This window comes from Piliocolobus tephrosceles, chromosome 9 (assembly GCF_002776525.5).
Source record: "Piliocolobus tephrosceles isolate RC106 chromosome 9, ASM277652v3, whole genome shotgun sequence".
In the NCBI taxonomy this organism is placed as follows: Eukaryota; Metazoa; Chordata; class Mammalia; order Primates; family Cercopithecidae; genus Piliocolobus; species Piliocolobus tephrosceles.
In genome coordinates this window covers 19,879,921-19,951,658 of record NC_045442.1, presented here as the reverse complement: position 1 = coordinate 19,951,658, position 71,738 = coordinate 19,879,921, and the positions used below count along the sequence as shown (strand labels likewise).

Sequence of the window (71,738 nt, the reverse complement as noted above, 5' to 3'; positions counted from 1 at the left end):
AATTGAAACAAGATGCAGATTGTCCAAACACTTATCTGACAATACCAAGTGCTGGTTAGAATGTGGGGAAACAGGCATTCTCACACCCTGCCTTTGTGTGAGTATAAAATGTACAGCTATTTTAGAATGCAATTTGAGCCTCCATTAAAATTTAAAAGGGACATACCCTTTGATCTAGCAACTTTGTTTTTTCATTAGCTAGTCTAGAAAAAAACTCATTTGTGTACAAAAGAGGTCTTGAACAAGAGTGTTCATTGCAACTTTGCAATAGAAAAAATTTTTTTGAATAATCCTGTAATCCTGTCTATCAATAGGATAGTATGGTATTGTACATCCATTCTTTGTTGTTGTTGTTGAGACAGAGGCTTGCTCTGTCACCCAGGATGGAGTATAGTGGCACTATCTCAGCTTACTGCAACCTCTGCCTCCCAGGTTTAAGCAATTCTCCTGCCTCAGCCTCCTGAGTAGCTGGGATTACAGGCACATACTACCATGTCTGGCTAATTTTTGTATTTTTAGTAGAGACGAGGTTTTACCATGTTAGCCAGGCTGGTCTCAAACTCCTGACCTCAGGTGATCCACCCACTTCGGCCTCCCAAAGTGCTGGGATTACAGGCATGAGCCATGGCACCCAGGCTTGTACATCCATTTTTAATGGTGCACCTATGATCCACCCATTCACAATGGCTTAAAAGGATGCTGATATAGAAATATTTCCAAGATATTTGTTGAGTGAAAACTACTTCACAACAATGCATATTGTTTCATGAAAAAAGTATACATTTACTATACTGTAAACAAAAAATAAAATTCTAAGCCCCCTACCCATCAGAACAGACCCCTCCTCTCAGCCAAGGACATTCCAAAGTTAACCTGCAAAACTGGTTTAGGCCATGATGGGAAGGGGAAGGTCGAACATGTCTCATTATACCCGCCTCCCTTTTGGAATTCAGGAAAAGCCTACCGACCAGTATTAACACCAACACAGACTTTAAGTCTGATAAGAAATATTTACAATCTATTCTCTCTGAAACCTGCTACTTGGAGGCTTCATCTGCATGATAAAACTTTGGTCTCCACAATCCCTTATTGTAATTCAGACATTTCTTTCTATTGATTTCAGGTCTTTAGTTAATAACTCTTTCAACCAACTGCCAATCCAAAAACTTCAAATCTACCTACAACCCGAAAGCCACCATTTCGAGTTGTCCTGCCTTTCCAGATGGAACCAATGTACACCTCACATGTACTGATTGATGTCTCATGTCTCCCTAAAATGTATAAAAGCAAGCTGTACTCTGACCACCTCTGGCACAGGTTGTCAGGACCTCCTGAGGCTGTGTCGTGGGCATATCCTTAACCTTGGCAAAATAAACTTTCTAAATGGATTGAGACCTGTCTCAGATACTTTTGGTTTATATAACATATATACATATATAATTTTCAATAACAAATAATACTAGCTGATATTTATTGTGCCTACCACTGTTCTAAGATCTTTTGATTATCACAATATCATTATGTTAGGAAGTATTTGAAGTTCACCTTACAGATGAGAAAGTTGAAGTAAAGAACGGTTAAATAACTCATTCAAGATCCTTCAATAAATGGTAGTAAACATGTCCAAATGTAAACTCTAGAAAGACAGATATAGATAGTTTTATTTGCAAATCAAGAGAGAAAAGTCTGGAAGGATGCTACCCGCAAGACTGATGAAAGCGGGTACTTCTACAGAGAAAACTGGAATTGGAGGTGGTGGATAAAGGGTTACCACCTTTATCAGTACACTGGATTTTTTTTTTTTTTTACAGTAAGAATAATGCAAATTCTTATGCATATATTATGTGTGTAAATAAAATAAATGGCTAAGGAATTCTGAAATGATGAGTCTGTCAACAGACAGGGGAGGTGGGAAGAGTATAAGTCAGGGATACCCGGGAAGGGTGGAGACAGGCTGGAGAGAGGACAGCCCAGACGAGGGAAAGGAGCCATCTTGGGAAGCCTCCTAAAGGTCCAGGCAGGAAATGACGTGGAGCAGAACTGGGAGAGTGGAGAGGAAGGGGTGGAGCTGAGTGAAGTGTTGGAGAAAGAAAGGGTAGTCTTCGTTTCAAACCTGGGTGATAGAAATATAGTGGCTGGAAGGGGAAGACAGTGAACCTGGTCTGGGGCAGATAGAGTTCAGGTGATGTTAGGAGATGCTGATTGAGGTCTTCCATAGACAGTTGGAATTACAAACTGGATGAAAGGAAACCTATTTGATTTTCTCTAGAAGTAATAATAATAATACATTCAATTGACATAGTGTGTCATTCTTTCTTTTTCCAAACCCACTTATCACTTTTCTCTCACCTCATTTGCCAGTGGCTGCCTGTTAGGTGCACCTTCCTTATCCTTGGATTTCATGTCCCAATGAAAAACTGATTTAAACTGTTCACCATCTTCTTGGTCATGGATCTGCACAAGGAAGATGTTGTCAGTGAGGTTTCCATTAGAAAAGAGAAAAAAAAATAGACAAACAACTCCTAGCTAAAATTGGGGGATTTTGCTCAGTCTCAACTGCAAAGCACTGAGCTACAAGGCACACTGCGCTGTCAGTCTCCCTGTGGTTTCATCTGCACCACCAACCAGGTGGCACATATAGAGCACCTGCTGTGTGCAAAGCTCTTTGGAGCAGTGCAATTAAAGTGACCGAGATAAAGTCTTTATAAACCTACCACACAATACAAATTAGAGTAACCTGAGAAAACATTGGGCATTAGAGTAGTGGTTCTTAATTTTAGTCGTGTAATCATCACCCAGGGAGCTTGTTAAAATGCTGGCTCCCCAATTTTGTGTGTCTCACAATTTTACCTTTAACACCCTGATTTTTAATAAACCTTGAGTTAATTTTTATGTATAGATAAGGGTCAAGGTTCATTTTTTTCTATATAAATACCCAATTACTACAGTACTGTTTATTGAAAAATCATTCTTGCTATGGTAAATTGCAGTGATGCCTTTCTCGTAATTCAAGTGACCATATACATGCAGCCCTATTTCTGGACCTTGTATTGGAGTCCACTGGTCTATTTCTCTCTTCTTGTGCCAATTCTATGCTGAGTTAATAGAGTAAGTCTGCTTTTATAGAGTAAGTCTTGAAATCTGGTGAGTCCTTCAATTTTGTTCTTCGGTTTCTTGGCTATTTTAGGAGCTTTGTGTTTTTATATTCGTTTCAGAATCAGTCTGTCCATTTCCACAGAAAAACACCAGGATTTTGAATGGGACTGCCTTGAAAGTATAGATTAATTGGGGGAAACTGACCTCTCAGTAACATCTTCATAACCTTGAGATAGACAAAGATTTCTTAAATGTAAAAAGGACTAACTACAAAAGGAAAAAAAAATCAGGTCTTAGGTCCAAACTAAGATATCAAAATTTATTAGGTAGGAAGTGGGGCCCAGAAATCTGCAATTTTGGCCAGGCACAGTACCTCACACCTGTAATCCCAGCAATTTGTGAGGCCGAGGCAGGCAGATCACTTGAGGCCAGGAGTTCGAGACCTGCTTAGCCAACACAGTGAAACCCCCTCTCTCCTAAAAATAGAAAAAATTAGCTGAGCATGGTGCCGCACGCCTGTAGTCCCAACTACTCACGAGGCTGAGATATGAGAATCACTTGAACCCGGGAGGCGGAGGTTGCAGTGAGCCGACATCATGCCACTGCACTCCAGCCTGGGCAAAAATATGAGATCCTGAAAAAAAAAAAAAAAAACAAAAAAAAAAAAAAAAAACAAAAAAAAAAAAAAAAGAAAGAAAGAAAGAAAGAAAGAAAGAAAGAAATCTGCAATTTTTACAAGCTGAAGTTTAAATTCTTAATTTTAAACATGATGAGAAAACAAGCTCAGAGAAAAGTTTAAACCCAAAGAATTCTTGTTCCCTATCAAGGGCATCTTCTGACATTGACTCTCCCTGGTTCCTACTGCTTAATGCTACTTGATGTGTATATTTTAAATATATACATTGAGAGATCTTTACATGCTTTTTCCTTGTGTTTTTAAGAAGCAAATGAACGTTACATAAACTTAAAGTGGGTTTTTGTTTGTTTGTTTGTTTGTTTTTTTACCTACAAATAGCACTACTAATATTTTGGGCCAGTTAATTATTTGTTGTGGAGGACTGCCTCGAGCATGGCAAGATGTTTAACAGCATCCCAGGTCTCTACCCACCAGATGCAATAATACCCCACCAACACCAGTCGTGACAATCAATATGTCCCCAGATAGTAACAAATGTCCCCCGGGTAGGGGTTGGGGGACACTGCCCTCCTTGAGAACAATGTACTTTAGTAATCAGAAACACATGACCAAAATAGATATTCTAGAAAGTTATATTTGCTGTCCTCCTTCCCCAGTGCAAATCTACCACTGGGGAGGGTTTGCCTCCTCCAGGGACCTTTCTTGAGATTCATGATTACATTGAGGAAATAGAAAGAGGAAAAAATGCCATAAATCTTACCAGTGGGGTAAGGAAGCATGAAGGGCTAAATTTCATTCTCTGAATAGAAAAAAAGCCTAGATATTTTATTTTTCTAAAATTCCATTCACACCTACCAAACAGGAAATTCTATCTTTGCAAATATTTATTTTTCAAAGGGTGACATTTAGGAACAAAACACTGCAAATTGGCTTTGAATGCCAGCTTAAAATCTTTGCTTTTCTCCTTCATCACCATCACCGAAAATTCTCTTTCCTTTTTTGATTTTAGCACTTGCACAGTGAATTTGTTTTTTAGTCAATTGTCAAAGTCTCTCAGAGATCACAAGGAGGTGAAAGGTAATTCATATTTTATCTCCTCATATTTTAACTACCCTAGGGCAGTTGTAAGAGCTGGGCCCTGTAAGGGACATGGTTGTCCATTTCACTTTGTCCCTGGTGGGCAAGAAGGAGAAAGTGATCTCAGTAGACAACACACACACATACACACACACACACACAGACACACACACACACACACACACCATATACACATATATACATACATACATACGTAAACACCATACACACATATATACACTCACTATATACACATATATACATACCACATACACATATCCCACATGCATATACATATACATACATACACATATATACATACACACCAAATACATGCATACAATACACATGAACATGTGCACACACATACACATGCACATACATCACATACACACATATAGGTGTGTGTGCACACACATTCACACATACATACACACATATACACACTCCCCAGATGCACACACACATATATACACACACATATACACTGTCACATAGACACAAACAAATACACACACGCAGGCCTCCTGGGAAGCTCACATCACTGTCTGTGGCTGGAAATAGAACCAGCAACAATCCTAGCCTTGCTCCAGGTTGGGCCTGTCATACACAGTTAAAATAAAGTGAGTCCACTCCCACTTCAAAAAAAGGAAAATAGTGTGCAACCTGTTGTGTGATTACAAGGTGGAGAATGCCCGCTGTGGCTCAGTTAGAGGGAAAATACAGCCACTATGGGCATCTTTCTGTAGACAGTGTAATAAATGCAAACGGTATTCTGATGTAAAGTACATCTCCTCATATTTTATCTGTCAAATCCTCGCTACACAACTGCAGAAACATCTGGATATTTGAAAACATGAACAAGTGCTTTTTGTCTTCTGGAGAGTTTGCCACCCTCTGGGTATATATGAAAGTGAGCCACTAATAAATATTCTAAAGTTAAACAGACCTGGATTTGTGCCCAACCAGCTGGGTAAACTAGGCAGGTTATTTAACCTCTCTGTGCCTCAGTTTCCTCAACTATAACATGATAATATTACAGAAGGCTCTTGTCAAGAACACGAGATAATATAAACAACTTACCAGAGTGTTTAGCACTCTGTTTAAGTAAGAGCTATATTCAATATTTACTATAATTTCATGTAGCTGCCCTCAGACACCAAGAGAGGAAAACAAAGTCCTGAAAGAATTAGGCTTCTCAGTAACCTAGGATTGCTTGTGAATTCTTAAGACTTGTGAATCCTTAGGAAGCAATGATATCTGAGCAACAATTTGAGCCTCCGTTTCCTCATCGTAAAACGGGATAATACTAGTATCAACTTCATTGGGTTGCGATGTATGTTAAATGAATTAAGTGCTTCTACAGTAAATGCTATATAAGCTTGTTAAATAAAAGAAATAATAAACTCACAATTAGTTCTAAGCATTTAGTGAAAATAAGGTATCTTGGCAGCATGTGTAGAGAGCTACACAGCAAGACCACTACCTCTATCTCATATACAGTTTCTTGGGAGGAGGACAGTTGGGCAAGGAAGGGAGTCAGTATGAGGTGGAGCAACATTAGGAAGGGAATCTTGGGTAAAGAGGGATTACTAGAGAACCTTTCACCTCATGGGTAATTTTCTAATTTTAGAAAGCCACTAAAACTTCATCCCACAGAGCAACTTCGTGTGGGCATGGGTTATAGAAGCTCAATGATTCATCATTTTAATAGGTGCAAGAGTTACATCGATAGCTGGTTATTTGACAAAACTCCACTATTAGATTTTCAAGAGGTTGGATTTGGCAATGTGGCCTCCATGTTTACCTCCCCATCTCAACTCCACACCTCCTAAACTAAACTTCCTTTCCAAAGGAAAACATCTTTGACCTATTCGCACCCCAAGGAAAAAACAGGCTGTCAATAATCCTAAGTAATGACTGAATTCACAGAGACTTGAGTGTGAAACTAAAGGTTTTGATTTTATGTACCAGAATGTTACAGGGAAAAGTCAAGATCCTCATGATATGTTCCAACTATGTAAGCATTGTTTTATGTAGTAAGCATTTAGTGTGTGCAGAGCCTACTCTATAAACTGTCATCATTTTATGAAACAGTCTTGAGCTGGTCAAGACACGAAGATTATACTGAAATCAAGGACCTCAATTATTCTATCTACATCATCCTGTATATTGGCCCCTAATATTGTGGGAGAACAAACAGTCACATTTGTTACTCAAATGCACTTTACATGTGTATGTGGAGGAAATGGGCAGCTTCACATGCAGACAGACACTTAAAAACTTTACATGTGCCTAAGCACTGTGAATGGATATATAATATTTGCACATATTTGTGGAGTACATGTAATATTTCGTTATGTATTAGAATGTGTAATGATCAAGTCAGGGTATTTAGGGTGTTTTGCCTCAAGTATTATTTCTATTCCAGCTATTTTGAAATATATGATACATTGTTGTTAATTGTGGTCACCCTACTCTGCTATAGGACATTACAACATACTCCTTCTTTTATTTATTTAATTTTCTAAGAAATAAAGAGAGGGTCTCACTAATGTTGCCCAGGCCAATCTCTAACTCCTAAGCTCAAACCGTCTGCCTGCTTTGGCCTTCCAAAGTCTTGGGATTACAGGTGTGAGCCACCGTGCCTGGCTAGAACATATTCCTTCTATCTAATTGTACGTTTCTACCCAGCAACCAACCATTCTCCATACCCTCCGTCCCACTGAAAATTAAATAACTTACCCCACTGATGGCCTCTGGAAATGTCCTCACATTTAGATTTAATGGAGTGTGGTAGACACTGGTGAAAGTGTTGTTCTTAGGGTTATGGCTACAACAAATAGGTATAAATCAAAATTAGAAATGTACTTTATCCAAATGATTGCGGGACTATTCTTAAGATTATTTTTAAATAATAACAGTTATTTTTAAAAAATCAATAAATATAAAACTTAAAAATTAAGTTCATGATTTTCCAGGCAATGCATCTTACAGAAAAATAAAAAGCAAATCACATAAAATCAACATATACAACTGAAAGCCTAAATTTAACTGGAAATGATCACTTGAAAACTTCCTGAAGAAAGTAAAAAAGGAATCTGAAATTATTTAAAAGAAAATACTTCAAAGCTCTATATGCATATTTATGGCCATTATATTTTTCTGCACAATATTTAATCATTTGACATGAGGTTATAGTGGATATATTTGATCTTTTACTTGGAATAAATTTGAAATTTTGTATCCATTGCATAAAATCCCACCTTAAGTCTCTTTAATGACAGGATACAAGTGAACACTTTGGGAAAGATATTTCTTGGATTTAACCCTGGGGGTATATGATTTGAACATTTAGTTGGCTCCTTGTTGAAAAATAAAACTCAAGAGGTGGTGGTGGGGGCATCAAACACTTACGCGTGACAGTACGGCTTTTTCTGGTGACTCACAAAGTTATTAACAGACAGCATCATCTTGCAAACTTCACAGTGAAAACAGGCTTTATGCCATATCTAGAAATCATATAGAGAAGATTAAGCAATTACCTTTTCTCCTCCAGACTCAAGGTTCTTATATATTTTAGGGTACAAAAATGAACTTCGAGGATAAAATGGTGATTAAAAAAAATTAAAAACCACACACACAGCTATAACAACACTCACAGGTAAATAAATGGATAATTTTTTCTTTTCGAGACAACATAGAAGAAATAGAAATGAGTAGAACTAAATAAAGGTGGGAAAATACAACTTTTTCTTGTGGTTCAAAAAAATTTAACTGAAAATTAAATTTCCATATTTACCTATGTCCATATGTGAGAAGGTCAATTTCCTGTGTTTGTTATTATTCACAAAAGCCAAGAAATGTCTACTGACCTGATCTATACAGCTGATCTTCTCAGCAGGATATACCCCATACCCACACCTAGAGCAAGCCTGCACATTCATCTCGAAGCCAGAAGGGAGAAGACAAAGATAGGCAACAGGCAAGAAATGCAAGGAGAACCCCCAGTCTAGTTCAAGCCTTCAAAATCCGATGTCTCTAAAATTCCTGTGGGCGCCTCGATCGTTCAGAGTCCAACTTCCACTTTCCTTTGCTGACCTTCTAGTTTGAAGTCAGCAGTTGGATGGTTTTTAAAGCTGCCACTTACTCAAGGGGCTATTTTGGCCACTCACTCAGCACGCATGCGTCTGAGAAATAAGGTGGAAGTATTTCTAGCTGACACGCTTCTCTAAATAGAAAAATGAACTCACAACAGCATCATGTTTATGTGGATAACCAAATCCTGGTGTATGATCAGGCAGCATGGAGTGGTTTAGCACTAGCTGTGATCATGACCCAAGAAAAGAACCTAAAGGAAGATGCCACACCGTCATCCAACAATCAAATTAGAAAAGCTTGCTCTATGCATCCTATGACTAAAGCGGAAAGGCCAGCTCCCAAAAATATAGAAAATAAAATAGGATTGATTCACTCCTTTAAATGGATAAATATCACACTTGAGTTTTAACTTTACCTACCCAAAGTGTTTACAACAGTGAAACTAAACACTTAATAAGGTATTAATTTGTGTTTAACTTCTACTGGAATGCGAAACTAAAAACAAATGAGAACTCTTGGTGTTTTGACCTCTGTATTTTATTCTAGAATGTTCCAAGAAGGCCTTTGTGCTTGTTCCCTCGCCTCACAGGCCTTAAAAGGGGTAACATGAAGACAGACTCTCTCTTCCTGGCTTTGGGAAGCCTCTCATTGCCTTCAGTCTCTGCTGAAATGTCACCTTATCACCTTATAGAAATACCTGATACAAAATGGCACCTCGCCTGTCCCCACTCCTATCTCATTATCTTCCATTACTCTTAGCCTGCTTGATGGTCTTCATGTCGGTATCACAACTGGACATATTACATGTTAATGTTTCTATTTTTAAAAATCGTGTCTCTCCCATCAAAATATGAGTTCTATCTAAACAGGATCCTTGGTCCTTTTTGCCACTTCTATATCCCCCATGCCTAGAACAAGGCCTGGCAATAAAAGGTGCTCCATAAGGATTTATTGGATTAATGAAATAAATTTAATACTCGCACCAAAATGCCTATAGAGGCCAGATATGAAGTCATAGGTAATGGTAGGAACTTTTCCAAACAGATGAGCACCTATCCCATCTGAAGCAGACAACTGGTCCTCAGTCCCAGCCAACTGTCATCATGAAAGAATCAACATCCCACATTGCCAAATAATCTGATTTTTCCAGAATATTTTCCAAATATTCTGAGCACATCGGAAGTCTGCATTTACACATGAAATTTCCCTTTTTGTATATAAAACAATATAACAGAGTCAAGGGCAGAATTTGGCCAGCAGGTTATCAATCTGTGACCTTGGCCCTAAATGCTCTGAGGTTAGGCTGGTGTCCCCAGGTAGGGTGGAGTGAGATCAGTAGTATTTTGGGGTTGTGTTGAGAGAGCCAGGGGGTAGGAAGAAGCTCTAAAGCCAATGAAGAAGAGTAGGGTTCAAGTTCACATGAGTATAAGGGGAAGGCCAAGTCTCAGGTTTTCCCACATGGGGCTAGAGGCTCTCTCAGCATGGGAAGGGGACTCAAAGCAGGGACTCCAGGCTCAGCAAAGACTCCCACACTGAAACGTGATCAGGCAGGAGGGCTGCCACCAGCCTGAGCAAATGAGAACAGCGACTGGCACAGCACAAAGACCTTCAGGGTTCCCTGGTTGTTATGCTCTGCACCAGGCTTCTGGGGTGGGGTGGAAGATCTAATAATCACTGAGAATGAACTGTACCCCAGTCCAGAGGACTGAAGAATCGGGGGGATTTCATTTTAAAAAGAAGCTTGCAACATTCCTTCTCTGCCTAACCTTGTGATTGCAATCTGTAGCCGTTACAACGGGTTGTTCACATTTGTGAACACAAGAATTACAAAATGCAAGATGTTAAAGTGGATTTGTACCATCACTTCTGATTTATTAGACATCAGAAATTGCTAGGAGAAACAAACCCATAGAACTAGAAATGGGACAGTTTAAGGAACTAGAAGTAAACACTCGTTTCTGGGGCAAGTCAAACATAGCCTTCACTGTGTAGTCGGGCCTTGGTCGGTTTACACCACCCTTCTCATGTTGTGTATAGCCCCTCCCACTCCTTGGCCTAAGCTCCTCCCACTCGACTCAGGGATTACAGCAGGCCATCCAAGCCAAGCCAGCAAGCACACCACGTTCCTTTGGCCTTAGGAGTTGGTTGAGACAACATCAGTGTTAGCCTGGGTTGTCCAGAAAACAGAACCTGTGTCAAAGACTTATATGCAAGGACTTTATTCAGAAGTATAATCCAGGGAGCAGGAGTTAGAAGGCAGGAAATGCAGGGCAGGGAACAGTCAGTATCAGGGTTGTTCTCGAGGGGGCCACCAGCTGGTATAAAGTGCATTGAATGGCTTGACCGTCTTCCAAGGGGCCATATAAACAACCACTTCTCAGGAACATCTACCAGAAGAAGGAAGGGCCCTGTCTCCTATTGGTGAAAGGTTTGTGCCATTGGCTGTTAATGTCTATGCTGTGTATGTACACAGGGAGTCCCATGGAATCTCACACCTCAATATCAACAGGAAAACACCAACGGCAGCAGAAGGCCAAAGACACTGTTGGTTGTGCCCACGTGAAGATGGCCAGATCCCTCACAGAGATAGTGGCCACTACCGAGGCTGAGCCGGCTCAAGTAGGCAAAGGCCCTACGGAAGGTGAGTCTGAGTGAATCTAAAGCAGCCCTTCCGGGTGTCTGATGCACTGTGCTCTCAGCCTAGCCCTGGACTTGGGCTTGGTGCTGGTGAGCTGGAGCCAGATCTTGCAGAGCCCCGTGGAGCCTTGATCTAGGAGCTTTGGCCCACACCACCCCACATTGCTTTGGCTTTTTTTAAGTCTTGACTCATAGGGAGCTTTTTGTTTCACATTAATGACTTTTATGTTCAGTATGTGGGCAAGTGGTTTCCTATTGAAAGTTAAATGTAGTCCTCCTTATTTACCTCTTTTCAATTTCATCCTGTTGATGGTGGTCGCCTTGCTGTAGCCAGTTGAGGTCTTTTTGGACTTGGATTGAGTCATCCAGGATATGAGGTAATCCTTTCTAACTCTGCACCATTTCCAGGGCCCTCCAGGGCTGTGCATATGAACTGGTTTTGAAACTACAGAGAGATGATAAAAGATGTGAAATCAAGGGACAGCTGCTGACCCTTCACTCTGTCACTGTCGCTCAGATTAGATGGAAGGTGTTCCTCCCATGCTGGGGGTCTGTTCCTGTTTTAATTTTGTTTCCCCTCTCAGCAAGGACTTGGGCACAGGGAAGTTATTTGGGAGGTGGTCCCGTGAGGCAGGAGTGAGGGTTTAAGGCAAATGAGCCAGGGAAAAGAGAAGAGTCAATAAAGAGCATATTCTAAACTAGATATTATACCACTGTTAGCACAGTCTTGCTGGGGACACTCTGAAGATTTGTGTAGAATGTGCCTCAGAATGATCTCACTGAAGGATGGTGGGCTGGGACACATCCACTCAACTCTCGTCCCCCATTGGTTGAGGGCAACTGTCAGGGTCATTAACTCCCCTATACCTTTAGGGGAGACCTCTCTGCCCAAGCTTCATGGACTTAGGCAGCTTGAAGAAAGCCTAGAGGCAGGGAAGTGGAGGGTCACTGCTGCGGGGATGTAAGGAGGGACTGGTGACATGCATGGAGATAACACTGGTGAGCAGAGGGGATGTGATACCAGGTACCCCCAGAGTGGGTCACTCAAGGAAACTGGCAGTGGACAGGGTAAGAGAAAGTGCTTATATGAGATGCACCATGAACCCTTACTGACCTGCTCTTTCAGGCTGATGGTGTCAACTCTGTTCCATCCGTCCACTCCTCTGCACTGTACAATGCTGTGTCGACACACTTGGGGTGGAGAATTCAGAAAGCAAGGCCTTGTCTCAAGCTCTCATGCTTTCCCAGGTCAGATCTGCCCTTGCCCACCACCCTCACCCCTATCCTTGGGGGCTTCCAAGTGTCCTGGGAGAAGTTATTGGGGGTATTCTCCTGGGGTAAAGTCCCACGGGTCCTGGCTGATAGGGGGTCAGCGACCTCAGACTGAAGTTCTTCTGTGCAGTCATTAAGGCCTGAGCACTAGATGGTGGTGACCTTAATTAGACAAGGAGCTCTTACCACCCTAGGGAAACCTAAACATTGGTGAGGTTACCTAATGCCCAAACTTCACTCTGAGAGGTTGAGCAAGTGATCTGTTGGTGTATAGAAACTGTACTGTATCCAGGAAAATTAGAGAAATTCTACATCTCCTCAAACCTAAATCTGGCTTGAAACCACTCTTTGGTTTAAAGTTATATATTAGTCAGGGTTATTCAGAGGGACAGAGCCAATAGGGGATATATACATGTGTGTGTATATATACATATATATGAGATTATTAGAGAGAATTGGTTCACACGATGACAAGGCAAAGTCCCATGATTGGCTGCAAGCTGGGAAAAGGGAAAAGCTAGTAGTTTGGCTCATTTCAAGTCTGAAAGCCCCAAAACCAGGGAAGCTGATAGTGCAGCCCTCAGTCTGAGCCCCTGGGAGGTTGCTGGTGCAAGTCCCAGAGTCCAAGGGCTGAACAACCTGGAGTCTGATGTCCAAGGGCAGGAGAAGGAGCCTAGTGTCCTGAAAAGCATGGAAAAAGAGAAAGAGGGAGAAGACTTAGCAGACAAGCTTATCCCCTTTCTTCCACCTGCTTTGTTCTAGCCAAGCTGGCAGTCCATTGGATGGTGCCCACCCACATTGAGGGTGGGCCTTCCTCTCCCAGACCATCAACTCCTCTGGCAGCACTCTCCCTGAGACTCCTCTGAGTCTCCTCTGGCAGCACTGTCACAGACACATCCAGGAACAATGCTTCAATGCTTCATCAGCCATCTAGGCATCCGTCAATTCAATCAAGTTGACACCTAATGTTAACCATCACAGTCATTGTTTGCTTTGAAGATGGGATTGTGTCATTTGGTGTAAGATAGGGGCCCACAAACTTTTTCTGTAAAAAGTCAGACTGTAAGTATTTTAGGCTTTGCAGGCCATATATAGCCAATCTCTGTTGCATCGTCTTTTTCTTATTCTTCTTTTCTTTTTTTACAACCCTTTAAAAATGTAAACACCATTCTTAGCTTGTGTGCTGTACAAAAACAGACCACAGGTGGCCTGCAGGTGGTAGTTTGCAACCCCTGGTCTGAGGGGCTGCTCACAGGACATCAGGAGCAACCATGTCTGATGTTCTCTTGGGGAGAGGGAGTGGAGAGGAAGGCAGAGGAAAGGATTAGGAATCAGTTCAGCCCTATATGGCCTGGGCGTTGATTGCAGTAGAATCTTATTCAGGTGTGAATAATAATATTCAACTGCTGGGGTTACCTTTTCCTGGGCCAGGAAACAACGACACACCCTGTGGGTGGGGTGGAAGTTCCCCTCCGCATCAGGAAATGAATGGTCACACTGCCGAAGGCCACAGAATCAGAAATGAGGCAGCGCTTGGTTGGTATCCATCTGGGTCCACTCAGGAGACAGAAACCACACAGTAAGCTGAATGAACACAGGCATCCCTCAGTATCCATGGGGGTATTGGTTTCAGGGCCCCTGAGGATACCAAAATCGATGCATGCTCAAGTTCCTTATATAAAATGGCATAGTATTTGTATATAACCTACATGTAATCTCCCATATGCATTAAATCATCTCTACATTATTTAAAGTACCTAATACAATGTAAACACTATGTAAGTAGCTGTTACCTTGTATTTTTTATTTATATCATTTGTATTATTGTATTGTTATTTTTTGCTTGTTTGTTTTTTTAAGTATATTTGATCTGCCATTGGTTGAATGCTCAGATGCAGAACCCGGGGATATGGAGGATCAACTGTATAACAAATTACAAACTGTAACAGCGAGTTGGAATATCAAGAGGTCAGCTAGTAAGAAGTAAAAAGAACTCTGAAAACTGTGGCAATAGCAGATATCCTTGCAAATAACATATGTGTGCCATAACAAAGTGCCACAGGCTTGGTGGCTTAAACAACAGAAATTTATTTTCTCACAGTTCCAGGGACTAGAAATCCAAGATCATAGTATCAGCAGGGTTGATTTCTTCAGAGACCTCTCTCTGCTTGTAGATGGCCACCTTCTCCCTGTATCCTCCTATGGTCTTCTCTCTGTATCTGTGTCCTGACTGCAGCCAGTCAGACTGGTCAGGGGCTAAGTCTTCACGTGCATAGCGTGTAACTGAGTAACCAATGGGAAACCTCTAGAGGGTACTTTAAACCCCGGAAGATTTTGTAATCAGTGCTCTTGAGCCACTTGCTGCAGCTGGTTCCCACTCTGTGGAGTATACTTTCATTTCAATAAATCTGTGCTTTCGTTGATTCATTCTTTCATTCCTCTGTTTATGCATTTTGGGCAATTCTTTGTTCAAAACACCAAGACCCTGGACAACTCCTTGTCAAGATCCTCCAGTGGTAACAGAGGTACTCTCTACAAAACCACCTGAAGCAGGTGCCAGGGGAAGCTGATGGCTGCTGGGTGTTCTGGCCACCAGCTACACTCCAAGAACTGGGTGTTGAGAAGTCATGCCCTCTGAAGGAGCACACCAGACACATGAGAACCAGGAAGCAAAACTCCTGCCATCCTATAATGAATCTGCAGCACCATTTACCCACCAAGCTTTCCCTTGCCTGTGAGGCCACAGGCAAGGGAAAACTACTGAAAGGGCCCAGTTCAGTTTTCACAGAGCAGACAAAAAGGGTGAATTTGAAGTTGCGAGGCAATCATTCAGTAACAGGTGCAACATGAATTCCTTCTTTCAGGGAAGAAAGGAATTCCTCTTGGGCCCTGAGCTTCCTACTCTCTCCACCTGGCAGAAGCCTGCTGGGACCTCAGCGGGGCCAGGGTTTGGGTTTGGGCTTTGGGTGCTGAGAATGGCATTTCTGTTAATCTTGCAATGTCCTTCATGGAGTCCTGTATAAAGTCATAGCCTGGCCTCACCTGTCCAGTGGAGAACTGGAGAAGCAATCACTGGTGGCACCCCTCAGGGGTGCTCTGCCCAGCAGGGTATGGATGGGGAATTCACCAGCAACCAGAGGGGAGGGCTGGAGGGAAGATTCAGAGGGGCTGGCCCAAAAGCACCTATGAGTCCCTTTGGAAACCATCCCAATAGGGGAGGCTGGGGGACTTTTCTGGAATAAGGGGGAAGGCACATGCTACAATCATGTGAATATAGAAAGGAAACATAAAACAATGGCATGACTCAAGGCTGGGAGACAAAGGAGGTACATTTAGAAGAAAACATCACTTGGATCCAAAGTGTCAGTACAATTATTACAGAGGGAAAAGTTCACAATGGTTTCTTCCCTTCTGTATTTCCTTCTTGTTGATACTGTGATAATCCAGCTTTAGAGCAATAACTTTGGAATTTCTCGTGCCAGCCTACAATAAGTATCAGGGGAACCCACCCCCAATATTTCATTGTAGGTTCTTTGTATTTTCCCTATGTCGGCCAGTCTGAGAAATTAAGAGAAATAGTACAAAGAGAGGAATTTTACAGCTGGGCCGCTGGGGGTGACATCACATATTGGTGGGACTGTGATGCCCACCTGAGCTGCAAAACCAGCAAGTTTTTATTAAGAATTTCAAAAGGGGAGGGGGTGCACCAACAGGGAGTAGGTCACATGCTTTAAAAGGCAAAAAGCAGAGTGAAGATCACATGCTTCCAGGGAAACAGGGCAAGGACAAAATCAGAACTCCTAGTAAGTGTCTATGTTCAGCAGTGTACGTATTGTCTTGATAAACGTCTTAACAGAAAACACGGTTCGAGAGCAGAAAACCAGTCTGAACTCAAATTTACCAGGGCTGGGGTTTCCCAATCCTAGTAAGCCTGAGGGTACTGCAGGAGACCAGGGCGTATTTCAGGCCTTATCTCAACCACATAGGACAGACACTCCCAGAGCAGCCATTTATAGACCTCCCCCCAAGGAATGCAATTCTTTTCCTAGGGTCTTAATATTAATATTCCTTGCTAGGAAAAGAACTTAGCAGTATCTCTCCTAGTTGCACATCTGTTTATAGGCTCTTTGCAAGAAGAAAAATATGGCTCTTTTTGTCTGACCTCGCAGGCAGTCAGATCTTATGGTTGTCCTCCCTTGTTCCCTAAAATCGCTGTTATTCTGTTCGTTTTCAAGGTGCACTGATTTCATAGTCAAACACACATGTTTTACAATCAATTTGTACAGGTAACACAATCATCACAGTGGTCCTGAAGTGACTTACATCCTCAGCAAGAAATTAAAATAAAAAAGGCATAAGAAATTATGAAAGTATTATTAGGGAAGTGATAAATAAATGTCCATGAAATCTTCACAATTTATGTTCCTCTGCCGTGGCTCCAGCTGGTCCCTCCATTCGGGATCCCTAACTTCCTGCAACAATAAGGAACTGAAAAAAGTTTCCTTTCGAACCACCTGTCCATTTGAGCCAGTTGTGAATTCTTGCATGCCAACACATCGTGACATTTGCATGATATAATTTTTGATAGAGCGTTCTTGTGGATGGAAAATTCATTTTTTAAAGGCAATTTCATTATACTTCTACCACTAGCAAATCTGTGATGGGGGCAACTTTGCTGAGCCTCAAATTCTTTAAAAAATGAACAGAGATTAGTTGTAAAAGCCTCTTTTAGTTCTAACACTGATTCACTGTATTTCAGGAATAACATGCAAGATCCTAGATTTACAAATTAGATAAATCAAACAGTAACTTAATTGCTTTACTAATAGTATTCTTTGTTTCTCAGATGACTCACAATCGAATTTCTTTCTTTCTTTCTTTTTTTTTTGAGATGGAGTCTCACTCTGTTGCCCAGGCTGGAGTGCAGTGGCACAATCTTGGCTCACTGCAAGCTCCACCTCCTGGGTTTGCGCCATTCTCCTGCCTCAGCCTCCCAAGTAGCTGGGACTACAGGCGCCCACCACCACGCCCGGCTAATTTTTTGTATTTTAGTAGAGACGGGGTTTCACCATGTTAGCCAGGATGGTCTCAATCTCCTGACCTCGTGATCCACCCGTCTCAGTCTCCCAAAGTGCTGGGATAACAGGCGTGAGCCACCGTGCCCAGGCTTGAATTTCTTTACAAAACAAATTATCTTAGTGTCTGAATGGCTTAGTTTACCTCCAACATTTCAGGAATGTGGGTATTAAAAAAAGACCAGGGCAGCCACATTAGAAATTGTGTCACTGCTGGTTAAAAATATTCAGGGATTCAGGATTTTCCCATAAGTTAATCAACTATAATTATTCCCTTACATTTGCCAGGGGTCAGTCTTTTTTTTCAAACCAAGAAAGCGTCCTCACCTGGAGAGATTTGAGAGCCAAATGCTGAAGTCTCAGGCCCACAGGAAAGCAAACAAACAAAAAGAGAAGATGGCGTTCTTACCTGATTTCAGACCACTAAGCATGTACTCCATTCATGCAAGGATTTGGTGGTTCCTAAAAGTAAATACTGTGTCTCTGATATGAATAAAACTACAATTTCTTCTCAGATATTTTACACCTCAGTGTGATTGAGTTTAGTTGCTTCCCTGAGTCAGGGTGAAGAAAGACGTGTGTGTGTGCGTGTGTGTATGTGTGTGTTGTGGGATCAGGGTGAACTGGAATCCGTGCGTGTGTGTGTGTGCCGTGGGGTTGAGGTGAACTAGAATCCGGTGGTGAACTAGAATCCGTGGAAGTGCTCGGTCTCTCCGGTGTTTGACTGACTCCCGGCCGCATACCCAGTCCCTGACACATGGGGGCGCACAACAAACATTTCCCGAAAGATTCGGGAGCAGCATCTCCACCAGCTAGCTGGGCTGCCAGGTGGGTACTTCCTTCAAAGCTGGGAGAGCGTCCTACGCCCACGCGCCCAGGAGGGCGCCCCTGCAAAGCAATGTCTAGGAGACCACAGCGGATGCCACAGCTGGCCCGAAGCGGATCAGCCTTGGGGAGTACGCATGCAGAAGCAGGCGCGGAGTCCCCCGGGGGGACGCGAGCAGTTCCAGCTGGGATCCAGGTTTCGCTAGGGAAGAGCCTCTGGCTATGGGAAAGGGGTCTCCGAGTTCATGCGAAGGCCCAGGTCGAGGTGTACACTGGGGGCAGGGAAGTGGACGTGACCACATGAGCGCCCCATCATTGAGCGCCGCCGCGAAGTCTGCGCTCTTTGGGTCACTTGGAGCGCGGCCAGTTTGGCAGATTTGATTTTTTCCCGGAACAGCCCGCGGCGGCTGGGCTGTTCCGGAAAACTGCAAACTTTGCTGTGCGCGCTCTCCCGTGCGCGGGCTCCACTTTGTAGAGCGAGGGGCCAACTTTGCAGAGCGCCCGCCAGCTTTGCAGAGGGCGCCCTCCAGGGATTATGCGTGCGGCGGCGCTTGTCGCTTTGGGCTCTTCCACCCCTGCGGACCGCTCTGTCCCGAGCCAGGGGCGGCGCAAGCCCCGCCCGGCCCTACCCTGGGCGGCCCCTCCCCTCCGCGGCGCCGGGGCTTTTAGTTTCGCTTTCGCTAAAGGGGCCCCAGACTCTCGCTGCGGAGCGACAGAGAGAGACTGTGCCAGCCCCAGCCGCCCTACCGCCGTGGGAACGGTAACTGGAGCCCCCCCCCCCGCCTCGGCCGGCGCCTCCCCAGCCCGCCAGCCATGCGCGTCTTGCCTCCCTTCTTCCTGTCGGCCTCCTAGTCCCCCCTCTGCCCCCAGCGTGGTCTAGGGGAGCCTGGTTGAGTGAGAGTGGCCCCGACGGCCTGCGCTGAAACTTTGGAAAGAGAGCCCTTTCTACCCTCTCCATCGCTTGCCATGTTCAGCTTGTTCTCCCTTCCCTCTCGAGATTTAGGAGAGGAGGGTTCGTGATCTGGCACAGCCGCTAACAGCCAGAGCTCCTTTGCCTGGGTGCCGGTCCCCGCCCCTTAACCCTCTCTCTGTTAAATGGGAACCACGGTGATCCCCGCTGACTGTTGCGGGGATGGACAGAGTTGGTTATGGTACGTGGTTCGCGGCAGTGGCTCTGTCAAGGCTGAGTACGCTGGAGCTGAGCGTCCTTGCTGCAGGGCCCTTAGAGGGACCTTGAGGAGGTGGAGACAAGGCAGGAGACATTTAGACGTGTGGAGTGTTAGGCTCCAGGAGACAGCTTTGCGGTTTATGGAGCAGTAAAATTACTTGTGGGTGATTGTGGGTGTATCATTTCCAGATCTTTAACTCTTGAACTTCTGGGCTCTTGGGCTAGTTGACGTGGCCCTCCCTGTTGTCTCTATTTACAGGCTATTTCCTCCTTTTGGGTCTCGCCAGCCTGACCTTCACCCTTGGTACGGCCATTGCCTAGATTCACAGTCCACCTTCCGCCACCTGTAAACTGTGTGGCTTTGGGCAGGTTACTTAACATCTCTGAAGAAGCTGAAGTTTCTGCAATACCAAAGTAAAGGCCCTGGTCTAGCAGTGCCGTGAGCTTCGGGTGACACAGCGAAGCGCTTGAGTGCCCAGTAGAACCTCCCTATCCCCCTCCCAGCTGCTAGAGGCAAGAGGGAGGGGGAAGTTTTCAGGTCTTCTCTGTGTGCGCTTTAGGAAGATTCTTTTTATTTGGGCAGGAAGTGAGGCACAAATTGTATGATGTCACTTTTCAGGGGAAGCAGCTGCAGTCCATTTCCCCCTTCATGAAAGTAAAAAGTTCAGACAATAGCTGGGCAGTGACTTCCTGCCCAGCTGTGTACCAACATGTGGACCCCTGGTCAACATATTTGGAGATAATCACTGCAGGAATTTTTTTTCAGTCTCTACAAAATCTTTTTAAAATATGGATGTGGTTTTGAAATAAAGGCGAAGGTCGACAGTTGTAAATCGTCTTAGTCTCGTGGACAGTGGTGATAATGGGAATATTTCTTGACTATTTAGAATGTGCCACCCAGTGCCTAGCATTTTATATACATTGTTTCATTCATCCTCCCAACCACTTGTGACATAAGTACCATTGTTTTCCCATTTTGCAGATGAGAAAACTGAGACTTAGAGAGGTTGAGTACTTTTCCTGAGGTCCCATGGCAAATATGTGGAAGAACTGATTCAACCCCAGATCTCAGGGTTCTCAACCACCCTCTTGGGTCTCCTTGGTTCTGTTGTTTGGACAGTAGTTTATTCAAGGGGCTGAAGGATTTGAAAATACATTTAAGTTAGGTTTATAAAGAAAAATGGATTTGGTGCCTGTCATGTACCTGACACTTTTCTGTGATCCAAAAAAAAAAAAAAAAGATTAAGATGAGGTCTCAGTCTGCAAACAGCGACAATCTTGGTGACGAATAGTAAGAATAAGAGTTACAGTGACTAACCGAGATTTACTATGTGCCTGGCATTGTTAGTGCTTTGAGTGTCTCATGTATTAATTCATTTAAAGAGAAGTTAGACATATTTCATTGAAAGAGAAGTTAGACATATTTAACAGTGGGATAAGCAGTCTCCCTCAAATGGCTGCTCTTTGCAGTCTGGACCCTAAAAAGGGGACAGATATGAGAAAATCATGCCAGGCGTACCCTCTCCGGGCAGCTTGGCAGAACTGAGATAGGTCTGGATTTTCCTGGTGCACTGTGATGATGAAATGAGGAAATAAGGGGTCAAAACCAGGTCTTGGTTTGACTGAAATGACATGTCTGAGATCAGGCACCCCCACCTGGTTACCACCCTGAGCTATGATTGCCCTTTGGAGGTTCCAAAAATCAAGCCCAGTCTCATAGGAATAAGAAAGTAACTGTTTAGCTTTACAGATTTGAAAGAGCCAAGTCCCACCACTGCTGACTTGAGTTGTTAGAAGAGACCCTTTCTGTCACTGTAGACAGTGTTCAGCATCAACCTAGAAGGATGCTGTAGGTTTCACACAGAAGACCTAATGGCCTACTGTTTGGAAGGAAAGTTCTAGAAAGTGTCCCATCATTGAGCCACAAAAATCAGCTTGAATTTTACATCTCAGTAGCTAAGTCCAAAGCACTCTCTTAGTGTTTGAGAAGGATGAGGAGTTTATACCCATCCTTTGATGGAACATTTCAAATGTTTAATGAGTGCACAGTTCTCTCTGCCTGCATGGCTCCCACCTACCCTCCCTGCTTCCCGAACCTTTTCAGTTCTCAGGTCAGACGTTTCCTCCCCTGAGAACTTTCCCTAATTTCTGTGAGGCTCCTGAGTTTCCCTGGTATGGTTACAGATTGTTCACCCTCAAGGCACACACCACAGTTGGATTTCGACCTAGACGCCATCCTTTTTTTCATGTCTGTTTATCAACATGGCAGGACAAGCTCAATTTGCTCACAAGTATGTCCCTAATTCCTCACTTCTAGTAAATATCCATTGAATGAATGAAGAAGAGTCTCCAAAAGTCTCCAAAAATTCAGGTTCTTTGCCCATTTTTAAAATTGGGTTATTTGCTTTTTTGCTGTTCTGTTGTGAGATCCTTGTGTATTTTGGACATTAACCCCTTTTCAGATATATGGTTTGTAAATGTTTTCTCCCATTCCATAGGTTGCTTAGGGCTATCAAAACAAAGGCTTGGCTTTCTTAGGAGCCATTTTGCTTAGGGCCTTCCCCTTTTTCAAAACCACTTTATTAAGGTATAGTTGAAATATAAAAAACTAGGCATATTTAATGCATGCATACATAACAAATTTGGGGATAAGCAGAGATACACCCATGAAATCATCACCACCTCAACAAAGCCACCACCTCCTAAAGTTTCCTCCCACACCCTTTAATACTATTATTATTTTATTTTTATTATGATTATGATTATTATTATTTTTCGAGATGGAGTCTCGCTCTGTCACCAGGCTGGAGTGTAGTGGTGCAATCTTGGCTAACTGCAACCTCTGCCTCCTGGGCTCAAGCGATTCCCCTGCCTCAGCCTCCCAAATAGCTGGGACTACAGATGTGCGCCACCATGCCCAGCTAAGTTTTGTATTTTTAATAGAGACGGGGTTTCACCATGTTGGCCAGGATGGTCTCTTGACCTCGTGATCCACCTGCCTCGGCCTCCCAAAGTGCTGGGATTACAGGCGTGAGCCACTGCGCCTGGCCAATACTAGTATTTTTTGTGTGGTAAGAACAATCACCATAAGATCTACCCTTTTAGCAAATTGTAAGTATACCATATAGTATTGTTAGCTATAGGCACTATGCTGTATTGTAGATCTCTAGAATTTATTCATCTTGCACAACTGAAACTTTGTACCCTTTAACTATCACTTCCCCATTTCCTCCTCGCTGCCCCTACCCCCGACTTCTGGCAACCTCCGTTCTGTTCTCCATTTGAATGAGTTTGACTCTGTTAGATTCCACATAGATGTGAGATCATACAGTAATTGTCTTTCTGTGTCTGGCCTATCTCACTTAGCATAATGCTCTTCAGGTCCATCCATCTTGTCACAGATGGAGGATTTCCTTCCTTTTTGTGGCAGAATAATATTCCATTATGTGTGTATACCACATATTCTTTATCTGTTCATTCATTGATGGACATTTAGATTGTTTCCATAATGCTACCATGAATGTGGGAGTGCAGGTATCTTTTTGAGATACTGATTTCAGTTTCTCTGGATATATAGCCAGATGTGAGATTACTGGATCATATGCAATTTCTAGTTTTAATTTTTTGAGAAATCTCTAGACTGTTTTCCATAATGGCTGTACCAATTTATATTCCCACCAACAGTATAGAAGACTTCCCTTTTTTCACATCCTTGCTAACGCTTACCTTTATACACGCACACATATATACATACATGTGTATGTATGTATACATAAAACAGCTATCCTAACAGTTGTGAGATGATATCTTATTGTGGTTTTGCTTTGCATTTCCCTGATGATTAGGGACACTGAGCACCTTTTCATATACCTGTTGCCTATTTGTATGTCTTTAGAGAAAAGTCTATTCAGGTTCTTTGCCCATTTTTTAAATTGGGCTGTTGTCTTTTTTTTTTTTTTTTTTTTTTTTTTTTGCTATTGTGTTATGTGAGTTCCTTGTGTATTTTGGATATTAACCCCTTTTCAGATATATGGTTTGTAAATATTTTCTCCCATTCCATAGTTTGCTTTTTCTTTTCTTTCTTTCTTTTTTTTTTTTTTTTTTATTATTTCCTTGCTGTACAGAGCTTTTTAGTTTGGTGTAATCCCACTTGTTTATCTTTGCCTTTGTTGCCTGTGCATTAGCATCATATGCAAAAACTCATTGTCAAGACCAATGTCAAAGAGCTTTCTCCCTATGTTTTCTTCTAGGAGTTTTAAGGTCTCAGGTCTTATGTTTAAGTCTTTAATCCACTTTGAGTTGATTTTTTTGTATAGTGTAAGGTAAGAGTCTAGTTTTATTCTTTTGCATGCAGATATCCTGTTTTCCCAACACCATTTATTGAAGAGACTATCCTTTCCATATTGAATATTTTTGGCACCCTTGTCAAAAAATTAGTTGACTGTAATGTGTGGGTTTATTTCCAGACTCTCTATTCTGTTCCATTGGTCCATGTATCTGCTTTATGCCAGTGTCATACAGTTTTGATTACTATAGCTTTGTAATGTAATTTGAAGTGAGGAAATATGATGCCTCTAGCTTCCTTTTTGCTCAGGTTTGCTTTGGCTATTTGGGGTCTTTTGTAGCTACATATGAATTTTAGAATTTTTTATATGTCTGTGAAAATGCCATTGGAATTTAGATAGGGATTGCACTGAATCTGTTCAGTGATCAATTTGAGCAGCGTGGACATTTTAACGTATCAATTCTTCCAATCCATGAACGTGGAATATCTTTCCATTTATTTATGTCTAATTTCTTTCATCAGTGTTTTCTAGTTTTGTTGTTCTGGCTCAAAGAAGACCCGTGTGTTGCTTAATTTGCACATATTTGTGAATTCTCTAATTTCTCTCCTGTTACTGATTTCTGCTTTCATACCATTGTGGTCAGAAAAGATATATGATATGACTTTAATCCTCCTAAAATAATTGAGACTTGTTTTGTAGCCTAGCATATGATCCATCTTGGAGAATGTTGTGTACACTTGAGAAGAATGTGTATTTTGCTGCTGTTGGATGATATGCTGTATATATGTCTGTTAGGACCATTTGGAGTAGTGTTGTTCAGGTCCACTGTTTCCTGATTGATTTTTCTGTCTGGATGTTGCAAGCTTCAAAAGTTCTGAGCTTTTGAAGTCCCTTACTATTATTTATTGCTATTTCTTTCTCTAGTTCTATTAATACTTGTTTCATATATTTAGGTGTGCTAATGTTGGTTCATATATATTTACAGTTTTTATATCTTTGATAAATTGATATCTATAATTATAATATAATGACCTTCTTTATCTCGACAGTTTTTTACTTATAGTCTATTTTGTTTGATGTAAGTATAGCCTCGCCTGCTCTCTGTTGGTTACCATTCATATGGAATATCTTTTTCTATCCCTTCACATTTAGCCTATGTGTGTCCTTAAATCTAAAGTGAGTCTTTTGTAAATATCATGTAGTTGGATCTTATTTTTTTACTCTGTTTAGTCACTGTATGTATTTTGATTGGATAATTTAATCCATTTATATTTAAAGAAATTATTGATAAGGACTCACTGTTGCCATTTTGTGGTTGTTTTCTGACTGTTATATAGCTTATCTATTTCTCTCTTCCTCTCTTGCTTCCCTCCTTTGTGATTTGATCATTTTTTGTAGTGATATGCTTTGTTTCTTTTCTGTATATTTTGTTATTACCATGAGGCTTACACAAAACATCTTATAATGGTCTATTCTAAGTTGATAACAACTTAGTCCATTTGGGATTCTATTACAATATACCCTAAACTGGGTTGCTTATAAACAACAGAAATATATTTCTTGTAGTTCTAGAGACAGAAATGTTCAAGATCAAAGTGCTAACAGCATTAGTGTATAGCAAAGTTTCATTTCCTTGTTCATTTATTATATCTTATCACATGGTAGATAGGGCAAGGTACAGCTCTTTTTACAAAGGTACTAATCCCATTTATGGAGCTTTACCCTTTTGACCTAATCATACCCCAAATGCCCCCCTCCTAATACTATGACATTGGTAAATAGATTTCAGTGTATAAATTTTGGAGGGGTACGTAAACATTCAGACCATAGCAATAACTTAACTTCATGCACATTAAAAAACTCTACAGTTTTATTCTCTCCTTCCACATTTTATGTTATTGATGTCACAGTTTACATTTCTTTATCTTGTATATCCATTAACAACTATATAGTTATAGATATTGAAGCTAGAGTTGTTTTTAATACTTTAGTCTTTTAACTTTAGTAGAGTTCAAAGTGATTTATGCACAATTAATACTCAACCTATCATGGATTTACATCCCTATAAACCCAATGTAAGTTGAAAATATCATAAGCCAAAAATGCATTTAATGCAACTCATCTATTGAATTTCAGAGCTTAGCCTAGCCTGTCTTAAACATCTCGTATCACATTAGCCTACAGCTCAGCATGAGAATCTAATACAAAGCTTATTTCATAATAAAGTGTTGAATATCTCATATAATTTATCAATACTGTACTAAAAGTAAAAACAGAATGGGTGTATGGTTACTTGAAGTATGGTTTCTACATGATGTGTTTTGCTTTTGCAGCATTGGAAAGACAAAAGATCTTAAGTAAAACCATTGTAAGTCAAAGACCACCTGTAAATTATTTGCATATTCTGAATTTGACTATACACTTACCTTTACCAGTGAGTTTAAAGAGTGTCCTTTCATTTCAACCTGAAGTATTCCTTTTAGCATTTCTTGTAAGGCAGGTCTAGTAGTGATGAACACCCTCATTTTCATGTGTCTCAGAAAAGTATTTATCTTTTCTTCTGAAGGACAGCTTTGCTGCATATAATATTGGTGGTTGGCAGTTTCTTTCTTTTAGCACTTTGATTATATTATCCCACTCTTTCTAGGCCTGCAGGGTTTCTGGTGAGAAATCCGCAGATGGTCTTATGGACATTTCTTTGTATGTAATGAGTTGCTTTTCCGTGTGTGTGTGCACGCGCGCGTGTGTCTGTATACACATATATATGTACATATCAATAGCTTTTGGAGTACAAGTAGATTTTGGTTACGTGGATTAATTGTTTAGTGGTGAAGTCTGATATTTTAGTGGACCTGTAACCCAAGTAGTGTACATTGCACCCAATATGTAGTTTTTAAAAATCCCACATCCTCCTCCCACTCTCCCCTCTTCTGAGTCTCCAGTATCCATTATACCAATCCAAATGCCTTTGCATGCTCACAGCTTAGCTTCCACTTATAAGTGAAAATATAGATATTTGGTTTTCCATTCCTGACTTACTTCACTTAGAATAATGGCCTCCAGCTCCATCCAAGTTGCTACAAAGACATTATTGTAATGTCTCCATCTTCCTTCCTTCCTTCCTTCCTTCCTTCCTTCCTTCCTTCCTTCCTTCCTTCCTTTCCTTCCTTTCCTTCCTTTCCTTCTTTCCTTCTTTCTTTCTTTCTTTCGACAGACTCTCGCTCTGTCACCCAGGCTGGAGTGCGGTGGCACAATCACAGCTCACTACAACCTCCACCTTCTGGGTTCAAGCAATTCTCCTGCCTCAGCTTCCCGAGTAGCTGGGACTACAGCTGCATGCTACCACACCTAGCTAATTTTTGTATTTTTAGTAGAGACGGGGTTTCACCATGTTGTCCAGGATGGTCTCAGTCTTGACCTATGATCCACCCGCCTTGGCCTCCCAAAGTGCTAGGATTATGGGTGTGAGCCGCTGTGCCTGACCCTACATCTTCAGTTCTGATTTAGCTTATTTGAATCTTCTCTCTTCTTTTATTGGTAAATCTAGCTAATGGTCCCCTGAGTTTGTTTATCTTTTCAAAGAAGCAACTTTTTGTTTCATTGATCTTTTGTATTTTTTGGTTTCAATTTCATTTATTCTGCCTTGATCTTTGTTATTTTCTTCTGCTAGCTTTGGGTTTGGTTTGTTCTTGCTTCTGGAGTTCCAGGAGGTGTGACTTTAGGTTGTGAATTTGTGATCTTTCAGACTTTTTGATGTAGATATTTAGCACCACAACCTTTCCTCTTAGCACTGCTTCTGTTGTTTCACAAAGATTTTTGATAACTTGTGTCACTATTATTTGTTTTGAAGAATTTTCAAATTTCCATCTTGATTTTATTGTTAACCCCAAAATCATTCAGGAGCAGACTGTTTAATTTCCTTGTTTTTATATAGTTTTAAGGGTTTCTTTTGGAGTTGATTTCTAGTTTGATTCTGGTGTGGTCTGAGAAGATACTTGATATGATTTTCATTTTTAAAAATTAATTGAGACTTATTTTGTGGCCTATCACATGGTCTATCTTAGAGAATGTTCCATGTGCTGATGGGAAGAATGTGTATTCTGCAGTTCTTGGGTAGAATGTTCTGTGAATATCTGTTAGGTCCATTTGTTCTGGAGTGTAGTTTAAATGCAGTGTTTCTGTGTTGACTTTCTGCCTCAGTGATCTGTCTAGCGCTGTCAGTGGAGTATTGAAGTTCTCCAATATCATTATGTTGCTGTCTATCTCTTTTCTTACGTCTAGTGGTAATTGTTTTATGAATCTAGAAGCTTCAGAGTTATGTGCATATATATTTAGGGTTGTAATATCTTCCTGTTGGGTCAATCCTTTTATAATACTTTGTCTTTTTTTTTTTTTTTTTTTTTTACTGTTTTGCTCTAAAGTTTGTTTTATCTGATATAAGAATAGCAACTTCTGCTTGCCTTCGGTTTCCATTTGTGTGGAGTATCTTTTTCCACCCCTTTACCTTGATTCTATAAGAATAATTTGTATTAGCTGAGCTTCTTGAAGAGGACAGACATTTGGTTTGTGATTTTTTTTAATCCATTCTGCCAATCTTTATCTTTTCAGTGGAGCATCAGGCCATGTACAGTCAACATTAATATTGAGATGTGACGGACTCATCATGTTGTTACCTGGATATTTTGTTTTCTTCATTATGTTATTGGTTTATAAGCCCTGTGAGTTTTATGTTTTTGAGAGGTTCTATTCTGTTGCATATTGACCTTTTGCTTCAGGGTTTAGAATTCCTTTTAGCATTTCTTGTTGGGCTGATCTGGTAGCGGCAAATTCCTTTAGCATGTGATTGTCTGAGAAAGACTATATCTCCTTCATTTATGAAACTTAGTTTTGCTGTATGCAACATTTTTGGCTCAGAGTTATTCTGTTTAAGGAGGCTAAAAACAGGGCCCCAGTCCTTTCTGGCTTATAAGGTTTCTGCTGAGAAGTCTACTGTTAGTCTGATAGCTTTTCCTTTGTAGGTTATCTGATGCTTTTGTCTTACTGCTCTTAGAATTCTTTCCTTCATGTTGACTTTAATAGTAGCCTGATGACTGTATGCCTTGGAGATGTCCATTTTGCCATGAATCTCCCAGAAGGGCTTTGACCTTCTTATATTTGGATGTCTAAATATCTGGCAAGGCCAGGGAAGTCTTCCTCAATTATTTCCTCAAATAAATTTTCCAAAATTTTTACTTTTTCTTCTCCCTCAGGAACACCAATGATTACTATCTTTGGCCATTTTACATAATCTCATATTTCTTAGAGACTTTGTTCATTTCTTTTAGTTATTTTTTCTTTATTTTTGTCTGACTGGGTTTATTCAAAAGCCTTGTCTCTGAGCTCTAAAATTCTTACTTCTACTTGGTCTAGTCTGTTGTTAAAACTTTCCACTGTGTTTTGTAAGTCCCTAAATGTGTCTTTCTTTCTAGAAGTTCTGATTGTTTTTTGTTGTTTGTTTTTTCTCTCTCTAAAGTATCTATCTCTTTAGAAAAATTTTCATTCATATCCTGAATTTTTTAAAAACTTTCTTTATGTTGGTTTTCACCTTTTTCTTGTATCTCCTTGGGTAACTTAATAATCAACCATTTGTATTCTTTATTTGGTATTTCCAAGATTTCATTTTAGTTTGTATCCTTTGCTGGAGAGCTAATGTGATCTTTCGGGGGTGTTATAGAACCCTGTTTTGTCATATTGCCAGAATTATTTTTCTGGTTCCTTCTCATTTGGGTAGACCATTTCTTCTAATTATTTTTTAACTTATTTTTTATTCAACTGTTGCTTTTTAATTTCCTTTTTTTCCACCTTATGGATGTGACTTCAATGATTATAGCTTATTGTAACCTAATTTGGCTCTGGGTGCTTTTGGGGGTGAAGACTGTGTATGAGTTCCTTGGTTATAGAGAGTGTTTGTGTGATGGTTTTCTCAGATGTAGTAGCAATGTGCTGGTGTGTGAGCAGGTTTACTGTCTCTTATGGGGTTAGAATGACAAAAGTCTTTTGAAGGTTAGCTCATCCCCAGTAGTGTACACTCATTCATTCATTCATTCATTCATTCATTCATTCATTCCTCCAGTATTTTATTTGCTGGGTTGAACAGTTCAGACTTCAGGTCAGACTTCAGGTTGAACAGTTCAGACTTCAGGAGTTGTCCATGGGTAAAAACTGGGTGTAGCTAAAACAGGTAGATAAATACAACACCTAATGTGGGCAGAGGTCTCAGCCTTGACATAGGCAGCTGGAGAAGCTGGAGTGAAAAGCACTGAGGTCTTTTCAGAGGGAAGGAAGGGGCTACCTCAGCTCCCCTGCCAGGCCAGCAGGAGAAAAATCTGCTTCCCATTCACACTTCTGACCCAGTGTTCCGTCTGTTCAAACCAGACAGACACCACTTTCCATCTGCAGAAATGCTGATATTCCATGTAGAGAGGGATTATGACTACCCCTCATGCGGGCCTGAACCCTGAGGGCACTTGTCCTATGGGGATGCAGTCACCCTGAAGTGTTCCATAAAGGCTATCTACAGATGCACCCATGCCACGCTCCTGTGGGAGAAGCCCAAGCTGTAGCTGCAGTGGTGGGTGAGGAGGAGAAGTCTCCTTCTCCAAGACCTGTCACAAGCACCAGGGCTGCTTGACTGTTGTAGTAGAGCCACAGACTTTCCCTGCTGAGTTCAGCATTGCACCTGTGCCTCTGCTGAAAGAAACTTCCCACAAGCAGAAAGCTATGGGACTCGAGCTTTGCCATCTGGATTCTTTCGTCCCATGGGTTACTCCCTTGATTTGGTACACTACCCCTTCCCCTAGGAGTAGGAACCCTGAAGGCCAGACTGTTGTGAATGCTGCTGCTCCTCTGGGTCTAGCCACCCAATGGGGCTGCCACACTCCAGGAAAGTGCTGGGGAATGCCTGCAAGGGGTCCAGTGATGCGACTTGCCCTCAGATTTCCAGCAGTGGGTACCAGCACCTGTTCTGATGGGGATGGCAAGGGAGTGACGTAGACTCTGTGAGGTTCCTTATACATAGACTTAGTGTGTTGGCTTTCTCAAACACTAGCTATAGTAGGAATGAACTGATCATATGGACAGACTCAGGACCTCCTGATTAGCTGGGGGTATTGCAGGTGGTGGTGACAGATGGGGTCATGCACAAGTTTTCTCCTTCCTGGGTGCTATGCTATTCTGCCAGCAGATGCTGTAATGGACTGTGTTTGTTGGCCTCCAGGCAGGAGGTGGCACTTGGAAAAGAACACCAGCTGCGGTGGTAGCCGTGGGATTTGTGCTTCTTATGTTACCCAGGTGAGGTCCTCTGGTGTCTCAGACAATGGGCGAGGCCATAGAGCTTCCCAAAGTTTCTGTTCTTTGTGTTAAGCTATGGAGTAGGGGGTAAAGAGGCAAAGCCAAGTGGGGCCTGGGTCACGCAAGTGCATGCTGTGGCTCTCCACGTAGGGGCTCAAGCAGAGGCCCCAGTCGGGGTAAGAGGGCAGTCCTCCTGCCGCAGGGGTAATGTTCCAGGGAGGAGCGCAGCTGCCTGTGCTGCACAGAAAGTCCACACAGGGAGTGCGGAATAGCAGGTGACATTAAGCCCTGCCCGGTTCCCATGCACTTGGCAAGGTAGGTCTCACACCGTAGAGTTCCACTGGTAGCAGCTAGCTAGGTTCCAGGCATTCTGCTCTTGGAACTCAAAACTGCCCCAGGCCAGAAGCCTTCCCAGTTGAGACATACCATGGCTTTCAGGCCACACCCCTTCTGGTCTACCTGAGAAGCAAAGGTCTTCTCTTGTGCTCATGAGTATAACCCACTGCCCACTCACCCCTCGGTTCTGGCCAAGGGGGTTCATCATCACATGAGATTATATCAGAAATGTCAATTAGGAACCTCTCTCAACCTATGACAGACTACTGAGTTTAGCTGGAAGACATCCACAAGGTCACCTGTGAGGTAGGACCTGGAATGACTTCCTTCTATCCCTGCTGGGGACCGAGAGCACACGCAACGCACATCCCAATACTGTTCCTTCTCATGTATTCCACAGTGCTCACTAAATCAGCTTCAGTGCTGGGTAGGGTTAAGACCTTTCCCTGTGGCCTGGATTGCCAAGTTCTCCAGTGGGATTGTATGTCCCAGAGACAATTTATCCCCCTCACACTCCAGGGACTTAGAATTTTCCACCTGGTATAGGCTGCAGCCCACCACTTCTTTCAAAGGCTCTGTGGTTTCTTTCAGCTTTCCTATTAAGTTCCTGTGTTGCTTCTTGGAAAAAACTACACAGCATGGATCTCTACACACTATTTTGTCTTCCCAAGTGAGAGAGGCATGCTAAAATGCCTCCAATCTGCCATCTTGGGAAAAAAATCAGTTGCTTTTCTTTTGCTGCTTTGAAAATTTTCTCCTTATCTTTTTTGACTCTTACTAGTGATTGTAATGTGTCTCAGTGAAGACATGTTTATGCTCAATCTGTTTGGGGCTCTTTGGGCTTCATGAATCTAGATGTTCATTTGCCTCTCCAGATTTTCTGTCACAATTTCTTTAAATAAACTTTCTACCCTTCCCTCCTTGCTCCTTCTGAGACATCCATACTGCATATATTTGTTCATTTGATGGTCCCATAAGTTCCATAGGCATTCTTCACTCTTTTTCATTCCTTTTCTTTTTGTTCCTCTGACTGGTTAATTTCAAATGATCTGTTTTCAAGTTTACCTGACTCTTTCTTCTGCTTGATCAAGTCTGCTGTTGAAGCTCTCAATTGAATTTTTTATTTCAGACATTGTATTCTTCAGCTCTATAATTTGTTTCATTCATCTATATAGTTTTTATCTCTTCGTTGAACTTCTCATTTTGTTTATCTGTTGTTTTTCTGATTTCATTTAATTGTCTGTGTGCTCTCTTGTTCCTCACTGGGCTTTTTAAAGATGATTATTTTGGATTCTTTGTCAGGTAATTCATTTTTGGGGGGTCAGCCACTGGAGCTTTATTTTCTTCCTTTGGTGGTGTCATATTTCCTTGATTATTTGTGTTCTTTGAAGCCTTGCATTGTGTGTTCACACTTGAAGAAGCAGTCACCTCTTCCCATCTTTATTGACTGACTTTAGGAGAAAAAGACCTTTGCTGGTGAGCTCAGCTAGAGATTCTGGGGATCTCTCACACCTTTTCTATGGATGTACCTGCTCCACACCTCTTGATCCCTCTTTGGGATTATATGCATTTTCTCAATCCTGCAAAGCCAGACCTCATGCTAAAAGCCTCCTGTTTATTCCTTAGGGTAGTACCCTGAAATGTTCAAAGTTACATGTCTTCTCTCAATCCATCAAAGTTGAGTTGGCTGCTAGTATCCATACCTGCTGTTGAGATCCAAGCATCATCTGTGGTTGTATACAGACTGTTGTGCACTGAGGTACACATTAGCTGGCCGAAGGGGTCCATAGGCCAGTCGTCCAGCAGGGTTTATGGGAAGGTCTTAGGGTAGAATCCATGAGCTGGGTAGCAGAATCTACAGCCGACTATTGATAACCATACACTCTTTGCACTCCTGCTTCTTCTCCTTGCTCCTAGCTGCCCCAGATGATTCAGCCATGCTATTCCCCTCAATGTTCTGGGTGGGATGAGACAGAAGTGGGTCTCCTAGACAACATCCTGTTAGGCTGGGAAAGGTGGGTGCGCACTTCACTTTCACCTCCCCCATGGGAGAATTGTGAGCTGGAGGGACCTCTCCTGGCACTGAGCTGTGCCACCTTAGGGGAGGGGTGATGTGGGTAAAGTGAACTGCTCTTATTATACTCTTTGATGCATCCAATCTTAGATTTTTTTGCTTCACCAGTGTGCTGAAACCTCTCAGTGGACTCCTGTGGCCTCACAAAAGTATTCTTGTCCATAGGTGTAGTTGCCAAAATCAGTATTTCTATAGAAGAATGAAAACTGGAACCTCCTATTCTGCTATCACACGACGTTTCTTCTTTCTTTTAAAAATAGTGGTTATATTGTTTTGTCATCATATGCCCTAAACTCAGCCTTTAAGATTAACTTTTGGAAAAGGGCCAAGTTGGTTAACACCACATGTCAAAGTTAGTGTCTTTGTCTGGTGGAATTTTTTTTTAAACTTTGACTTACTAGTTTTGAAAATATGTGAGTATGTATTGTGTTAATAACAATCTATGTTGAAAAGTAAGTCTACATAAAGGAGACAAAAGAAGCTATCAGGTGTTTTCTGCATGTGTGGCCTTACGATTATCTCTTCTGTGGGTTATCTCCATTTTGAGAAACTTTGGGTTCTAATCTGAAAAATCTGCCTCCCAACCAGATACACATTGGTGATGATGAAGGGAGGCTCATGATGTGTTGAGAAACAAGGTGACCATCTGACTTCTCCTGGTCATTGTTGAGACCTGGCAGTAGGACTTTCCCTTCTTCTTAGCTCCCTCCCTTCTTCCCAGTTCACCCTCAGATAAGCTGGAAGGTGAAACCGTAATGCCATTCAGAGTGCAGGGCCACTAGGTCGTTGCTTTGCCTCCTTGGACACCTCCTTCTGAACTGTATTCCTTCTTCTCTCCACCTCCAAAAGTCATTACTTGTTGTGCTCAGTGGCACAAAATATTCTGTAAAATAGATGCCTTCTTGTTTTCCAACTTAATGATAGCATCCCTTGGTGAGCCCTAACTGGAATACAGAACTGCACCTGACAACCGTGGCCTGCTCAGTGAAGTTGTTTAGAGATTGTATCAGAGGCATTTGAACCAGAGCAACTCCATATTGAATAGGGGCTGGGTAAAATAAGACTGAGATCTACTGGGCTGCATTCCCAGGAGGTTAAGGCATTCTTAGTCACAGGATGAAGTAGGAGGTTAGCACAAGATAGAGGTCATAAAGACCTTGTTGATAAAACAGGCTTTGCAGTAAAGAAGCCAGCCAAAACCCAGCAAAACTAAGATGGTGACAAGAGTGACCCCTGGTTACCCTCACTGCTCATTATACACTAATTATAATGCATTAGCATGCTAAAAGACACTCCCCCCAGCACCACGACAGTTTACAAATGCCACAGCAACGTCTGGAAGTTATCCTATATGGTCTAAAAAGGGGAACTTCCTCAGTTCCTGGAATTTCGCACCCCTTCCTCGGAAAACTTGTGAATAGTCCACCCATTGTTTGGCATATAATCAAGAAATAACTATGAGTATCCCTAGTCCAGCAGCCCAAGCTGCTGCTTTGTCTATGGAGTAGCCATTCTTTTATTCTTTTACTTCGATTAATTAATAAGCTTGCTTTCACTTTATCGACTTGCCCTTAATTCTTTCTTACACGAGGTCTAGACCCTCTCTTGGGGTCTGGATCAGGACCCTTTTCCAGTAACAGTTGGGACCAGGTAGAAATTGGAGTCTGGAGAAGTTTCCCTTTATTCTTGAAAGTTGATCTGTGATTCCCTTCATGTAGAAGGAAACGGGACTTGATTTAGAAGAAATGATTCTAATACTGGCCAGGCGCAGTGGCTCACACCTGTAATCCCAGCACTTTGGGAGGCCAGAGTTTGAGACCAGCCTGGCCAACAGCCTGGCCCTCTCTCTACTACAAATACAAAAAAAAAAATTAGCCAGACGTGGTGGTGGGCGCCTATAATCCCAGCCACTCAGGAGGCTGAGGCAGGATAATCACTTGAACGGGGGAGGCGGAGGCTGCAGTGAGCAGAGATCACACCATTGCTGTCCAGCCTGGGCAACAAGAGTGAAACTCCATCTCAAAGACAAAAAAAAATGATTCTAATACTGGCTCTGCCTTGGGCCAGCCACATCACCTTTAGCTAATTATTTTCCCTTGGGGTGTGTGTTTCATCCAGCCTTCCATTCAGTTAAATATTTTAGTAAGCACCTTCTGTGTTCCAGCTACCTCTGCCATGATGAACTTATATCGTCTTATGGGAGCCAAACAGCAGAGTGCGAAGAAGCAAGCCACATACAAAGGCTATGTAGTAAATGAAGGCAGAGGGTGGGGGTGGGAAAGGGCCAGGTAGTAAATATTTTTGGCTTTGTGGCCATCACTCAACTCTGTTGTAGAGAGGAAACAGCCATAGGCAATACATAAATGAATGGGCATGGCTGTTTTCCAGTACAACTCTATTTACTGAAACAAGTGTTGGGCCATAGTGTGCTGACTCCCAGACTAGATCAGAAAGGTCCTTAAAATCCAAGGAGATGGCTTTAGATTGGAACTTGTAGTTAATGGGGATCTCTTGAAGATTCTCAAGCTGGAATGTAATTTGATGGAAATCTATTTTGTGTAGAACCATCAGATGTAAAAGCATCTGACGGAAAAAGAGCCTAACGCCCCAGGTTGTCGCAGCTTTTGAACTGCGTATGAGCACTTCGTGACCTGCTAGGAATTTAGGGGGAAATTGTCATTGTTGTAAACGTTGACAGACCTTCCACTGTTTCTTGTATGCAGTGAACATAAAACAAAATTGTGGATGCTGGATTAGAAGCTCCCTGAGGGCAAGGACTTTGCTTTCTTTGCTGCCATATGTAGTCTCTGGGATGTAAGCATACTCACGTATTTGAATGCATTAATGGGGCAGTAACCCTGAATCTTAAATATGCAAAACTGCTCACCCCTAGGCATAATGGAAAAGCATGTCACCTAATGAGTGTCATTTAAAAATATCACAGTATTAGTGATGCCACTGACCTCGTGGCTTGTTTTTTTTTTTTTCTTTCCAGATGGCAGACGATCAGGGCTGTGTTGAAGAGCAGGGGATTGGGAATTCAGCAAATGAAGATTCAGTGGATGCTAAGCCAGACCGGTCCTCGTTTATGCCATTCCTCTTGAGGTAGGTTTGCTTAATCAGGGACCCTGGACCACGTCAGCCTGCCATGCCTCTGCCATCTCCACCCACCTGTGGGGAGGGGGACACTCAGGGAAGGAGATTCATGCTGAGCATGGGAGGTTTGCACAGGTTCTTGCTAGCTGTATGCAGCAACATTAGGGTCCTCATGTGCACCCTCTTGTCTGTGGGCCAAGCCTAGGAATGGACAAAACCAAGCATTGGGAGTCTCCTGCTCAGTGGCCGAGTGTCTGGTAGCAGTTCCCAGGAATCAGGGGCTGTTCTCATTAGAGGCGATTTGCAGGCACCTTCAGAACAGAGCCTGGGCTGCTGCCGCCAGTGGGACCAAATTTGACAAAAACACAGAATCCAGGGCCTGAGGGACAGGAGGTTTTAGGGGGACTCACGCCCACCCTATGCCTCCTGCTGCATTCCACTCATGGAAGGGGGATCGCATCCTGTTCATTAGTTTCTGCCTTCCCCTTTCTTGAGTTCACTTTTAAAATTCTAAATTTTGCATTTAATAACATAATAGCTTCATTGATTAAACTCTTGTATGCCTGCTTTGTATTATTGCTTTTAGTCTACATAATTGCACATTTCGTTTTATTGTTATCACCATTTATCAGGTAGGGAAACCTGTGGTGCTGTGAGGTTTAATAGCTTGCCTTTCTGCTGACAGTAAATGATGAAGCTGAGAAACTAAACAGTGCCAGCACCACTCACTTAAAGGTTCTGCTGTGTGCTTCCCTTTTAAAAGTAGGGCTAGTTTGGCACAGTGGCTTACACCTGTCATCTCAGCACTGTGGGAGGCCGGGGAGACAGGATCGCTTGAGCCCAGGAGTTTGAGACCAGACTGGACAACATAGTGAGAGCCCCGTCTCTACAAAAAGAGATAAGAAAATTAGCTGGGTGTGGTGGCACATGCTGGTAGTCTGGCTATTCGGGAAGCTGAGGCAGGAGGATCACTTGAGCCCAGGAGGTCAAGGCTACACGGGACCATGACTGCACCACTGTACTCCAGCCTGGGCAACAGAGTGAGACTCTGTCTCAAAAAACAAGTTGTTGGTTTTTTTTTAATAAAAAATAAAAGTAGGGCTGCAAGGACATGGAGGAACCCCAAACCCTCCCTTAACCTTGATCATGGATGGACAGTGAGTGGATCTTCCTGAGAGACAGAAGGCAGCGTGAGTCAGACGCATCACACTTCTTTGGATTCCCTAAGCCACATCTTACCGGGAAAGATAGCAAGGGGGATAAAGGCCGAGGTGAGGGAGTGCTCCCAGGCAGTGCTCAGGAAGGGGAGAGCTGGTGGGGGGTGGGCAGCCAGGCTCCCAACACCTCAGAGCAGACCTTGGGTCATATCATCCAACCTAGGACTTGGAAAAGTGGGAGAACCCCAACACTGTGGACCCAGATTCTGTTGTTTGCCAACTAGAGTCAAGAATATCCAATGAAATGACCAGAAAATACAGTTCTGACTCCTGGAACTTCCCAAAACCTTGAGAAATTGGTACAGGCCAACTTACTCCCCAGGGAAAGCCCCTTAAAGCCATGGGGCTTTGCTTCTATGTGCTCAAAATAGTGTAAAGCTGTGTGTTCCCTTGTGTATTTTAAGGTAACATACACATTTTTGTCAAGATAGTTGCAAAAGATGTAATAATATTTCACTCTTCCCCACCCTTTTTGAGTATTTGACTTCAGCAGGTTGTCTACAAGTGAAAGAGAAACATGATTATTATCATTTAATAATCATTTTGTAAGTCTTAGTGAGCCTTTTGATGTACTTCCCAGAAAATATTAAAATAAATGGTGCGTTGTAAATACTGACATTTCAAAGTCATTTCTTTAAATGTATCCAGTGGAATCTATGTCCATAGTGATTTTATAACCACCTTTATCCATTAAAAAAATACATGAACAGCTCTCCTGTAACAGCTAGAACTTTTATATTTCTTTTTCCCCCTCAATCTTGTTTTTTTAATTCTCTTTTCCTCCACGTTTTCTTCTGATGTAATAGATTTAATTGCCTGAAAGTCTTGTTGATCACAGCACATCATATACCTATGTAACATATACATGTATGCATATATATGTCCATATACATTTTAAGACAGTTTTCCAGATATCATGAGTATTAAAAGAAAGTTCTCCTAGACTAATTTACTGTTTCAGCTTTAAGGAATTCACAGTTGATCTAAAAAATAAATGTTAACATATCATTAATATATTGTCATTCATCAAAATAATTATTAACTAGAAATTACATTGAAGTTTCAACTTATAATGGAATGAAGGGGCTTTTAATAAGTTAGTTTCTAAAGAAATGGACAAATAATACTTATTGCTGGAATAAGAAAGAATTTGATATTACCTTTTTCCTATTTTTCGTTTTTAGTGATAAGAAGCACTGAGAAATCATGAATAAATACATGAGATGGTAGGAGGTTTGTTATAGTCATGTCACTTAATTCTTTGAATTCTCTGAATTCCTTCTGAGTTCTGGACCAAAAAATGACAACTTGATTAGGTCTGTCCTTAATTATGTTGGAAGTAAAGAATTGGCAATTATCTAACTTACAAAAGGAATTGTTATTCAGCCTTAAAGGTATTTAATTTTTTTAGTTTCTGGGAAGTACACCAAAAACTTGTACCTAAACTTTTCAAACAGTTGTAAACTAAATTTGCTCCTCTTTTATTTAGAGGCAGTCTGTTTAACTCAAAATGTTCCAGAAAAGATAATTAAGCATTAATAAACATTTGTCAGTATCCTTTTTTTTGATAAAATGCTTTTAAACCATATGCTTTTTTAAATATATTTTTGTCAAGACGTTGGAGCTGCTAATGTAGCTCATTCATGTATGAAAATTGTCTGCTCTATAATCTAGTTGACAAAGCCAGTCCCTGTCAAACCAGTTAGCCGTACCACACTTATTTGCTGTCAGTAAATGTCTGATACCATTTTTCAGTTCAATAAATATGTTATTAGACATCCTTGTGACAGTCATCTCGTTTCTGAATTCTAAATTCTTTTTTTTTTTTTTTTTTTGAGACGGAGTCTTGCTCTGTCACCCAGGCTGGAGTGCAGTGGCTGATCTTGGCTCACTGCAAGCTCCGCCTCCCGGGTTTATGCCATTCTTCTGCCTCAGCCTCCCAAGTAGCTGGGACTACAGGCTCCCGCCACCACACCCGGCTAATTTTTTGTATTTTTAGTAGAGACGGGGTTTCACCCTCTTAGCCAGGATGGTCTTGATCTCCTGACCTCATGATCCACCCGCCTCGGCCTCCCAACATGCTGGGATTACAGGCGTGAGCCACCGCGCCCAGTCCTGAATTCTGAATTCTTATTCTTGGATAGGTGAATGGATGGATGGAGGGAAGGGAAGAAGGATGCAAGGAAAAATGAAAGGGTACCAAGCCCAGCCCCATGTTGACCTCCTGGAATCAGTGTTTGTTTTGTTGTCATAGGACTGATAGGGTTTGGCTCTGTGTCCCCACCTAAATCTCATCTCAAATTGTAATCAGCGTAATCCCTATGTGTTGAGGGAGAGACCTGGTAGGAGGTGACTGGATTATGGGGGTGGTTTCCCCCGTGCTGTTCTGGTGATGGTGAGTTCTCACGAGATCTGATGTGTTTGACAGTTCCTCCTACACACACTCTGTCTCTCCTGCTGCCATGTAAGACGTGTCTGCTTCCCCTTCCACCATGCTTCCCCTTCCATCATGATTCCCCAGCCATGTGGAACTGTGAGTTAATTAAACCTCTTTTCTTTATGAATTACCTAGTCTTGGGTAGCATCTTCATAGCAGTTTGAGAACAGACTAATACACAGGAGTCTAGCTCAACAATAAAAAATCTTTGGAAATACTAAGGGGATGAAAAAGGCAAAGACATTAAACAAGAACCATCATCACTTCCATTTCATTCTATTATATATTTTTTAATACATTTTTCAGTGTATACAAGCATACTTTGTTTTATTGTGCTTTGCAGATACTGTTTTTTTTTTGTTTGTTTTTTGTTTTTTGTTTTTTTGAGACAGAGTCTCACTCTGTTGGCCAGGCTGGAATGTAGTGGTGCGATTTGGCTCACTGCAGCCTCCGCCTCCCAGGTACAAGTGATTGTCCTGCCTCAGCCTCCCAAGTAGCCAGACTATAGGTGTACGCCACCACGCCTGGCTAATTTTTATATGTATTTTAGTAAGGACAGGATTTTGCCATGTTTCCCAGGCTGGTCTTGAACTCCTGACCTTAAGTGATCCACCCCGCCTTGGCCTCCCAAAGTCCTGGGATTACAGGAATGAGCCACCACACCTGGCCCAGATACTGCATTTTTGATAAATGGAAGGTTTGTGGCAACCCTGCAAACCTATTGCCTCCATTTTTCCAACAGCATATGCTCACTTTGTGTTTCTGTATTACATTTTGGTAATTCTCACAACATTTTCAGTTTTTTAATTAGTGTTATATCTGTTACTATGATCTGTGATGAGTAATCTTTTTTGTTGTTGTTGTTCAAACCCAGGATAATCTCTGTAAATGTTTTCAGTGATCTTTGATGTTACTATTGTAATTGCTTTGGGGTGTCACAAACCACACCTGTATAAGACAGCGGACTTAAATGATAAATATTAAGTGTGTTCTTACTGCTCCACCCACTGGCCATTCCTGTCTCTCTCCTTCTCCTTGGGCTTCTGTATTCCCTGAGACATTATTGAAATTGGGCCAATTAATAACCCCACAGTGGCCTCTGAGTGTCAAGTGAAAGGAAGAGCAGATGTCTGTCACTTTAAATCAAAAGCTAGAAGTGATTCAACTTAGTGAAGGCATGTCGAAGCCAAGACAGGCCGAAAGCTAGGCCTCCTGTGCCAAACAGCCAAATTGTGAATGCAAAGGAAAAGTTCTTGAAGGAAATTAAAAGTGCTGCTGCAGTGAACACATGGATAATAACATTATGCTTATTATTGCTGACTTGGAGAAAGTTTGAGGGGTCTGGAGAGAAGATCAAACCAGCCCCACCTTTTTCTTAAACGAAAGCCCAAGCCAGAACAAGGCCCTAACTCTGCAATTCTTTGAAGGCTGAAAGAGGTGAGAAGGCTGCAGAAGAAAAGTTTAAAGCTAGCAATGGTTGATCCATGAGGTTTAAGGAAAGAAGCCTTCTCCATAAAGTAAAAGTTCAACATGAAGCAGCAAGTGCTGATGTAGACGCTATAGCAAGTTATCCAGAAAATCTAGCTAAGCTCATTGGTGAGAGTGGCTATGCTAAACAACAGATTCTCAATGTAGACAAAACAGCCTTCTGTAGGAAGAAGATACCATCTAAGATTGTCCTAGCCAGAGAAGAGAAGTCAATGCCTGGCTTCAGTGCTTTATAAGGACACTTGACTCTCTTGTTAGGCAGACTGGTGACTTTTAAGTTGAAGCCGATGCTCATCGACCAGTCTGGAAATCTTAGAGCCCTTAAGAATTATGCTAAATCTACTGTTTCTGTGCCTGCTAAATGGAAGAACAAAGCCTGGATGACACCTGTTTATAGCATGGTTTACTGGATGTTTTAAGCACACTGTTGAGACCTGCTGCTCAAATTAAAATAAGATTCCTTTCATTGACATTGCACCTGGTCACCCAAGAGCTCTGGTGAAGATGCAGAAGGAGATTAGTGTTTTTATGCCTGCTAAAACATCCGTTCTGCAACTCATAGATCAAGGAGTAATTTCAACTTCCAAGTCTTATTACTTAAGAAATAATGTCTTACTATTTGAGAAATATTATTTCAGAAATACATTTTATAAGGCTATAGTTGCCATAAATAATGTTGGGAATAACATTATAGTTACAGTGTTACCTTTGATGGATCTGGGCAGTTAATTGAAAACCTTCTGGAAAGGATGCACCATTCTAGATGCCAGTAAGAACATTTGTGATTTATGGGAGGATGTCAGAACATTAATAGGAGTTTGGAAGAAGTTGATTCCACTCCTCATGGATGACTTTGATGGGTTCAAGACTTCCTTCAGTGGAGGAGGTAACTGCAGATATGCCTGTTGTGGTGGAAATAGCAAGAGAACTAGAATTAGAAGTAGACCTGAAGATGTGGCTGAATTGCTGCAATCTCATGATAAAACTTGAACAGATAAGGAGTTTCTTCTTATGAATAAGCAAAGTAAGTGGTTTCTTGAGATGGAATCTACTGCTGGTGAATGTGCTGATATATTTTTGAAATGTATACTTAGAATATTACATAAACTTAGTTGGTAAAGCAGCCACAGAGTTTGAGAGGATTGACTTGAATTTTGTGTGTTTTTTAACTCTTTTTTTGTTTTATTTTAATTTCTTTTTAACACTTTTGTTGAGGGCTGACTTTCAACAGATTGCAGTGAGGGAGCTGCTCTGCTGCGTACGAAACCCCAACCCGGAAGCAGGTCATCTTTGAATGGTTTAGTGCCAGGTTCCCCGCGAATGTGCATTGCGTGATGGGCGAGAGGACAATCACCTTTCTGTTGACTTGAATTTTGAATGAAGTTGTGCTGTGAATAACGTGCTATCAAACAGAATGGCATGCTACAGAGAAATTGTTCATAAAAGGAAGGATCATTTGATGCAGTGAACTTCATCGCTGTCTTATTTTAAGAAATTGTCACAGCCACCCTAATTTTCAGCAACCACCACCAGATTAGTCATCAGGCATCAGTGCTGAGGCAAGACCCTCCCCACCAGCCCAGCGATTACAACCCACCGAAGGCTCAAATGATTGTTAGCATTTTTTAGCAATAAAGTATGTTTTAATTAAGATATGTATTTTTTGACATAATGCTGTTGCATACACTCAGACTGGTGTATAGTGTGAACATAACTTTTCTACCCACTGGGAAACCAAAAAAGTCAGGCGACTCCATGTATTGCAATATTTGCTTTCCTGTGGTGGTCTGAAACTGAGCTGGCAGTATATCTGAGTTGTGCCTATATTTGAATTTGGAACAGCCCAATGTGATCCCACATACCCCCGTTACTAATGACACACTTCAGCTTTACCAGACCCACATATAACTAAGAAGCCCCACCACAGTGCCTGATTCAAGGAGACTCACAGATAGATCTTATTTGTCTCTTTGTGGATGACCCAGAGGTTTCATCACCCAGTCTGCCCTTCTTTTACACAGTGGGAGATGGGAGAATGGGCAAGGGAAAGGTGGTATCTCTGACAGGCCAGTTTTAGAAAAAAAGTATAAGTGGCAGTTGAGGACCTGACCATTTATTCTTCCCTCAAGCCTATGCACCTCTGGGAAAGTTTTTGAGTACCTTGCTGGAAGACTTCTGCCTGAAAGACCTTTTATTTTGCAAAAATAGATGTGGTCTGTGGTATGTCCCCCCCACCCCTCAGCTTTAAGTCCTTTGGAAAGATAAATAAGCCTGTAGCGTCGACATTATGGTCCACTTTACCTTTTTCATAGCATGACTGATGTTGATGTCATTAAAATAAACAGTAAGTATCCCGAGGTCCTCCCTGCAGTTTGGTCCTCCCTGCAGTTTGGTCCTCCCTGCAGTTTCAGGAGCGCCATGTGACCCACTGACAGATGTGGGGTGTGATGCATGGGAGTGCCACTGGCTCCTCTGAATGTTCCTTGCAGCTGATGGTGCCTCCCGCACCCCCACAACCTTCTCTCCCATCCCATCGCATCCCATCCCACCCCACCCCATTCCAGCTCCCTTCTCTAAGGAGCTCAGAATCACTGTTAGGCAGTGCAGAAGGCAGTAGCATCTCTGACCTGTCTCTAATCAAGGACCAGATTACCCACCTGCCCACCCCGGGAGACATGAAGGATCCTGGGTTGCAGAAAGAAATATCCCCTTCCCCAAAAAGCCGAGGTGGGACTCACAGGTCTCAAATATTAATAGTTTCAAGCCCCTAGACTTGTCTTGGCCTTTTTTTTTTTTTTTTTTTTTTTTTTTTGCCTCGCAGCCACTAGATGGCAGGACAGCATTGTTTTATCTCCAGTCCGTAGGCACTAAAAATCCAGCCTGTTCTTTAAAAAAAAAAATTTAATGATTTTATAATTTTCTGATTATTGAAGAATATGTGGAAAACACGGAAAAGCACAAAAAATTCAAAAGATTTTAAAATTAGTAAAGCATTCCGGTTTTTAGTTATTCAGAGGAAATCATTATGGAGCCAGTCCATATTCATTTATGAACCATAGTTTATAGAACAGGGTCTAGGGTCCTCCTTGCACTTGAAGAGGATTCTCTCTTGATGTAAATATAACCCTATAGTCCTTGCCCTGGATATAAAGTCAAAGTTTTAACCAAATGCCTAGGCGTAGCTACAGAAAATAATAACTAATTGCTGAATTGTAGGACGTAGCCTTGGAGCTGTGGCAGGTTGGGGAGGGAAGGATAAGGAAGGACTGGAGGAGGAGCTGAAACTTGAGTTGTCAGGAAAAGCAGGGGGGTATCAGGGGACCGGTGGAACCTCAGGGCCAGGGTGGAGATGATTCAGGCAAGGCCACCGACATGGCTTCTGCCTAGGAAAGTGGGCAGAATCTGCTGGACAGGGTGAGTTTGGTCTTAATAGCATAGGCCACAAGGAGCCATTGTAGGTCCAAGACCAAGCCCTGTCCAGCAGCCTAGAAGATGTTCTCTCCTAGGAACCTGAGAAATCGGAGGCTCCCTTCTGAACTCTGCTCAAGGTCAGAATTTAAGAAAAGGAAAAAACGGGGAAGACAGGTTTCACGCAGTCTCAAATTTCCCCTGGGGCCTCCATGGAGTCTCGTGTGTCTCTGCTGAGGAGTTTGTTTACCCTTCTGGTTTCCCAGTGGAAGAGCGCAGAAGAAAAGATCTATTCTCAACATTTGCTAAACTTCCTATTTTCCAGGCACTGGCTCGGGTCACATGGGTTTTACCCTTGGCATCATCTGTGTTTTCCAGCCTTTGCCCGCTGGAGGGTGGCTAATAAATGCCATTTGTTTATAATTCTCTCTCCTGGAGGCATCTTGGGCTTCTCTTCACCAGTGAGTGTTATATGTAAACACATCCCTGTAAAAAAATATGTTATTTGTATAATTATAAGGAAGATCCAAGTGGCAGGCTTTTTCATTTGGAGAGGGGTTAAAAAACTGTTTTAGAAGACACAATGCTTTGGAATCAGAGACAAGAACAAAGAAGGCAGACCTTAATTCATCCCAAAGAATATGTTTCAAGTTAAGCAAAAACTGTGCCGTGATGCCCATTGATTGAAAGGGGCCAGATCTGGGCCCACTAAAAAATATATGAACATTGAAATTTATGCAGGGCATTTACTTTTCAGTAAAGGAAGGATTCAAATTCAGCTGCCAGAAAATTAGAGACCTGTCTCCCAAATTTGTACATAGAGAATGATAAAGATTTAATGCTGTATTTGAAGCAGTGATGACACTATGTAAAATAATAGAAGTAGCAAAGTTGAGTGAGACAACCGGGGTTCAGATCCTGGCCCTTCCTCCCACTTACTGTTTGAGAGACTGTAGCAAGTCACGTGACCTTCCTGTGCCTCAGCTTCCTTATCTGCAAAATAGAGATACTAATTTCTGCCCACAGGATTGTTATAAGAATCAGAGTAACTGTCAGCTTCCTGAATTTCCTGAATGTGCCTACTGAAGAAGAAATCATAGAATCGTGATTTTAACACTGGGAGAACCCCTTAAAATGTAACTTACCTAATTCCCTTCATTATGATCAAGGAAAGGAAGACCAGAGAGGTGAAGCATAGCCATCCAGCAGGACCAGGACGGAGACACAGGCCTAACTTGTGGTCCAGGGCTCCCCCCAGCATCAGGCGGCACCCACGACTGTGGTGGCACCAGGCTGTTCATCTACATTAATCCACCCACAGAGTGGTTTTTTCCTTCCACCCAAGTGGGTCAGCAAATTTTCTTCATATACACAGCCTCCTCTCTGCTTCACTTTGGCGGAGGGATGGTATAGGGATAGCTGTCCCAGCAGGGCGAGCAATGGGCTTTCCAGTGAAGAGGGCCAAGTGCACATTTCAGGAGCAGCAAGCACAGGACACCAAAACGTAGGTGGAGGTCTAGGAACGGCAAAGCTGTAGCTTCTGCATCTGTGGGATACCTCCAGTTCTTTTCAGTTATTGCTCTTCTAGAGGGGAAAAATTAACTCAAAGTGAAAAGGTAAGGTAAATCATCAGCTTTTCACAGTAATAGAAACCTAGAACACTATTAGCAGAGAAAAATTAAACCTAGTAATAGAAAAGTACTATGAAAACATAACCAGTTGCTTCTCACATGAACATGTGATCACAGATAGGAAATGTGAGCATGGCATTGCATGTTTAACCCCTGAGCTGCTGGCTTTCTTTCTCTCAAGGATCTGTGATGGTGAGAATTTTGTTTGTTTTGTTTTGAGATGGAGTCTCACTCTGTTGCCCAGGCTGGAGTGCAGTGGTGTGATCTCGCCTCCCTGCAACCTCCACCTCCCAGCTTCAAGCAATTCTTGTGCCTCAGCCTCCCGAGTACCTGGGATTACAGGCACATGCCACCACTCCTGGCTAATTTTTTTGTGTGTTTTTAGCAGAGACGGTTTCACCATGTTGGCCAAGCTTGTCTCAAACTCCTGACCTCAGGTGATCTGCCTGCCTTGGCCTCCCAAAGTGCTGGGATTACAGGCATAAGCTACCCTGCATGCCAGTGGTCAGTTTTAAAGGGAAAAGATGGGTGGAGTGATTAAGTAAGGACTGAAGTATGTTAGCTCTTCTAATGCTGGACCCTGCAGCCGTAATACAGACCTATTGTATCTTCCACTCAGTCTATTAGGCTATTTAAAGACAATTCAGCCTTTTATTCCTTCCCCTACCCCAGACGATTTGTTTTAAAGTCATTTGTCAATTTTTATTGTCAGAGACCCTACTTTTTTTTTTTTTTTTCTTTTTAGAGGAAAGAGGGAAATGTGAAGGTTGATATGTTTTGGTGAGGGGGATGTATTCTTCTCCTTAGCCTCTTTTAAACTGAGTTTGCTTCCCCATGTCTGTATTTTTGCAACTGAATTTCAGAGAAAAAATGTATAGAGCGAATTTTCTCTCTTGTTCACAGACCTGAGGATGGCAGAAGGTTCACAGGCCTTTGCATTTTATCGAGAGGCTTGTGCAGGGTGGCAGGTGTCGTAAGCTTATTCTATCAGCTTCACACCCTTTCTAGACTGTTGTCCTGAACCAAGAAATTGAGAAAAGCATTGCTGAGCAGTTCACTTTATAAGTGTTTTGTTTTTATGTGTTCTCATTTTCCTTGTTGCGTTTGGAGGGTTGAGATGGGGAAATACAGCAACTCCTGGGTCATTCACTTTATGCAAGATCATTGAAAAATGTTTGTATGCCTTGTTTGAAAATGAAGAGCTTTGGTATGCTTCCATGGTCTCCTATTATTTTTATTATTCACTTGAGTGCCTTTAAAGGAAAAATATAACCTAATGAACCTGAACTCTTTACTTCACCACCCACTTGCTGCTTTTGTTGATTAACTTACATATAGTTTGACATGTTTTGCCGTCATGTGAGTGCTGTTTTGCAGCCTGTCGTAGATTTGACACTTCAGTGGGTTGACCATGAGTGACGCTCATCAACTTTAACTCTATGATGGTTTGTTCTGTTGATACTCTGTCTCTTGCTCAGCTATTCCCCTGTTGTTTCCGATTTTTCACTCTTAAAGATTGTGCTCCTGGCTACATGTTTATGGAAATTTGTTTGTTTTTTTTCTTTGGACCCCATGTTCACAGACAGTTGCTTTTTTCCACAGGGAGCCATCCCAGGGTTGGGGGGTGCTACAATGGGGAGCTGGGGCATTTCTGCCGGTCAGCAGAGAAGGGAGAGGCCAGTGTGACCTTCCCAGCCCGAGTTTGAATGGTCCTATGGAAAACTCCAGCGTGCAGTTCACTGCTGATGCAGTTCACTGCTGATTCAGTCACAGGCCTTCAGGGCCAGGCGGCCTGTGCCAGTCTTATCCCCTGCTGAGCTCCGAGCATGTTGAGTTTTTATTATTACAGAGAAGAAGGAAACTCACTTCCTGTCATCTCAGGGCACAGCCTAGTTCTGATGCAAAGGGAACTGTTTTCGGATGGAGACACTAGGTACTACCTTCACTCTTTCTTTTCTTCTCTGTCTTGCTCTGTGCCTTGGTATGTTAGGACCGTGGGGATGCCCTCTGTTGAGATGTTGAGACCATGAATGAATCATCCCAAAAATATTTAGACAAAGCGGCTACGAAAACCAGAGCTCTAGTTCCGAATGAAACAGCTCTGGGGAAATGTGAGCCTGGTGGTGTGTTTACTTTCATGCTGATGAATGTCTGCAGGCAGATAGAGCTACTGGGAATCCTATTCATGGTGATGCTTTAGAAAATTAATCGCAGTGGGCTTCTTGCATGCTTATATTCCTTTCCAAATATAGAAAGGCATAATTCACATTTTGAGTAGCCTGGGGGATCCATAAGAGGATAAAACCTGTGTTTATCCACTCCAGTGATGGGGAAAATTATACTTGCACCCAGAGTGGATTGTAAAAATCCATTGTACTCTTTCTAAGGTTTTTCAGTTCTTTGTAAAGTAGGAAGAATATTTTTATCCTATAATGTTTTCTGATACAAGTTGCTGTAGGCTCGCTCTTCAAGGAGGCCTTTTTATCTAAATAATCATGAGAGCTTGGTTATAATTTTTTGACTCTTGACTTTGTTGTAGTGAAAACGACTGAGTTGAGCTCACACTGTGAAATTAGAAGTTGCAAGAAATGGCTGTCTACCTAAGAAGTTAGGACAGTCTGGTTCCTTCCTGATAGTTGATGCTGGCATTATTTGTGTTCCTAGCAGAGATTTATGCTTATCTGAACACATCTGGAAACAAAGATAATGGTACTTGCCCATATTGGCAAGAAAACTCAACATGAAGAAAGAGTTGGGATGGTTAGGAAGCACTGGATTCAACCTGCTCTGTTAATTAACTTTCCTTTGCATTTTAGTGCACACTTAAGTGCACTGAATAAGTCATTCTACCATGATATTGTAGTGCGTTGTGATCTTGCTTGTCTGGTCCTAAGCATAGTGATTTAGTAGCCAGATTTCTTTTTTTAAATCTGCAGTGAATTGTGGAACACAGAAGCTTTTAAGCGGATTTAGAACTTTCAATTCACTGCTCTGGTTTATCTTGGACTTTGCACTTAATGGCAGATTCTAAAACAAGAATCAGATGTTTCTTCCCAAAGTAATCTTAGTAAAAGTCTTCAGAATGTAAAAAGGGCCAAAGTAAAGGTAGTTGCATCAGCAATTAGCAAAGAGAGGACAAAGAGGAGGATGGATAGAATGGGAAGTGATAAACTCTGGAGGAAAAAATACCCTGGCCAGTTTTATTTGCCTTGTCTTTCTTTGCCTCTCGTCTGCACTTTGCAGAATCAGTGGGATAATGATTGTTAATTCAATTTGTAAAGCATAAGTCTATAAAAATACTCATACTTCTTCATGGTGACTTTAAAAATATCTGAAGTGGTTCCTCCACCGTTTGTATCGTTCATCAGCTTCCAAAGAAAAACTTATTCCCGTTGATCTGGACTTGAAAGAATCTCAGCAGCCTTTTCCTCCTGCCTCCCCTTTTGGCAGGGTACAGCTGTTCTCACATGCTTCAACATCTTCTGCTGTGAGGTCCTAGGAACCTGGAGAAACAAGAACAGCCACTTTTAGAAAATCATGTCTTTGGGGATGATCGCCAGCTGAAGAAGTTTCTAATCTGAACCTTTGAAAGCATTTTATTTTCTTTCTTATTCCCTCCCCAGCTCTCACCCCTGGGAGAACCTGCTGGGCTGAGCTATGGACTGTTGTCTTCTTTGTGCCATTGGCTAATTAATTAGCACAGTCTCCTGGGAGCCCTTGAGGCCCTTTCTGCTGTCCAGTAGCAGTTGTTTATCTGATGATCTGCTCGGTTCCAGCAGCTGATTTCCAAATAGACAGTAACCCTATTTGCTGCTAGGACCGGGATTACAAAGCATGCCTCCTCTGACTGTGCTGAGAGTGAATTACTGCTCACACCCAGGCTGCCCCGGGACTCTACACAGTTTGTTACAAAGGAAGGAGACTCTAAGTATGACACTGCCTGCTGGGGCATTTCCTGGAAGGATTTTGGTGGTGGCATTAAAGGAATTTCAGTTTAATGTTCAGCTCAGCGGTCACTGCTAGGAGACCTTGCAGATTTCATGGAGAGTTGTAAATTGCCCCCGTGGCCCTAAATACACCCTCACTGCTGCAGAAGCACCTTCTGTGCTTCTGACAGGAGCCTCTCAGGAGGCTGTGCTTCCTGAGGTATGTCAGGTTCCATCTTCTGTCGAAGAACCAAGGAGCCAAAAGGCTGTGCAAAGCTGGAGAGGCGTTCAATACAGTGGAGCGAGCTGGTGTTCTCCGCCCCACACAGGAGTGCGCATCGGCACCATGCAGGAATGCGGGGCCAACATCTTCCATCAACTTCTCCACTTCCTCGGGCTCTGGAAGTAGGCGAGGGAATTGAAACAAGATCAGAGACAGCAATGAAAGGTCAGAGCCAAGAGGGCCCATGCAGTGGACAGACAGGCTTTTGTCTTGACCCTTAAGCTTCAGAGGGTCCGAGATGCTCAGACCCTCTGCTGCTGCCGTCGTTCTGCACGTTGCTTTTGTTCTGTGCTTAACGCTGCTTACTGGAGATCGTCCCAGGAAGACGCCCACTCCTGACCTGAGACTCATTCTGTAGGTCTAGAGCAAAGCATAGGAATCCGAATTTTAACAAAGATGAGAAACTCTGGAATAGGAGACTCGGTGTTACACCTCGGAATGAATCTAGGCTCTATTCCTCTCTAGCTTTGTAATTTTGGACAAGCTGATTTCATCTCTCTGTGAAATGGAGTTAATACCTCACAGAAGATTAAATGAGATAATGTATGTAAAGCGGTAAATGATGAAAAAGTGACATTATATATTTATTCTTGTTGTTATTGCTGACACAGAGGAGTACGAAGTTTAGAAGACTAGGCAGAGGGATAAAGTCACAGTGAAAAATAGAAAAGTGGGGCGTCTAGGGAGCCCTCTCAATTAGCACAAAAAATTATGAATCCAGTGATCTTCAGAATAAGCCAGATCTTGAAATCCATTTGTAGCAAGCAAATGACTTTTAACTATTAAATGGTAATTATTAGTTTAGTGTTTTGAATAACTTATTTGCATGTAATAAAAAAGTTACACAGAGTTCTTTCCACTCTTGCTTGCTGTCTGCTCCCAGCTCCCTGTAACACAGATGACCACTCGGAAAAACAGACATAATAATGAACCAGCATCATTGTCGGGAGTAAATACCCGAGATTCGTTGTCTCACGGCCACGGAAAACTAGGACACAGACACACAAATACTGAGGTTCAGAGTGGAAGTTTAATAAGCAAAAGAAACAGAAGAGCTCTCTCTGCTGCAGAGAAAGGGGTCCAAGAGAAATGGGTTGCTGGTTCCGCAGTGGAATGCAAGGAATTTCATAGATGAGCTTGAGGAGGTGATGGCTGATTTACATAGGGTGCAAAGATTGGTTGGACCAGATGTGCCATTTGCATAGGGCATGAAAAAGCTGACCACCCCACCTTCATCTTTTATTATGCAGCTGGTTCTCCACCTGGCCAGTGCCATGCTACCTGTTTCCTTACTGTACACATGGTGACAAAGAAAAGGGAAGATGGAGCCTCCCTGTTACACATACGTGGCCCTTAAGTAGCCCTTTTCTGTTGGCACAGCTGCCGGCGTTCACCCGTGCAAGCTTCTAGCTTGCTTATCTGTGTCTGCAGCTTGATTTTTGAGGCTGCTCTTTGTTAAAAAATAAAAATAAAAAGAAATGATTTGGGGGCTGCTTTTTGTTAAAAGGGAAATTCTGTGGAGGACTCTTACACTCTTACTATCTGCCTAAATAATTTCTATCTCCTGTATCAATAACAGTAATAATCATGATGTTTATTTACCACTTACAACAGGACACACACTATTCTAAATGCTTTGTGAATATTAACTTGTTTACAAGCTCTGAGCTAGATGCTGTTATTTTGTCCTTTGAACAAATGAGGAAGCACAAGCACAGAGAGGTTAAGTAAGTTACCCACAGTCACACAGCTATGTGGTAGAATAGGGATTCAAATCTACGCAGTCCAGCCCCTGAATCCATGGATTTATCTACTGCACCATCCGTCCAGTGTTCTTTATGCAGATATGAGCAAATCTAAACATCTTTTCTTCTCAGTTCTTTTCAAAAGGTAGCACACTGCTGCCATTGTTCTGCACTTTGGTTTTGTTCTGCACTTAACACGAGCTATTGGAGATTGTCCCACATCAGAACATAAAGAGCTTCCTCATTCTTGTTTACAGTACTGTGTGATTTTGATTAAAGAACCCTCCCTTTATGATCCAACCTGGTTATTGTGGGAGCACGTGACTAATTGAATAAGCTTATATCTGCCAGATAGCTCTTGTAATTGAGGTGTGCTGTGAAGGTTCAACATTGGAAATGGGAGAATCGGGGGAAATGAGGGAAGAAAACTTATTACTCCAAAAATGTTTCCAAGTAGTATTAGGTCTCCCACCTGAAAGAAATACTCAAGCAAAAGAGTTGTCCTGCATTCCTGCAGAATCAGCAGGAAGGGGCTGCCCTGAATCAACTCCCTCTCAGAAATCTGTTCTCTTCCTATATGTGAACTTTGAGCCTAATGAGACTGTACCTAATAAGTGTCTCCGCAGCAGCCTTGCAACAAGAACTGGTAAAATGGAAGTGCAGGTACCAGTGTGCCCCTCCCTCACCTGCCCCTGACATGTCCTGCTGGTCACCAGGCAGGATGGCAGCTCCATTTACCTGATCTCCATCTAAACTGGAGGTGGCCCAGGGCCTCTGACTGTGGTGTTTCTTCAGCACGAAACGCTCTTCACTCATTCACAAAACACTGTTGGGCACTGTTGTAGAAGCTGGGGAACTGCAGTGAAGTCGTCCAGGTCCTGCCCTCATAGAGTTTATACTCTAGCAGGAGACAATATAGCTCTAATTTGAGATCAGGTGATGAATTTAAAAGTTAAAGCAGGGGCCGGTGTGGTGGTTCACGCCTGTAATCCCAGCACTTTGGGAGGCTGAGGCGGGCAGATGACCTGAGGTTAGGAGTTTGAGACCAACCTACCCAATGTGGTGAAACCCCATCTCTACTAAAAATACAAAAAAAAATTACCCGGGCATGGTGGTGTACGCCTGTAATCCCAGCTACTCCGAAGGCTGAGGCAGGAGTGGGAAGGAAAAAGTGGATATAATAAGGGTAGTAACTCATGTAGGCCTTGCGGGCTGTGGTCAGGACCCTGGAGTTCCTTCCCAACATATGAGAAAACCACTGGATGGCTCTGGGCAAGGAACTAATCTGACTGGATTTATCCTTTTTTTTTGTTTGTTTGTTTTGTTTTGTTTTGTTTAAAGTACAGGGTCTCTGTTGCCGAGGCTGGAATGCAATGATGCGATCTCAGCTCACTGCAGCCTCTGCCTCCCAGGCTCAAGTGATCCTCCCACCTCAGCCTCCCAAGCAGCTGGGACTATAGGCTTGCACCACCATGCCTGGCTTTATTTATTTATTTGTACTTTTTGTGGAGACCAAGTTTCTCCATGTCACCCAGGTTGTTCGAACTTCTGGCCTCGTGATCTGCCCACGCTGGCCTTGGAAAGTGTTGGGATTACAGGTATGAGCCACCACACCTGGCCTTACCATTTTTAAAAGCTCATTTTGGAGAGAAGCCAGTTAGGACTCAATGGTGGACATCAGGTCAGAAGATGATGTAGCTTGAGCCTTCCAGGGTCCTGGCCTGAGGGAGCAAGCAGCATGATGCCCAATGAACTAGGGTTGTTGCGTGCAGAAACGAGACCAAGGGACAGTGGCCAGCTCCACTGGGTAGGAACCATCGTGGGTGCCTGGGTCCTGCCATGCCCTGTGATCCTCCGCAAGCAGATCTGAGCTGTGCAGGGGAAAGCTGCACCAGAACTGTGGCCAACAGGCCAGCAGGGACACCCTGAAGGCTTCTGAAACCCTGGAACAGAGTTTCACAGGGAGCCCTGGGAGGGCTTTAAGTGGTGATGGTGGGATCTGATTTCTCTTTTTTTTTTTTTTTCCTTTTTTTTTTTTCTAGACAGAGTCTTGCTCTGTCACCCAGGCTGGAGTACAAAGGCATGATCTCGGCTCACTGCAACCTCCACCTCCTGGGTTCAAGTGATTCTTCTGCCTCAGCCTCCCTAGTAGCTTGGGATTACAGGCACATGCCACCACGCCCAGCTAATTTTTGTATTTTGTAGAGACAGGGTTTCACCACGTTGGCCAGGCTGGTCTTGAACTCCCGACCTCGGGTGATCTGCCCGCCTTAGCCTCCCAAAGTGCTGGGAATACAGACATGAGCCACCATGCCCAGCTTGATTTCTCTTTTTAAAGGAACACTCAGGCTCACAGGAATCTTGAGTGAACATTACCCACTCTCCTCCTCCATTCCCACATTTCTCTTATCCATTGGCTTTGTTCTGCCCAATCTTTGCCAGTCTATCCTCTTGGCTGCTCAGGCCACATGGTAAAACATGGCAGCCACCAACTCTCATTTTAATCACCTTGACAGAGACTGACCCATTTTCTCAATTTCAGTTCTCAAATTCCCAGGGAAGAGGGCTGATTGGCCCAACCTGGGGATCAGGTGCCCCCTGGACCCATCAGTGGTGGCTGCAGGGTCAAGTGGGCCGGATGACGAATCACTTTCTACCAATATGGTGGCTCTCATTGTAACCTCAAAGGGAGAATGGGGATGAAAGGGATATAATCCCCGGCGGAAAGAAGGTACCCCAAAACAACACAGCTCTTAGGTGGAAGCCTAATCTCTTAGACTCTCATTCTTGCCGAATATATCTATAAGCAGTAGACTTTTCGTCCCTCTCCCCCTTTTTTTCTGATGCTTTCCTCCTGATGCCTTCTAGATAATCATTTGCACCTTTTCTTTGTCTGTCTCCAGTTACATGCTTTAATCTAATCATCAGGGTTTGCTTCTTCAAAGTTAAGCTATGGACGGAGTTTTCCCAAAGCCAGCTCTTCTTAGGAAGATGAATTCAATGGGGTTGAATTGATAGTCACTCACAAACACACATCTGTGGTCTGGGAAGATGTGAGTTTAACAAAAAGCTATTTTGGTTAGAAGGAAAAATTAATATTGACTGACTCAAATCCAGAAAGAGGAAGCAGATACCAAGTTCATTTTGAAAAATAAGAGTTCATTTTAGGGGCAGACTAGCTAAGTTCTTTTGCTTAGAAGGAGAAATTAATATTGGCAGACTCAAATCCAGAAGGAGGAAGCAGATACTAAGTTCATTTTGAAAAATAGGAGTTCAATTTAGGGGCAGACTAGGTATCACCCTTTTGAGATATTTACCAGGAGTGAGGACCATATTTCATATTCAATTTTAAGGTACTTTTCATAACCATGGACAGTGTTTATCTTTCTTCCTCTGTTGTGTTCTTTTTATGTAACCAGTTAATTTTCCAAATTTTATTCTGATAGAACCAGAGTCCTTTTATTTTTCACATAACATATCTAATTCTGTTTTTCTCATAAAGGATGCTTGCTAGTTTTGTTTTGCTCATCACTGAGGATGAGCTAATGACAGCTTTAAAAAAATGCCAGCTTGTTTTTTACTTTGATATCATCATTGAGACCCATACCACAGAAGAAAGAAGTAGGACTTTATCTCTGAAAGGATTTTAGTGCATAAACTGTGACTTCCAGCCTGCTAGACTTCATGCTACTCTTAGGATCTTTGAATAGCCTTAAATTAGCTGCAGGACCCAGGAAGTTTGCTCTGAAATTCAGTTGACATGTTAAGAACCTACTTTAGGCCAGACACGGTGGCTCACACCTGTAATCCCAATACTTTGGGAGGGCAAGGTGGGTGGATCATCTGAGGTCAGGAGTTCAAGACCAGCCTGGGCAACATGGTGAAACCATGTCTACTAAAAATACAAAAATTAACTGGGCGTGGTAGTGCACGCCTGTAATCACAGCTACTCAGGAGGCCGAGCATGAGAATCGCTTGAACCTGGGAGGAGGAGGTCGCAGTGAGCTGAGATTGTGCCACTGCACTCCAGCCTGAGTGACAGAGAGAGACTCCATCTCAAAAATAAATAAATAAATAAAACCTCTACCTATTCAGTGTTCTTTTCTTTTATCCCATTCTGGTATTTTCTGAAGAGTTGTGGAGAGCACTGGTTGAAGCCCACCCTGAAACTACCTTGGTAGAGGGGTTAACTGGGCCAGGAGACCTAATTTCAGAAAGGTCACAGATTATATTCCACCCTCCACAAAAGTAACCTGGAAGATGAGTAAGTCCTGTCCTGAATTTTAGTATCAAAAACAGTGTTTGTTCAAAGAAAAAATAGTCTAGTAGAGAAAGTACACCCTTTGGGGTCAGATCACCAGGAATCACATACCAACTCTGAACTTGAATTTTCTTATCTACACAAAGGCAGCATGGCTGTGAGAACATGCAGTGATTTTATAAAGCTCCTGGGCCATAGGTGGCAGGTATACTAATAAGAAATAGCTACGTAAATATACTTCTTTTGGACTTATGTACTACTTTTGCATTGGTTGCCTCTGCTTTTGAGGTCTTACTCAAGAAATCTTTGCCCAGACCAATGTCCTGGAGAGTTTCTCCAATATTTTCTTCTAGTAGTTTCATAGTTTCAGGTCTTAGCTTTAAATCTTTCGTCCATTTTTACTTAATTTTTGTATATGGCAATAGTTAGGGGTCTAGTTTCATTTTTTTGCATATGGTTATCTAGTTTTCCCAGCACCATTTATTGAAGATATTGTCCTTACCCCAATGTATGTTCTTAGCCCCTTTGTTGAAAATGAGTTTACTGTAAATGCATAGATTCATTTCTGGATTTTCTCTTTTTTTTTCCATTAATCTGTGCATCTGTTTTTATGCAAGTCCCATGCTGTTTTGGTTTACTATAGCTTTTATTTATACTATAATCTGAAGTCAGGTAATGTGATTTCTCCAGTTTTGTTCCTTTTGCTCAGGATGGCTTTGGCTACTAGGTTTTTTGCAGTTTCATGTAAATTTTAGAATGTTTTCTTCTCTCTCTGTTGAAGAATGTCATTGGTATTTTGATAGGGATTGCATGGAATCTGTAGATTGCTTTGAGCAGTATGGAGATTTTATAACAATTTTAATTCTTTGAATCCATGGCCAACTGCCTGGATTTGGATTTGCTGTGCCCCCTCACAACCCTGAGCTAGTTACTTCCCTACCCCAAGCCTCTGCAGCTCATCCTTAAAGGGGATTACGATGATATCTGCCTCCCTCTTTGAGTTGCTATCAGAATTCATTGAGGACATGCAGATGAGAGTTTTAACAATATCCAGGCCCCTAGTAAGAACTGACAAATGTTAATTATTATTGTTACTTGTAAAATGGGCATGATTATCCCCCCTCTACCTACCTCTGAGGCGCCTATCAAAGACCAGAAATTTTGTGTGTTTGAAAAGCTGTGCACACATGTTTTTAAAAGTACAGAGGACGCTGTCAATAGCAGTCATTAACAGGGTGGCAGTAAAGAAATCCTGTTGCTGCCTGAATGATGTGTCCTTGAACAGTGCAGAAATTCCCTTTGCTGATCCATCTCCAAGGGACAGGAGGTGGGGAGACATCACAGGAAGTACCTGCTGCCATTGCACCTCCCATCTAATTTTGTGACAATCACAAAATGCTTCACCTACTGCGTGCAACTGACTGCGTTACATGAGAGGAAGTTGGTGCTCTGCAAAGGGTAACAACTCAGTGGATCAGGTCACACGGGCAGGTGGACGCAGAGCTCCGACTAGCCCCAAGTCCAGCGCTCTTTTGTGCTGCTTGTTTGTGGAAGGAAATGTGAAGAAAACCCAGCGTCACCCTGTAAACCAGATGGAACACAAAACAGCGGAGGAGCCCAGAGAAGGCAAAACAGATTCAGGACTATTTCTCTTTTAAAAGTAAAATGGCCGCATGGAAGAAATTTGACTTTCCGAAAGTGGAGGATAAAGTCGTGTTCACGGGGAAAAACAACAATACAGCATCTGCAGCTTAGACATCCAGAGCTCATCTGTAATTTGGAGTAAGATAGGAGTGGGGGCGGAGAGGGGGAAGGCCGTGTCCTTTCAGAGATTCTGAGAAACTCCAACCATAGAAGTCCATGACAACTCAAGTGCGGTACCCTTGACCCCATGTTTGTCAGGTAACAAGCTGGGTTTTGACTTTTATTTTGCTGCTTCTAACTCTGGCTAGGCTCCATGGGAGAAGGGCAGGCAGATCATTCTAGCAAATACTCCGGGGGACAGGGTAGCGGACTTGGACCCGCCCATCACTAGCTGGGTGACCTGGGACAATCCTGTCTCCCTGTGGACCTCAGTTTCCATATCTGTAAAATGAAGTGGATATGATTCTATTTATTCATTTATATAACAAACATTTATTGAGCAACTTATATGCTGGGCATTGTTCTCCCCATTGGGGATTCAGTGATTTTCGGAACAGAGAAATGTCTTCCTCCTGGAGCTCACAATGGCATGGATGGCTGGCAAGATGGCTCCCCACCCTCATTGGAAATGTGTCCCTCTGCCCGCTCCGTGGTGCCTCATGCCCCACCGCAGTGCCTACCTGCTAGACTTTTGGCAAACTGGACCACCAGTTGTCTGGAGATTGGAAAGAGCCTACTTTTTTGTTGTGATCCTTCTGTTCCTTTTTCCCCCTTTTAATGTAAATGTTATTAAAACATAACATCCACATAGAACGTGCACATACTGATAAATTTTCACCAACAGAAACACACATGTAACCAGCACCCATACCAAGAAACAAAATATGACTCACGCTCAAGAAAGACCCCATGTCCCTCTGGTCTCTGATCTCCACTGTAGGGAAAACTATCTCCAGATTTCTGATCCTAGCTGTTAGTTTTGTTCTTTTTAACTTTGTATATACCCTTTTGTATGTCAGTTCTTTCACTCAGTGTTACATTTGTGAGGTTTATTCACGTTGCTTCACATTGCGATGGTTTGTTCCTTCTCGTGTAGTATTTCATTAGATGAACATTCAACAATGTGTACATTTGACTGTGAATGGATGTTTTCTGTTGGAGGCCATCGCTGAATGGTATTGCTGTGATATGTGTGGACCCGTCTTGGTGAACGTGTTTGCTTTTCCCAGGGGAGTTGCTCTGGCATAGGTTATGTGTACATTCTATTTCAGTAAATTCTGCCGGTTTTCCACGATGGGTGTACAAAGTAGGTTCCCACCAGCAATGTTTGTTAATCCAGGGGGCTGAACATTTCGCGTCTTTTATGCTGTAGCCATTCTGGTGAGCTTGTACTGGTATCACATTGTGATTTTAATTTGCATTTCTCTGGCATCTAATAAAATTTGCCAGGGAACCCTGTTCCACTTAAACGTGACAATTAAACAGAGCGGTCTGTCCACTTTAGGTCTTTTCTTCAAGAATATTGCAGTTTTCTTAGGCATCCCCCCTTTCACGCCAGTAGTAAAATGAAGAGGCGTTACTATACACACTTCCACAGCCCCCGACTATGGAACTTTATATTTCCCCAGTAAGAAGAAGAAAAATGTCTCAGAGCGATCCATCAAGACCACCCGGGACCAAGTGCCTACATATCAGTACAACATGAATTTTGAGAAGTTGGGCAAATGCATCATAATAAACAACAAGAACTTTGATAAAGTGACAGGTAGGTATGTGGGCGTGGGTTAATCTTTCTGGTTCCCTTTCATCTTCTCCTATTTGTATCAGATTTATGGGATAAATGCTGCACCCCCCTACTGTGGCAGACAGCCCCTCTGAAGGCGGGGTTGCTGTATCCAGGGGAAAGGGTTATGTGGAAATGGAGAACGTTCAGTCTAAGGTCCCACCACATGTATTAGCTGATGCGGGGCTTTGACCAAAGGGCTGAGAATCCAGGAGAGCCTTGGCTTTGATAGGAGCTGAGTGTTACCAGGAGGCTCACCTGTTGTGGCAGCCTGCACTGTTAGCCTCCCCTTTGAGTTTGCTTCAGTTCATTTAAATTGTGGCCTTAGAAGGCGTTGTATATACTTGGAGTGTTTCTGCTGCAGCTGGCGCCGGTACATTTAGTGCCTGGCCCACTGGTACCCGCATGTGGTATTCAGCCAGGGGATGCTCACCTGTGGACTCGTTACTTGATTCCCACAGGTATGGGCGTTCGAAACGGAACAGACAAAGATGCTGAGGCGCTGTTCAAGTGTTTCCGAAGTCTGGGTTTTGACGTGACAGTCCATAATGACTGCTCTTGTGCAAAGATGCAAAATCTGCTTAAAAAAGGTAAGCGCTGCCGGGAGTGGTGACTCACATCTGCAATCCCAGAACTTTGGGAAGCCAAGGTGGGAGGATCCCTTGAACCCAGGAGTTCAAGACTAGCCTGGGCAAAATGGCAACACCCTATCTCGAAAATGGTTTTTTTGTTTGTTTGTTTTTTAATTAGCCAGGCATGATGGCATGCACCTGTAGTCCCAGCTACTTGGGAGGCTGAGGTGGAAGGATTGCTTGGACCTAGGAGGTCAAGGGTGCGGTGAGCCATGATCACACCATTGCTCTCCAGCCTCGGTGACAGAGTGAGACCCTGTCTCAAGAAAAGAAAAGTTGAGCCCTTACCGCCCCTCCATCTGTCTTCTTCCTGCACCCAAGGGAGGCGATCCTCACACCATGGCCAGGCCCATCTCAGGAGGATGCCTGTGCAGGGCAGAGGAGTTTCAGTGTGAGAAACCTCCCTCCCTCTTGACCAGTCCATACCTGTCCTGGGGTAGGCAGGTTTCTGTCAGGAGCCTTCAGTCTCTTTGTCAAATGATGAAATCAGCTGGAAGTCCAGCAAGACACATAGATTCTTTATGTACAGAATGGTCACAATTTCAAAAGACTCATTCCTGGGAAGTAACAAATCCATGTCATCCTTTCCAGAATGAAGTGTAAGTGTAAACTTTTCCCTTGTGGCGGATAGAGAATAATAATTCCCATATACTTTAGAACTATGTTATTTTTTATATAGCATGTTCACTAAGTTATTTCATTAGATCTTTAACAGAAGCCCTGCAATGTTGGGCAACAGAATATTATGCTCATTTTATCAATGTAGGGGCGGGCCACGTGCGGTGTCTCACCTGTAATCCCAGCAGTTTGGGAGGCTGAGATGGGTGGATCACCTGAGGTCAGGAGTTCGAGACCAGCCTGGCCAACATGGTGAAACCCCGTCTCTACTTAAAAATACAATAATTAGCCGAGTGTGGCCTTGGAAGGCATTGTATATACTGGTAATCACAGCTACTTGGGAGGCTGGGGCATGAGAATCACTTGAACCCAGGAACCCGGGAGGCAGAGGTTGCAGTGAGCCAAGATGGCACCACTGCACTGCAGCCTGGGTGATGGAGCAAGACTCTGTCTCAAAAAATAATAATAATAAAATAAAAAATAAAAGAAGGGGTGGAGCTTCAGAGAGGATGAAAGATACACTGAAGGGTGCAGTTAGTAGGGGCAGAACTGAAACCCACGCTCTGGTCTTCTGACTCCAGGACAAACGCGTTTCCTATTATACCACCTCTCTAATGGATGCCACCTAGCGTATTCTGGCATTTAGGGCAAGTGTTTGAAAGTAACATCCTATCAGTTCATTAGACACAGACCCACAGAAAGTATATAGGAACACAATCTAAATCACTGCTGTTTTTGTTACCATCACAGCTAAAACAAAAAAAGTCCCCACCATCTTTTTTTTTTTTTAACTAGGCTTTTTTCCTAATTTCCTCCAACTTGACTCTTACAAGCTTACCTTTTGTACCCTAGTAGGTCATGTCCTAGACCAGACTAGAAGTCGGGAGTCTGAGATCTGGGTCTGGCCCAAGTTCTAACAGGCAACCCAGGCAAGGCAACCACATTGTCCTGATTTTTTTTTTTTTTTTTTTTTTTTTTTTGCTTTCCTGAAAGGCAGATTATGATACCAGCTCCTGCTGTTTCTTGGGGATGGAGTGAGGAAGCTTATGAGCCAAGAGGAATTTTGTGAGCATGCTTCGAGAAGTATAACGGCCCAGATAGGAATATGAACTTGTCCCAGTTGTAGTTTCTGTTTGTTTTTTGTTTTGTTTTGTTTGAGACGGAGTCTCGCTCTGTCGCCCAGGCTGGAGTGCAGTGGTGCAATCTCGGCTCACTGAAACCTCCACCTCCCGGATTCAAGCAATTCTCCAGCCTCAGTCTCCCAAGTAGCTGGGATTACAGGTGCATGTCACCACGCCCAGCTAATTTTTTTTTTTTTTTTTTTTTTTTTTTTTTTTTTTTTTTTTAGTAGAGACAGGGTTTCACCATGCTAGCCAGGCTGGTCTCGAACTCCTGACCTCGTGATCCGCCTGCCTTGGCCTCCCAAAGTGCTGGGATTACAGGCATGAGCCACTGCGCCCAGCCGTTTCTGTTCTTTTGAAAGGTGATTCATTCTGCCCAAGCCCCAGGCATGTCACAATTAGAGAATTCTTGTTTGTTGTCCTGTCAAACTAGTAAAGCATTTATTTTTTCTGACTTTACATGCATTCAGTTCCAGTGAAGACAAAACTTCCATTTTCTAACTGTCCTAATTTGTGTAATCTTAAAATAAGCTAAGAACTCCAACTTTCATCACCATTGCCTTATACCTCTACTATCAAAACTAATACAAGAATCACTGTACAGATGATGCAAAGTGTCTTGGTAATTCAAATGGGAGAGGCCACTCTTGCTCTGCCTGGAACTGGTGAGGTAGCTGGATTTTACAGTGTCCTGGGCTTGAAAAACGGCCCCAAGGCTCCAACGTGTTGTACCACCTTTGGGGAAGGTTATGAAACCTCTCCGAGATTCCATTTTTTAAAATCTGGGAAATAAAGATAAATGAGGCCTAGTTCCAGTCTTGTAGGAATTCAAAATAACTCATGTAAAGTTCCTAGATCAGTGTCTGCACATAGTATTTGCTCAAGAAATTATAAATATTATTCTTCCCCCTCATTAATCATAGAGAAGAAGAAAGGATATGTATATTAGCTAGTTACGGGCTGGTGCAAAAGTAATTGTGGTTTTTGGCATTAAAAGTAATGGTTAGTTACCCTATAGCTGGTCAGTTAGTATCATAGAGCCTTTGGTGAGTTCTAGCTGGGCCAGCTGGCTACATGGTTTATGATTCCTCTCCTCAGTATCCTAAATGGACAGCCAATCTAGCATTTTCATTTATTTTTCTTTAATTTTCTTTAGTTGTGGTAAAATACACAACATAACATAAAATTTACCATTGTAACCATTTTTAAATGTATAGATCAAAACGACATTCACATAGTTGTGTCACCATCACCACCATCCATCTCCAGGCTTTCTTTCATCTTCCATAACTGAAACTTTATCTCTGTTAAACAGTAACTGGCTATTTCCCCTTTTCTACAGCCCCTGTTAACCACCGTTCTATATTCTCTCTGTGATCTTGACTACTCAAGGTACCTCCTGAAAGTGGAATTATGCAGTGCTTGCCCTTTAGTGACTGGCTTATTGCACTTAGTATAATATTTTGTTCTCTCTAACAAATACTTGCATGATGCTTATTATGTGGCCTGTTTTACAAATATTAACTCATTTATTTGAGTTAATATTGATCTTCAATGTACAGATAAGGAAACCAAGGCACAAAATGATTCAGTAACACTCCTGATGTCACAAAACTAGCCAACAGCTGGGCCACACCCATCAGCCCCCATACATTGTACCTATCCCTGTCTCTTAACTTCTTAGATAAGTCGGATCCTTTGAAAGGAGCTCAGTCCCCAGCTCCTCCTCTCCCCTCCCTTGTACCCCTCTAATAGTCAGAGGCAGCTGCCAGGCTGCCTCTGGAAATGCTGCATGTGAGGCCCCCCAGAACTTACACCTTAACTCTTCAATGTTCATATTGTTTGCTTACAGCTTCTGAAGAGGACCATACAAATGCCGCCTGCTTCGCCTGCATCCTCTTAAGCCACGGAGAAGAAAATTTAATTTATGGGAAAGATGGTGTCACACCAATAAAGGATTTGACAGCCCATTTTAGGGGGGATAGATGCAAAACCCTTTTAGAGAAACCCAAACTCTTCTTCATTCAGGTAACCTCTTTTCAATGCCACTACACTTGAAAATGGGGAAAGATTATAGAGTGACAGGGGTGGCATCATTTTTACAAATCCAAATGCTGTTTCCATATTCAAATTAGGGTTTAATTTTTCTCTCTCTGAATGGTTAGCATATGTGTTTCCACTGAATCACAAATTATGAAGGTTTCTTTTTTTTCCTTTGAGATGGAATCTCGCTCTGTCACCCAGGGTGCAGTGCAGTGGCGTGATTTCGGCACACTGCAACCTCCACCTCCCAGGTTCAGGCGATTCTCCTGCCTCAGCCTCCTGAGTAGCTGAGATTACAGGCATGCACCACCATGCCTAGCTAATTTTTGTATTTTCAGAAGAGATGGGGTTTCGCCATGTTGACCAGGCTGGTCTCAAACTCCTGGCCTCAAGTGATCCACCCACCTCAGGCTCCCAAAGTGCTGGGATTACAGGTGTGAGCCTCCATACCCAGCCACAGATTATGAAGGTTTCTTTAAGACATTGCAATACTTTTATTTGATTTGCTTAGTAATTTGACACACATTCATTCCTTTATCTGTTCATCACATTATCATTGAGCTCCTAAGTATGCCAGACACAGTTCTAGGTATTGGTACACAGCAGTGAACAGGACATACATTTCTGCTCCCAACTGCATGGAATGATGTCTACTTTGATACTTAGGCTTGCCGAGGGACAGAGCTCGATGATGGCATCCAGGCTGACTCGGGGCCCATCAATGACACAGATGCTAATCCTCGATATAAGATCCCAGTGGAAGCTGACTTCCTCTTCGCCTATTCCACGGTTCCAGGTATCACGTCCATTGTCTGCCAAGCATACGTTAGCCCATTCTGTCATCAAAACACAGACTTGGGGGCAGTATTGGTTTCCTCTTGCTGCAGTAATGCATTACTACAAACACAGTGGCTTAAAATACACAAATGTATTATCTTGCAGTTCTGGAGGTCAGAACTCCAAAACAGGTTGTCAGGGCTACATTCCTTCTGGAGGCTCAAGGGAAAATCCATTTCCCAGCCTTTATGTGGCGTGTTAGAACCACCTGCATTCCTTGGCTGTGGCCCCTTCATTCATCTTCAAAGCCAGCAACTTTTCATCTCTCTGACCCTTCTGTCGTTACAGTGCTCTCTTCCTGATCACAGCTGAGAAAGGATGCCTGTGATTAGATGAGACCCACCTGGATACTCCAGGCTCATCTCCCCATGTCAGTCCGATACCCTTAACCACATCTGCGAAGTCCTTTTTTCCACATAAGGTTTCATGTTCATAGGTTCCAGGGTTAGGGCATGGACATCTTTGGGCACCATTATTCTGCCTACCACGGAAATGCATTCACTTTTCTCTCCAGGAAAGCTGACTTATTTATTTATAAATAAATAAATGAATGATTTATTCATTCATAAATAAATAAATAAATGATTTATTCATTCATTAATAAATGAATGATTCATAAATAAATGATTTATTCATTTATTAGTAGTATTTTGGAAATTATAAGGACACACATTTCTATAGTACTTTATAACATAGAGTGTCTTGCCTGTATTTTTTCTCATATACAATAATACCATAAGTATTTAGGAAAAGTGTTATTCCTGTCCTGATTTTACAGATAAAATAAAATAATTTTTAGTTTGGATGAACCTAAGTGATATGCCTAAGGTCAGGTAGAGATTTCAGTGCACAGTAGAGCTGTGGCCCAGCCAAGGTTCCTTTACACTGCAGCCTCTACGCAGGTACCAGAAAATGCCAGCAATGGGCATACCTCCTCACTATTTACCGAGCACCACATTTGACTGAGTCTGTTCAATGAAAGTCCTTCCTTTGTTTTGGGTACAAACCAGCACTAAGTTAGAATTTTCCCAGCTGTAATAGTAGTTGTGTCAAGTATTTGGCACAAGGGTACTGGTTACAGTAAATAGGTTGATGTGTTTGGAAAACCAGCTCTGGCAGAATCTACAGATGGGATTTTGTGAGAGCGATAACTTCACAAGTTTTTAAGGATGGCATAAGATAGAAAATAATTTGGTCTTTCTGCTCCTGAGAGGGAGGAGGTGTAATGGGGGCATATGTCTGTGTAAACAAACCCAGTAGTAGAGTTGTAGGTGCTCTGAGCAAGGAGGCAGATGAGAAAAGCTATGTTAAAAAGGAGCTGCTGGGCCAGGCGCTGTGGCTCACGCCTGTAATGCCAGCACTTTGGGAAGCCGAGGCGGGCGGATCACAAGGTCAGGAGATCGAGACCATCCTGGCTAACATGGTGAAACCCCGTCTCTATTAAAAATACAAAAAAAAAAAAATAGTGGGGCATGGTGGCGGGCACCTGTAGTCCCAGCTACTCGGAAGACAGGCAGGAGAATGGCGTAAACCTGGGAGACGGAGCTTGCAGTGAGCCGAGATCGCGCCACTGCACTCCAGCCTGGGCGACAGAGTGAGACTCTGTCTCAAGAAAAAGAAGAGAAAAAGAAGCTGCTGTAACTGAGCCTAAAATTTCAAACAGCATGGGTAAGAGAAGGGCTTGTCGACAGAGTACTGAGGGACCGGATAGCCCAATGCATTTGGTAAAACTCGGGGCTGGATCGCAGGGTATATCAGTCTTCTTGGGCTACTATAGCAAAATACCTTAGACAAGGTGGCTTAAACAACAGACATTTATTTCTCTAAGTTAGGGAGGCTGGGAAGTCCTAGATCAGGGTGTCGGCTAAGTCACTTTCTGGTGAGGGCTCCCTTTCTAGCTCATAAATGGTCACCTTCTTGCTATAGCCTCATATGGCAGAGATTGAGAGCAAGAATGAGTGAGGTCTCTCGTGTCTCTTCTTATAAGGACACCAATCCCCTTGGATCAGAGCCCTACCGTAGTGACCTCATTGGACCTTAATTACCTCCATAAAGACCCTGCCTCTAAACACAGTCACATTGTGGGGTGCGGCTTCAATAAATGAATTTTGGGAAGACATAGTTCAGTCCATAGCATTGGATGTGACAGGACACGGCCAGGATCAAACCAGGACAGGTAGGCAAGTGGCCCTGTCATGGTGGGCCCTGTGTGCTGTGTCAAGCAGCCTGAACGTTACCCAGATAAAGTGGTACAAGCAAACTGTTTTAGGTTAGGGAGTTATAGGATGAGATTTGCCCTCCCAGGGCATCAGGCTCTCCTGGCCCTGCCCCTCAGACAGTTGGGCATTCAGCTTCCTCGTTCCTCTAGATTTCTTCAGCAGGGTCCACCTCTACTCCCGTGTACTCCAGCAGCAGGAACACATCTCAGAATTCTTCAAGGTTCCCTGCAAATTCCTTCTGTAGTAGATTTGGATTAGAAAGTAGCACTGACCCCCAAAGGGTAGTGAGGAGTTCCAGAGTTATGGAATAGACCTCCAGCATTTCCTTTGGAAGTCTGCATGTGCAGATCTGTTTCACACCCACGTATCTGATATTTATCAGGTGGGTACCTCCATGAGAACTGACACAGGAGAGTACCTTGGCACCATTCACCAAGGCTGGCCCTTAGTGATGTTGTCTGTCATAGGATTTCCATACTGAAATACCCAAAGTATTTTCTAGCATCTTCATACCAACCCTCTGAATCTCAGATGTTTGCTTTCTGAGCACACCAGCATAATTCTCATTAATGACTTGTGTGCAGAGTAGAGTGAAATCATTTCTGAAAAGCAGGTGTAAAAGCCCCATATAGTCAGTCTCATTGGTGAGTGGAGCAGCTGTCAGAATTAGCTGATTTGATTATCTCCTTTCTTTCCTGTTGAAGGCTATTACTCGTGGAGGAGCCCAGGAAGAGGCTCCTGGTTTGTGCAAGCCCTCTGCTCCATCCTGGAGGAGCACGGGAAAGACCTGGAGATCATGCAGATCCTCACCAGGGTGAATGACAGAGTCGCCAGGCACTTTGAGTCTCAGTCTGATGACCCACGCTTCCATGAGAAGAAGCAGATCCCCTGTGTGGTCTCTATGCTCACCAAGGAACTCTACTTCAGTCGTTAGCCATATCAGGGGTGCATTCTAGCTGAGAAGCAATGGATCACTCGTTAATGAATCAGATTTTTTTTTTTTTTTTTTTTTTTTTTTTTGATGCTCTTGAAATATTCAGAAATTCTCCAGGATTTTCATTTCGGGAAATGTACTGATTCAACAGGGAAGAAACTTTCTGGTGCTGTCTTTTGTTCTCTGAATTTTCAGAGACTTTTTAAATAATGTTATTCATTTGGTAACTGTGTAACTTTCTCTTAAGATTAATTTTCTCTTTGTATGTCTTTTACCTTGTTATTAGACTTAATACATGCAACAAAAGTGACCTCTGGAGAAAGCTTGTGGCTGTGTCCACTGTAATTGGTGGTAACAGTGGTAGGCAGAGTCATGTTTGCACTTGGCAAAGAGAATCCCAATGTTTGACAAAACACAGCCAAGGGAATATTAACGGACCTTTATTGCAGAATGTGGGTATTGAGTGTGATTTGAATGATTTTTCACTGGCTTAGGGCAGATTTTCATGCAAAAATTTCCAGATAAGAGGAGAAAAAGCTAAATGATTCTGATATGTATCCATCAGGATCCAGTCTGGAAAACAGAAACCATTCTAGGTGTTTCAACAGAGGGAATTTAATACAGGAAATTGACTTACATAGATGATAAAAGAGAAGCCAAACAGCAAGAAGCTGTTAACACACCCAGGGCTATGACGATAATGAGAAGAGGTTTGGTTTCCTGAGTCTAGTAGTCGGATCATCCAGAGGAGCTGGAACCATGGTGGGGGCTGCCTAGTGGGAGGTAGGACCACTAATGGATTGTGGAAAGTGGAGCCATGACAAGGACAAAGCCACTGCCTGAGATGGATTGAGCTGAGTCAGATATAGAGAATACCTTGGTCTCACCTCTCCTGCCCTCACATCCTCCACCAGCACCTTACTGCCCAGGCCTACCTGGAAGCCACCTTACCAAGGGCCTTAGAAGAGCAAGGGACAGTGAGGCAGGAGAAGAACAAGAAATGGATGTAAGCCTGGCCCATAATGTGAACATAAGTAATCACTAATGCTCAACAATTCATCCATTCAATCATTTATTCATTAAGTTGTCAGATAGTCTATGTATGTGTAAAACAATCTGTTTTGGCTTCATGTGCAAAATCTGTTATAGTTTTAAAATATATCTGGAACTTTTTAGATAATTCCAAGCCTTATTTTGAGTAAATATTTGTTACTTTTAGTTCTATAATTGAGGAAGAATTTATGGCAAAGATTTTTGGCACTTTATTTTCAAGGTGGTGTTATCTTTTGAATTCTTGATAAATGACTGTTTTTTTTTCTGCCTAATAGTAACTGGTTAACAAACAAATGTTCGTATGTATTGATTAAAAATGTAGTTGCTTAATTCTTAACCTGTCCGGTTTGCTTTCCTTTTGAAGTTATTTATGACAATGGAGAAATGAGAAAACAGGATAAGAATTGACCCTATTGGCTGGGCGCAGTGGCTCACGCCTGTAATCCCAGCACTTTAGGAGGCCGAGGTAGGTGGATCATTTGGGGTCAGGAGTTCGAGACCAGCCTGGCCCACATGATGAAATCCCACTTCTACTAAAAATACAAAAAAATTAGCCAGGTATGGTGGTGGGCACCTGTAGTCCCAGCTACTCAGGAGGCTGAGGCAGGATAATCACTTGAACAGGAAGTGGAGGTTGCAGTGAGCCAAGGTCGAGCCACTGTATTCCAGCCTAGGCGACAGAGTGAGACTCTGTCTCAAAAAAAAAAAAAAAGAAGAAGAAGAAGAAGAAGAATTGACCCTGTTGACTTGACCTCAACACATAATATATAATTTTTTTGAAGTTAGTACACTAATAAGTAGGTAATTACTTGGGAAGCCAGGACTCTTCACATGAAGGGTTAATCAACTTAGAAAGATGTTTGCAATGGGCTGCCATTTATTAATTTTGGCAATAAAATCAGATAACATAAAAAGTATCTGCTTTCAAATAAGAAAACTAATTTTGGGTGCATTTATTAGACTTGTCCCTGGTTTCCTGCCATCTAAAATACTCCAAATGTTCAAAATTGGAGATCATAACAAGCATCCACACTGCTATTCCCAGAATTCTCAGGCTGTTCTTTGGAAAATAAGCTATATCTAATAAAGATCTCTATCACAGAAATCAAAGGGCCTAAGCGCATTGCAATTTGAAGTAACACCATACAATCTAGTTATTTGCCTTGTAACCTTCATTAAAGGGAAAGAAATGCTCCCAAGTGTCAGGATTAATTTTTCCTGAATTTTCTGCGAAGTTATAGCTTACAGATGATGAATACGACCTTTCATCCCTTAGACTTTTAATAAAGTCTTAGTCCTTGAATACTTCATGGCAGACACTTACTTATTGAGATCAGAAATCTGAATTCAACTTGGAAATGTGTGCAGTCATATCACCTTCATTCTAAACTTTCCAGACTTTTTATATTCCAAAATTCTGATGACAAGTTACCCTAAAGGAGAGTTCAG

At 42.5% G+C, this 71,738-nt stretch overlaps 2 protein-coding genes across 6 annotated transcripts in view; one reads left to right on the top strand and one right to left on the bottom strand.

The window, feature by feature from the left end:
- Window positions 1–8,945, bottom strand: part of NRAP (nebulin related anchoring protein) — a 75,896-nt gene extending 66,951 nt beyond the window's left edge. For 2 of the 4 annotated variants that reach the window (XM_023206633.1, XM_023206635.1), the window contains exons 1-4: window positions 8,686–8,921; window positions 8,228–8,322; window positions 7,556–7,643; window positions 2,350–2,454 (exon numbers count right to left, since the gene is read on the bottom strand). In XM_023206633.1, coding sequence (XP_023062401.1) covers window positions 2,350–2,454; window positions 7,556–7,643; window positions 8,228–8,322; window positions 8,686–8,757 — 360 coding nt within the window. In that variant the 5' untranslated portion in view covers window positions 8,758–8,921. Of the gene's footprint in view, window positions 1–2,349; window positions 2,455–7,555; window positions 7,644–8,227; window positions 8,323–8,685 lie in introns of all 4 variants that reach the window. The other 2 variants (XM_023206632.1, XM_023206634.1) reach the window with 2 other exon arrangements.
- Window positions 8,946–19,331: 10,386 nt separating this feature from the next.
- Window positions 19,332–70,628, top strand: CASP7 (caspase 7). Of its 2 annotated transcripts, none has more exons than XM_023206636.2 (7): window positions 19,332–19,480; window positions 36,909–37,018; window positions 60,678–60,814; window positions 61,294–61,422; window positions 65,056–65,231; window positions 65,913–66,042; window positions 69,007–70,626. In XM_023206636.2, exons 2-7 carry the CDS (start codon window positions 36,909–36,911, stop codon window positions 69,234–69,236), a joined length of 912 nt encoding a protein of 303 aa, XP_023062404.2. In that variant the 5' UTR covers window positions 19,332–19,480; the 3' UTR covers window positions 69,237–70,626. The 2 variants fall into 2 exon arrangements, with proteins under 2 accessions (XP_023062404.2, XP_023062405.1); XM_023206637.1 differs by lacking the exon at window positions 19,332–19,480 and adding an exon at window positions 31,403–31,503 and having other exon boundaries at window positions 69,007–70,628.
- The last annotated feature ends 1,110 nt before the right edge of the window (window positions 70,629–71,738 follow it).

Bases quoted from the DNA above. Each gene is read 5' to 3' on its own strand.
- CASP7 (XM_023206637.1), top strand. From the start codon at position 31,405: ATGGACTGTGTTTGTTGGCCTCCAGGCAGGAGGTGGCACTTGGAAAAG. The intron at 31,504-36,908 runs GTGAGGTCCTCT...TTTTCTTTCCAG, and splicing joins GTGCTTCTTATGTTACCCAG to ATGGCAGACGATCAGGGCTG. The intron at 61,423-65,055 runs GTAAGCGCTGCC...GTTTGCTTACAG, and splicing joins GCAAAATCTGCTTAAAAAAG to CTTCTGAAGAGGACCATACA.